The 72089-nt window shown below is 34.4% G+C and overlaps 2 protein-coding genes, 1 long non-coding RNA gene and 1 other non-coding gene across 8 annotated transcripts; 1 reads left to right on the forward strand and 3 right to left on the reverse strand.

The window, feature by feature from the left end:
* Positions 1 to 6131: 6131 nt before the first annotated feature.
* On the forward strand, positions 6132 to 14938 carry LOC136206702 (pentatricopeptide repeat-containing protein At5g39680). 2 transcript variants are annotated; one of them, XM_065997847.1, is made up of 5 exons: positions 6132 to 6268; positions 7287 to 7441; positions 8618 to 10914; positions 11015 to 11239; positions 14110 to 14938. In XM_065997847.1, exon 3 carries the CDS (start codon positions 8669 to 8671, stop codon positions 10787 to 10789), a length of 2121 nt encoding a protein of 706 aa, XP_065853919.1. In that variant the 5' UTR covers positions 6132 to 6268; positions 7287 to 7441; positions 8618 to 8668; the 3' UTR covers positions 10790 to 10914; positions 11015 to 11239; positions 14110 to 14938. The 2 variants fall into 2 exon arrangements, with proteins under 2 accessions (XP_065853919.1, XP_065853918.1); XM_065997846.1 differs by lacking the exon at positions 14110 to 14938 and having other exon boundaries at positions 11015 to 11872.
* A 2469-nt stretch (positions 14939 to 17407) lies between these two features.
* Positions 17408 to 18340, reverse strand: LOC136207466 (uncharacterized). The gene is made up of 2 exons (XR_010676623.1): positions 18121 to 18340; positions 17408 to 18036 (listed from the first exon to the last, which is right to left on the reverse strand). It is a non-coding gene; the product is annotated as an uncharacterized lncRNA (long non-coding RNA).
* Positions 18341 to 31749: 13409 nt separating this feature from the next.
* Positions 31750 to 31856, reverse strand: LOC136207620 (small nucleolar RNA R71). Its single transcript, XR_010676752.1, has one exon. It is a non-coding gene; the product is annotated as a small nucleolar RNA R71 (small nucleolar RNA).
* Positions 31857 to 49954: 18098 nt separating this feature from the next.
* On the reverse strand, positions 49955 to 56700 carry LOC136205996 (SEC14 cytosolic factor). 4 transcript variants are annotated; one of them, XM_065996886.1, is made up of 12 exons: positions 56541 to 56697; positions 56255 to 56334; positions 56134 to 56162; positions 54112 to 54195; positions 53942 to 53995; positions 53330 to 53407; positions 53175 to 53228; positions 52961 to 53020; positions 52794 to 52889; positions 50822 to 50923; positions 50648 to 50728; positions 49955 to 50510 (listed from the first exon to the last, which is right to left on the reverse strand). In XM_065996886.1, the coding sequence occupies exons 2-12, from the start codon at positions 56307 to 56309 to the stop codon at positions 50202 to 50204; spliced, it is 1002 nt and encodes a 333-aa protein (XP_065852958.1). In that variant the 5' UTR covers positions 56310 to 56334; positions 56541 to 56697; the 3' UTR covers positions 49955 to 50201. The 4 variants fall into 4 exon arrangements, with proteins under 4 accessions (XP_065852958.1, XP_065852960.1, XP_065852957.1 ...); XM_065996888.1 differs by lacking the exon at positions 54112 to 54195 and having other exon boundaries at positions 56541 to 56700; XM_065996885.1 differs by lacking the exon at positions 56541 to 56697 and having other exon boundaries at positions 56255 to 56534.
* Positions 56701 to 72089: the final 15389 nt, after the last annotated feature.

Below are 72089 nucleotides of genomic sequence, written 5' to 3' on the forward strand. Positions count from 1 at the left end.
ATCTTGTCCGCCATAAGGGGGAATCTGATTATCTACAGGCTACAGCTTCCAATTATTCCTAATTCTGTATTAATTATTAACATTTTTGTCAACATGATGAAAAGGCGAAAACTTCACGTTCGAAGAGTGTAGATTCCCATCAATTATGTGCTTTATAATTTGAGTCAGATTAAGATGTTACTGCTAAACTTTTTTGATGCAGCATCCTATGAAAAATATGTTCAAATGTGGTTACGGGCCTTACCGATACATCTGGAGCAAGATCTCCTTGAGTGCAGGTGAAGCCCTTTGAAAGCATCCCATGGTGAGCTGCTCCCTTTTCATGTTTTTAAGTTTACATGGTGGCAGAGGTAAAAACTTAGATATATATATAAATATTAATGAGATTCCATGAATGAATGGAATTAAAATAGTGGTTATGAAGATTGAGTAGAAATGAAGTTGAAGTGTTGCAATTATGATTAGCAATCTTGGAAGCAAGTCGTTATTTATATACACACGTACCTACTCTCTGATCTTCTGCTATGGCACTAACATTTGTTTGCATATCAAGTTAAATTGATGGCCTGTCTGCATCACTCTCTCTTGATCCCCATTTTGCATGAGCCTTTCATGCAATTAAATTTAAGTAGTATATCAATGTTTATGTTATAGTTAATGTGATATGGTGATAATAATATTTCTTCTTAATTTATGAGCTTTTTTGAAGTAGATATTTGATTATTGAAAAATGAAAAATCAAAAGGATGATAGTATCATGCTTTTATCAAGATAGACATTGTCAATCTTGATGATAGTGTTGTGTTTGATTTTGTAGAGAATATATATTCAACTCTCAGCTCCTCCATTCATTCAGTTAAGGATTGCAAATGGAGCGAGAAGTATCCACCTTTAATACGGAGATTGAGAAAAATATTTCTCTAATGATAGGGATGGGATGACGATCTCTACTTCTACCCTACAAGGATCTCCATTTCTATTGTACTTGTTGTAACAATCTGATCCAACGGATTGTATATTGTTTGCTTTGGTCCAAATTCAACACTTCTGGATTCACAATTTTAAAACACATCTACTTGTATTATTGAAATCTACTTTATTAATAAGTCTCAGTTACTCTTTTTATTTATTTTCGATATGAGATACAATTCATTTTTCTCCGATCGTCATCCCTTGTGGCTAGGGGAAGTTTCAGTATTTTAAAGACCCTAAACATCCTTTAAACGGATTGACACTATTAATTAAGCAAATTGAATATGGGTGAAAAATATAAGACTTTGATTCGATTAATCTATTACAACATTTAAAGTCAACTAAATAGATTATAAAATCTCTGTCTAATTAATCTATTACCAAATTTATCAATAAAGTAGGATAAAATTACTTATAAACTCACAATAATATATTTTATTTACATATTTAAGGTTAAATTTGTTAAATGGAAGTAAAAAATCAGATTAAAAATATTTAATTAATTAAAAATAAATATTTAATTAATTAAAAATAATAAATTTATATTTATAATATATTAAATAATTACTAACCTATTAATTAAAATAATAAAAGAAAGCAAGAGTTACGGGAAGATGGAAAAACACAAAGCAAAGGAAATCCAAAAGTCACAAATAAACTTCTATATAAAGCATGATAGATAGTATTCCACCATTATATTCATTGGTCACGATAGATAGTATTATATTTCTTAAGGTAAATATTCGATTTTTTTTTATATGTTGTAGTTATTTTGTTCTCAATTATGTTGTTGTTTTATTTTTATTAAACAATAGTTGTTATAGTTTCATCTTGCAGATTCATTTTTGTTGTTACCCAGGTTCTATATACCTCTCGCTATCTTATCCATGTTTTCTTTTTTATTTGTCTTGTTTTTTTTCCAAACTGATAGCTTCAATTGAAGAAATCCGACAGAAATAGAAAATGCATGAACAACTAAAACCGGAAAACATAAAAGTGTCAAAAATTACAAGAAATTCTTATGTTTCTCAAGGTAATTATTCGATTTTTTTTTCATATGTTGTAGTTATTTTTGTTCTCAATTGTGTTGTTGTTTTCTTTTTATTAAACAATAGTTGTTATAGTTTCATTTTTCAGAGATGAAATTCCATTTCTATCGTTATCCAGGTTCCATACCTCTCGCTACCTTATCCATGTTTTCTTTTTTATTTGTCTTTTTTTTTCAAAATGACTAAAATAAAGATTTTGTAAATTTGTATTCTTTTTTAGTATATGTTGCTAGGTGTTATCGTTTCGATTGCTAACTCTTAACTAAAATTTAGATTTTCGGCTTTATATGAACTCAATTTTTGGCTTTCTCAATTGTGCTGTTGTTTTATTTTTATTAAACAATTGTTGTTATAGTTTCATCTTTCAGAGATGAAATTCCATTTCTGTCGTTATCCAGATTCCATACCTCTCGCTACATTATCCATGTTTTCTTATTTATTTATTTATTTTTCAAAATGACTAAAATAAAGATTTTGTATATTTGCATTCTTTTTTAGTATATGTTCCTAGGTGTTATCGTTTTGATTGTTTAAAATTTAGATTTTCGGCTTTTTATGAACTCAATTTTTAGTTTTAATTGAAGTTAGATTAATTTTTCTAATTCGGAACATGTTGAAATCCACTCATTTTTTTAGTTTGAGTTCAGCTAATTGATATGGATTGTATTTTTTATTTTTATGCATTTTGGTACAAATAGATATAAAGTTTCACACGATAGTTGTTCATTGAAGTTTGAGACATATTAAATAAAATATTAAAGAGATATTGAAATATTATACTTACAATGAAGTTTATTTCAATATAAATTATGTTATATTATTATTATTATCAAGAAGTTATTTTTTCCCAATTTTTTAGACAATGAGATTATAAGCGTCTAATACGCTTGATAAGATGTTTATTCTTGAAGAATGTGGATTATGCTAGATACGAATTCAAAATCAAGGTAAATAAAAATGTATGCTAGATGCTCAAAATCCTAAAAATGTACATTAATTATGGATATTGAGATAATTGCTTTTGCAATATTGACTTATATAATTTTTAACTATTATATTATGGTTCGTACAAAATTGTTAGTATTTCAAGAGTTTTTAACAGATGAAAATGAAATATTATCATAGGACAAATTATTGAAAAATATTAATTAAAAAAATATTATTATTTGAATCTCTTCAAATTCTCAAATGTTGAGCATAATGATTCTAATTAATATAATTAATTTCACATATTAATTATAGAACGTTTTTTTTTGTACTGAGTGGTTACAATTGCGATTTAATTCTATTTAACTAAAATTAATTTATGGACTTAATACTTCATTAAAAAAAAATAAAATGTTTAATTAATGGGTAAAAAATATTTTCACTCTCCTCTTTATACGCTTATGTCTCGACATTCTCTCTTATTTTCAAAAAAAAAACCCGAGAGGAAGATGATTCTCCTAATTATCTTTTTCGTCCCTTCATTTTTTTCAATTCTTTTGTTTGTTTTTCTTACTTACAAAATTCAAGAATATATAATTATTAGAAAATATTAATGAAGTCAAATAAGTGATATCTGCGAGTATGGCTGATATTCTATATAGTGAAAGAATGAAGAACAAATTGATCGAATGTCTTGATGAGATATTACGAGATGAAAATAGGAGAAATCATCATCTTAAACTGATTCAATTAGATATATTGGGTTATTGTAGCAGAATGAATAATTGAATTCGAATACTTGGTGATTATGAAATTCCATCAACCAAAATAATTATCATCAAGATGAATTTGTGACTAATTCTTACGAATTTTATTTTTTTATATGTAACATATTGAATTGATAAAGTTTCTTCATATGCAACATTAGAAAAGTATTGATTGTAATAGTTTATAGAATAATATATTGATGTTGCTTCCATTTTAACATAGATTGTAATTCTTTTGTATCGTAGATATAATATTTAAGTTTAATTGTAGTTTAATTCAATTTTTGTTTAACCTATATTGTAATTCTTTTGTATCTTAAATATAATATTTAATTTTAATTATAGTTTAATTCAATTTTTGGTTTTTTATTATATTCTAATATATTTCTTAATTAATCTGCTATTTTATTATTATTGTTTCACAGAATATTTGGAATATGAAAATGTATTAAAATGCCTAAAAATTACAAATCATTGAATTTTGTAAAAATAAATAAATCATTCATCTTTAGTTAAAATTCTATAAAAAAAAGTAGTCAATTATTTTTAAAATTAATTTAATTTGAATTATCATTAAAATATATATATTAATTTCAAATATACATAATATAATTTTTTTTTCATAGCATGATATAAAATTATTTAAAAGTAAATATGTCAATTTATTTATTTATCTAAATTATATAAAAGTTTCATACCCCGTGCATCGCACGAGTTTTCGACTAGTTTATACAAATATGAAAGCAGTGTTTGAAGAATAAAAGCTAACTATTTGTACAGAAAAGATAAAACTAATTGAATAAGCTTATAACTATAACTCCTCTTTTCACTCCTATTTTCACGAGTTCGATAGTTGGCCACAACTGTCAATGGATGTGATCAGATGTGGTGAATTTATTATAAATAAAATACTCTTACAAAAATTAAACTTAACTATAATTTACATTTTATAACCCTCAAACAAAACAAAATTAAATTTTAACTTTGATTTCAGTGGCTTTCATTTTCTTCCCACGGCTCTTTTAAATTTCACTACAAATGACAATCAACCTCCAAACTCCCCCACAATTTAATTTGTATCATAATCGGGATGGATGTACAGTAGGATAATGGAGGCACTTGCTCCCACTAACTTTTAGGAAAACTTTTTTTATCCCGCACTTTTTGCTCTTTTTGTTTGTGCAAAGCAAGTTTTTTTTTTTTTTTTGTTCAGCAGGTCCGTCTATCTCAGGGAGGAGGAAGGTTGAAGATGACATATTTTTAGTCCTGGTTTAGGAAGGGGTTAATGGAAGTAAAGGAGAGTAATAGAAGGTTAAATATCAAGTTAACAGTCAAGGTGCGGGAAAAACTAGAGAGAGAAGCTCTCACCTCTCTCTAGCTTCTCCATTTATTTTTCTTCCAAATCTTGGTGTCTTTAACTCTTCATCACCGTTGTTGCCGCTTTACGTTTTCGATCTTGGTTTCTACTCAGGTTTTTTTAGAGGAGGAAGAAGGAAGCTTGTCTTCCTTCTTCCTCCTCTCATTTATGTTTAGATTTAGCTTTTAGTTTCAGATCTACTTTTTCTTGTTCGTTTGAAGTCTATATTCCTTATTGAACGTCTTTTTCCATCAGATCTATAACTGTTAGCTATATTTCTTTCATTTATTCTTTTTTCGGTCTTAGCAAGAACGGAAAAGGTTTATCTTATCCGTAAATCTATAGATCTGCGTGGTTGCAAAAACAGAAAGGACTTAGATCCGAATGTCCGGAAGAGTCTAAATGATGAAGTATGGATTGCAGAGGTTTTCCAACGGAATTCGACGCACGAGAAGGATATGATTTCTTTGTTTGTTTTATTTGTACCTTTTATGAGTTTTATTGCTCTTTGTAGTCTTATTATTGCTATTTGTAGTCTTATTACTGCATTTTGTAGTCTGTTTTCTTCCCTTTGTGGACGTAGCCTATATGGGTGGGAGGTTTTATTCCTCTTCATTCTCACGATGTATTTGTATTGTTAAATTAATTAAATGATATGGTTTTTTATCAAAAAAAAAAAAACATTGTTTGAGAGTTATTTGTTTTAGAGTAAGTGAAGGTTAATAGAAGTTAAATGCTTACTTCATTTATCCTCCAATTTGGAGGTTAAGGGGAGTAACGTAAAGTTTTTAAATTTTTTTTTGTCTTTGCAAAATAAATTTAACTTTTCTTCCTTTTCATATTTAAACTCGAGTTAAACATTTAACCTTATTTACATTCTATAAACTCCCAAATTAGGTTAATTTTTAACTTTCATTTCTGATCACCTCCTTCTTTCCATTACCTCCTTTAATTCTTATGTCCATTAACCTCCAAACACTCAAAAGCATAGGTTTTATTTTATTTTTTTCTTAAAAAACTAAATGAAAATGTCATCGTCTTGTTTAAAAGAAACAGAAATGAAAAAACTAAACTTAATAATATCTCTTCCTCTTGCTTACTCCAAGACCATAGATTTCAGTACAAGGGAGGGAACCAGTCGACAGATTCGACGGCCAACCAAATCGCCTCCGCCGCCGTGCATCGTCGCCTTTGAGGTCAGTTATTAGGGAATACTGTCTTAGTGTCTACTGATTAATATGAAATTCAGTTTAGGCTTGTTTTAGTTTTACTTGATTTTGAATCTGTAAGCTGTGTTGTATTTTGTTATTAAAATTAGTTTTACGAGAGGTGAAAAAATGATTTGAAAAGTTCGACTGGTAACCACATTGTGGCAATTATTGAAAGCATTCAAGAACATAATAATTTATCAAACACTAGATGTGAAAGGGAGAATGTGATTCTCTAACTGGAAAACTATAAGGGGATTTAGAGTTTGAAATCGATAAATAAATTACAGTTCATTCATTTGGAAAGCGTAATTACTTTTGGAACTTGATGAAAGAAAAAAGTGGAGCATTAGTATCTAACTGGAGAAATACAAATAGGAAAAAGTATTTGCTTTCTCTAATCTAATTGAAGATGATAATAATGAAAATAGGCAAAACAGCAAATTCGATTTCAACTACTTAAAACTTGAACTTTCATTATAAACCTTGCTCTGATATGAATTTTAAATATCTAGAGCTCAAGGAAGTCTTAGAGAGAAAAATAAAAATGCAGTTAGTAATGAATCCGAAGTTCAATAATGTTCTTCAAAGTATAAGTGGTTCACCTAATGGCAGAGGTTTCATGAACTCTAATTAAATAGAGCTAAGAAGTAAGAACATTTACTTGTCTATTGACGAAAATCAGAACTTCTTTTTATAGTCATTTAAAATTCTAAGATTTAGATGTTGCATATGTATTAAGTTGTGGTATTAGTGTTACTCTAATATGCAAGGTATTTAATTCAACATGATATTTCAGTTTTTTTGGTTGCCAGGCTATGTTAAATTTTATAGAATTAGTTGTAGGATTAAGTTATTTTACTTTTTAGTGCAGAAAAACTGTAATTTTCAGTCATGGATAAGTTTTTCATTTAAAAAAAAAACCCAGAACAACCAATTGGTAAAGATGTTATTATTTTACCAATTGAAAATCCTAGATCCGTAACCACTATCTCCTTTCTTTTAGTTCCGCCTCCCCTTTGAGCAGCTAATCCACTATTGTTAAAGAGATTTCAACAATTTAATTTATCACTCTACTCCGGCGAGATATTGGCGGACTTAGAGCTTCAGGGCTCCTCTCTTCTCACTCCACCATTAGATTTCTCTCCCTTTCTTCTCAAGGTAAAACAAAACAACTCTTCTCTATATTTCTCTCTTTATTATTATCATTAGCTCTGTTTAGTATTCATTTTCAATGTTGCAGAAGTTATTGAATGTGTTTCTTGTACGACTGATTTGACGGTTCTTCTATTTAAATGCCCTTGTGTTACTGATTTGGCGATTCTTCATCTTTGATTCGGCAATCTCTCTGTTGAAGACTTTTTACATTAATTGATCTGCTGAATGGGTGTACTGCCTATTTATGATTATTATATTGTTGTAGATTTTCGTTTTTGGTGATAATTTTATATTGGAGCCTTATGACATCATACCAATGAGTATTATGCTTGAAAACTGTACAAGACGTTTTTGAACTCCTTGGGAATAGTAAGATGATATCATGCTCTTCAACTGCAACTTCTTAAATCGTCCGGACAGCCATAGATCATGTGATTTTTGGCATCTTATTTGCCTATTTAGGGTCCTTTTTTGTCATCTGGTAAATGCTGTTTTTAATGAATTTTTGCAATTACAATATAATACTGGTGGCCAATAAATGTTAGTTCAGGGTAGGCTCTAATCAACTGCATGGCAACATATTAGCACTTTGTGCTGCATAGGATATATGATGAGAAGAGGATGTGAAACCTTATTCTGTATTTGTTACAAGGTAGGATAAGAGAATCTGATTTTTTTTTTTTTTTTTTTTCCAGCAAGATGAAAGAGATTTTTTCTGTGTTGCTAATTTGATATTTGGGTAAACTGTCTGTTCTTTTTCTTCTTCATGATGCTTTTATAGCTCATTATGCGGACCTACATTTCATAATTGAGATTATTGTCAGATTCTAATAGTACCTAAGTATATCTTCCATTCTCTGAGGATATTGATGTGTATTCTATGAGGAGAAAGTGATTATTGGCTTTCTTTGTTGATGATTTCTAAATAGTAAATAATAAGGGATAATGGTCAAATTTGTCGCCTAGATTATTGATAGAGAGAAGTATGAGAAAGTATGCCCTGGGAATTTGCAGGGTGGAACAGTATGGATTCATGCTTTTTTCAATTCAATAATGGAGTTGCTATTCTGCTGCTTTTTCAATTTTAGTTTTTATTAAAATATACTGTATTATCTTCAATGCTCAAAGTTGAACTGTAAGCCTGCAATATTTGTGTGATCTGTTTATTTTTCTTTGTAGGCTTTAAACTATAATTTCAAGTCTCTACCTTGCTAATTCTGATTTAATCCAATGCTGAAGCCCCCAAGAAAACCACATAGAGTACTCAGGCTTGCACTGCTTCTTTTCAGGCCAATCTGCACATCATCTTCTCATAAAGATCCTATTAGGCTCTTAAAACTATCAGCTGACACTAAAAACCTCAAATATGGTAAAATGATCCATGCTTATTTTATCACAGGAAATCAAGCCACGGAACACAACAAAATTGAAATGAACTCCCTTGTAAATTTCTACGCAAAATGCGATGAAATTCTAATAGCCCGTAAGCTATTTGATAGTATGCATACGAGAAATGTAGTTTCTTGGAGTGCTCTGATGGCTGGATATTTGCATAATGGGTTTTTATTAGAAGTCATTCGACTATTGAAAGATATGATTTCAGATAGCAACATAAGACCGAATGAGTATATTTTTGCTACTGTGTTGTCTTCTTGTTCTCGTAGTGGAAGAGTTGAGGAGGGTTTACAATGTCATGGTTTTGCATTCAAGTGTGGACTTATGTTTCATCAGTATGTAAGGAACGCGCTTATGTATATATATTCAAAGTATTTGTGTGTTCAAGAGGCAATGTGGATTTTCAATTCAGTGCCGAGAAATGATATTTTTGCCTACAACTCAGTTATGACTGGACTTGTAGAAAATGGGCATTTTAGGGAAGGCGTAGAGGTTGTAAGAAAGATAGTATTTGAGTGTATGAATTGGGATAATGTTACTTATGTTAATGTTTTTGGGCTTTGTGCTTGTACTAGAAATAAGAGATTAGGTTTGCAAGTTCATGGTAAGATGATAACTAGCTATGTTAAAGTTGATGAGTACATCAGTAGTGCAGTAATTAATTTTTATGGGAGATGCGGAGGAACTTTAAATGCTAGAATTTTTTTTGATCATTTGCAAAGTCAAAATGTGGTGTTGTGGACAGCAATTATAAGTGCTTATTTCCAAAGTGGTTCCTTTGAGGAAGCCTTGGCCTTATTTGGAAAAATGAAACTTGCAGGTGTAGTACCAAATGAGTTTACTTTTGCTGTCTTATTAAATTGCTGTACAGGACTGTCTGCCTTGAGATTTGGATATTTGCTCCATGCATGCATTGAGAAGTCAGCTTTTAAGGACCAGCTTATTGTTGGAAACGCCTTAATCAATATGTATGCGAAGGGTGGTAATATTGCAGCTGCATATAAAGTATTTTCAGGCATGATATATCGAGACACTATTACTTGGAATGCAATGATATGTGGGTACTCGCATCATGGGCTAGGTAACCATGCTCTTCAGGTCTTTCAAGAAATGTTAGCTGCAGAAGAGCATCCTAACTATATAACTTTTGTGGGGGTTCTATCTTCATGTAGCCATCTTGGGTTTGTGAAAGAAGGTTTCTACTATTTGACGAACCTAATGAAACATTTTAGAATTGAACCTGGACTAGAGCATTATACATGTATCGTTGGCCTTCTAAGCAAGGCTGGACAGCTTGATGATGCCATCAATTTTATGAGGTCTACACCTGTCAAATGGGATGTTGTTGCCTGGCGGACTTTATTTAATGCTTGTCATGTTCACCAAAACTATGTTTTGGGAAAGTGGATTGCAGATTTATTGCTGAGGATGGACCCTGATAATGTGGGAACATATATATTATTATCTAATATGTATGCCAAGGGAAAGATGTGGGATGGAGTTGCCAAGATGCGAAAATTGATGAGGGATAAAAATATCAAGAAAGAACCTGGAGTGAGTTGGATAGAGATAAAAAATGCTACCCATATTTTTGTTTCAGAAGACATCAATCATCCAGATTATAGTCAGATTTATAAAAAAGTAAATGAACTCTTGGACATGATTAGACCGCTTGGCTATGTTCCTGATACGAGTGCAGTGTTGCATGATATAGAGGATGAGCAGAGGCATGACCATCTCAGTTATCACAGTGAGAAGTTGGCCATAGCATACGGTTTCTTAAGAATTCCTTTAGAAGCACCTATCGTTGTCATCAAGAATCTCAGAATGTGTGCTGATTGTCATCTGGCTGTGAAACTTATATCTAAGGTTATGAACAGGATGATTATTGTTAGAGATACCAACCGGTTCCATCATTTTCAAAATGGATGTTGTTCTTGTGCTGATTATTGGTGATAATCCATATACATTCTTCAGGATCATAAAGCCACGTCTTTTGCACTTAGAGGTTCCTCAGTCCATATTAGACTCCATTGTAACTTCACTGATGTATACATTGAACTCCATGACCATTATAAATTGTAAGTTGTTCTGTTATCTCTATGTAGGTTACATGTTTTCGTTTGAAGTACTCTTGCCCTCTGCATTAGATATTGATTATGAAGGTGTTGCTTCCTTTAGGACATGGAAATCAAGCTTTGTGCTTACCGATTTATAAACTCGGGTAAATTTGATCGGACCGTTTGAGTTGATCACAAAACTGAATTGTATAGGAGCATCGCAATTCTCAGCTGTGGTGCAGCTTAAGGGACAAAACTAATTCTGCTTAAGACATTGACATGTGCACATGGTGTAGTTTCTGTATGAGAAACAAATAAGAAAAAGGATCATGTTGCTTCCTTCAAGGTAACTTCCAAAAACTCTTGTACATATATTTTTTATTCATAATTTAACTGTAATCTTTGTGGAACTTAGACAATGTTGCAGTATAGGATACTCTTGGCTATGTCAATTAAAAAGCGGAATCCTTTTTCCAGATACGCAACAGTTAAAAGTTCTTAAAAAGAAATTTGGATCAGGCTACCATTATTTATTTTTGAGTCTATTTAGGCGCCGTTTGTTTCGGGGGTTTCAGGAAAGGGTAAGGGAAAGAGGATGTTTGATTCCTTTTGTTGGTGTTTGTTTTATCAATTCAATCGTTCCCTTTACCCTCTTTTAGTTTTGGGTTTACCCCTAACTACTGTGATCCCATTCCTCCAACCTCCCTAAGGTTTTCCATTCACTTTCCCCTCTCTCTCATACACTCTCCTTATAAAATTTCATTTTAATCTTTATTTTTTTTTTATTTTTTATTTTGGTCCATATATTTATTTATTTTTACTTTTTTAATACTTGAATTAATTTCACTTTTGATCATTATATTTATATATTATTTATTTATTCTCAAAAAATATTTTTGACTAATTTTTATTTTTTGATTTTTATTTTGATCCTTATATTTATTTATTTATATTTTTTTATCCCTAGACTAATCTCACTTTTGATCCTTATACTTATTTGTTTTTACTTTTTTATCCTGAAAAATAATTTTGACAAATATTTTTCTTTTATCATATTATTCGGTTTTGGTATTTATTTTTAATTATTTTAAATAATTATTTTCTTTTTAAAATAGAATATTTATGCATTTTTATTTATTTATTTTATTTCAGTTTCTCCAGTTTCATCGTCTTTTAATTTTAATGGTTGAATAAATTGATTTTTCATTCTACATGTGATTAATTTATTAATACACACATGTATGTATAGAAATTATTTTTAGAAACACAAATCTAGTTTATTACCTCATTTGAACCAAACAGCCACAATGGGAATCATGGATATATCATTCCCTTTGTGGAACAGAAACAAACAGAGAAAGGTATTCAGGGTCATTCCATTCCTTTCTACTTGTTTCCCTTTCTTAATTCCATTCCATTACCCCTGTACGAACCAAATGCCCCCTTAGTTTTTTCTTTGGTAAACAAACTTAACAGTTTGGTGAGAGCGAATTTATACGCAGACTTTTATTGCAGACTTATTACTTAGAGTAAGCAATTTATTTGTCCCTTTGTTTTAACTTACTACACTAGTCAATCCACGGCATATTTTAAAACGTTTTAGTTCTGTCTTAGTCTACTATTTAATCCCTCCACATATTTTTTATATAAAAATACAAAATTACCTTTAATTACATAAATAAAAAAACTTATCTGTTTCGATTTTACATTTACTAAATATATTTATAATGAAGTTTGTGTAGTATATATATACCAATATTTTTGTTCTTGTACATATTAGTATAAAAAAAAAATTGTATTATTTACTCTTCATTTTTTTTCTCACTTTTATTATTATTTAATATAATAGTTTTAAATTATCGAATATTAATATAAACCTTTGATAATTTTATATATCTTTTCTATTCCATCCATAAAGTTTATTATTAGAGATAAAAGAAAAATTAATATTTACAATTTTTGAAACAAGTTCTGCTTCACCAAATTAAAACTTCTATAATTATATAAAAAAATTTAATAAATCAATTACTATATGATGAGACTTTTAGGTCCCAAACCCATGTTGTCGGTTGACCCACTTAAAGCCCATCCCTAGTTTAGAGAACATGGTAAGGCTCAAGGTTATTATGGACTTTCCACTCCCCATCCTGTATAAATGAACTAGGTAACATCCTGAAATGATATCTCCTCTCTCTACATATTTCCTTTGAAACAACCAAGAGCACAATCAGTAAAATTTCTATGTTGTATGAGTTTGGTAAGTGGTCATAATATAGCGGTTGATATATCAATCCTTCTTGTGGTAAAAATCTAGCTTTATAAAAGAATTTAGTAAAACTGATAGTATATTCTGATAATTTACTAATTACAACATTTCATGTTATTTAAATTCATTATTATTTATGTTTTTCTTTCTGCAAATACTATTTCTCTTGCCAATAATCATTTTTCTCTTAAAAATTCTCTTTTCAATACCATATCAAATAATAATAACATTGATTTCCAATCATGAGCACAAGCTTCTATTTGTGGTCTTAACTGATGAGTTATTGATTCCATCCAAAATCCTACTTTTTCTATCATTGTTTTAGATATTAGGTCATATATATAATCTAAATTTCCAGTTTGAGATGAATTCATTAAGGCTGTGTACATTCCTTGTTCCAATCATTTATTCGTCTACTTATTTCTTGTTCATCATAGACATTATCTAAGTCTAAAAATATTCATTTGGATTTAATCCTTGCGACATAGATCTTATAAATTCTTTAAAGTCTCCTTGTTGTCTTATAGGTATATGTCTTTGAAATTGTAGGTGTTTTTTTAGTTACTACTTCTAAATTGGGGTCTATCATTTATTCTTCTGGATAATTATCTGCATCTTCGTTTACTATATTTTCTGATCCTATATCTGATTCTTCATACCTAGTGTATTCGTTATTTTCTGTATCACTTTCTGGTTCTTCTATTATTGCATTAATGTTTTTCATTTGTTCTAATGCTTTCATTATCTGGTTATTTTCTTCTATTAATTTTGTTTCATCCTTATTTTCTTCTTCCATGTATCCAATGCTTTTTAGTTTATTTTCAATTTGATTATCTGAACTATCGGAATTATCATTACTACTATTACTGGTGTGAATATTTTTCCCTTTTACTTCTTTAACTATTATTTTTAAGACTCTTACTTCTTCCTTTAATTCTCCCCTTTAAAAGAATTTATCGAGTCCAGCAAGCAGCTGAAACAGAAAGAAAGACACAACTACGGTTAATATCAATTTTGAAGATAGGGTGGTGATAGAAATGAATTTTGAGGACAAATCTAAAGACCCCAATGTCAAATTGATGAAAACTCTTAGGGAATTTCAGGATGCAAAAGCTCAGCACCTCGAAACACAACAAACAATGCAAGAACACAACAAGAAATTATGGGAACTCATACAAGACAAAACCCCTCCCACACAGGAGTTCATTTATCATCTTTCTCGGAAATTAAGAGCATTAAATGGAGATAGCACTTGCCTAGATGAGAGTCTGAATGTGCAATTCTTCCTGCTAGAATATGCACAATCTGACGCCAAGCTATACAAAAGTATTTTAAAAAGACTATTTTTATTGCGTGAAATTATTTGACACAACGTTGCGTCAAACATCATTACGAATAAAAAAATTTGATAATTACAATTTTAGGTCTTACTTAAGTTCAGATTAACAACCACTCTTGTTGTTTCGCCAAGCTGTACAAATTGATCATATTATTAAATGGGGCGAATTATACTTGTGGCTTTCAGTTGAGACCTTACTTTCGTTATAGCTCTTTACCTTCAAAATTGGCTATACATTTTTTTGAACTTTTGCCTCTACCAACATAAATTTCATTTATAAAAGTAAAAGATTTCAAATGGAATGCGTAAGAACTAAAAAACTCACCGTTTTTAATTTTTTAAATCACCATTTCGGACTTGTCCTCTTTAAATAACAACTTTCTTCTTTCTCCTAATTAAACCATACTTAAACAATCTTAAAAAAGAAAAAAGAATTAAAATTATTTAGAATCCATCAACTATACAATGGAGAATTATTTACTATTGGAGTAATAAGTTTAAGAGCGTCTGCAAGAAACTCTTAGTTCACTTTTTAAAAATAATATAAGTAAAAAAAATAATAAAAAAAATAATATAAGTAATTGACTCTTAGTGATTTAAGAGTGACTAATATATATCATCTCCAACAATACTTTGTATATTCACTTCTTATTATTTTATCATTAAAGTTATTGATTATTGTTATATTTATCAATAGTGAGAGGAGAGGCTTTTTAATAAAAAAATTATTAATAAAAAAATGAAATAAGAGCAGAAACGGTAGATCTTATCCGTAGATCTTATCTTTGTAACCCTTTCTGTTTTAGCAAAAAACGGCAGATCTTATTCGTAGATGATTGGATCTACGTGGTTGCAAAAGAAATGACTTAGATTCGAAGGTTCAGAATGGTTCAAATGCTGAAGATTGGACTATAATTGCTTTGCGACGAATTTTGAAGCATTTTGGAATCTTATTTCGAACTAAGGAAGGTATTTCAGGATGAACCATTAACAATATGGTCAGCGCAAGCACATCCCTCAAGGTAATAGTCATCAGTCCAACAGGAAATAAAAAGGCGTTGCAGTTAGGTGATTGGAAGCCCAAACTGCATACAATGGATTCTTGTTCGCTAGAATGACTATTTGGGACATTTTAATCAACTTATTGATTCCAAGATTGCACTATTTTCTCTCATAAATTGGTTTTAATCGATTCACCGTGGACCATGTGGTTAAGGCTATTTCACTAGCAAGACAATGCCAACTTTTTCTTTTAACATGTTTACCAGTGCGAAGGTCGGGTTCAATAAAAAGAAGTTATCCCTCACGAGCTATGGGAAATGTAGAGGGAAATGTACTTGAAGGTTTTGTCACGACTAGTAGGCAAAAGAACATGAAGTTCGATCATCTTTGAAATTTATCTACAGAATGCAAAAAAAGTTTGACAACCAAATTGATGTGTAAAAGCTTCAAGGAAAAAATAAAAGAGATCTTACCTTTTTCTTGGTGGCGTTAAGTTGATGTGTTTTTTTTAAATTCGGTAGCACTTTTTCCAAGAGAATTTGGATGTGACTTACTATCAGGTGGGGCATTTAATTTTTTTTAGTAAAAAGGGTTTCTATAGAATTAAATGTCAAAGATTAGTCTTTTTAATAAAAATTTTGGCATTATTTCCCTTTAGATTTGAAGGCCCAAACCACCCCACAAAATTGTTCTTTCAAGATTGTCATTCATTCAATAAATATCAACCACCAAACACATTTCCAATCTATTAATTTTTTATTCACAAGTTAGTTCAATTTGGGGTAAATTTACCTTTAAAGGACATCTTGGTAGTTCAATTTTGAGCTTTACGGGTTTTCTTAAACCTCTTCAATGACTTTCTCACATCGACCATAACTCGTATTCGCATAAAGTTGAGTCTTGTTGTAATATTATTGTTACTGTCACACTCTAAGTATTGAGTAATAAAATCGCCTATTTGTTTCCCCACTGGATCAGAGAAGGAAGCTACGGGTAAATCATAAACTTGAATCTAATGGGGGGCAAAATCCAACACTATGGTCCCAGTCCATCGCACCTTACCAATAGAAATGTGACAATTGTGCACTTTTTTTCCTTATACCAATCATCTTCCAATGAGTTAGCATGATATTTTTTTTTCATTGGTTCGGTTCATTGCACCCGGTCCAGTTCTCCTCCTCCGACCTCTCATTTTGCTTCCATTCGTTTCGAATGAGGAGATAATTGTCAAACGACCAAGGACCACCAAACACCACTCAATTCTAGTTTACAACATGACAAGAATTCAAATACGAACAAATTTGCTTCCACCTTAGTAACCGTTAGCCCATGTCCCGGTCTCCATAGACCGGCCAAATGATTTTTCATCATAGTATTAATGGGACGATCTGTCAAGAAACACCTACCATTGATAAACCTTTATGACACAGAATACTACCATCCTTCGCTAGCCAGTAAAGTCCCACTCATCAAACTCTCCTATCTCAATGGACGGATTCGACATTCCATTTTCCATATCTCACCCTCAACCAGAAATCTTGAACGATGAATAAAATTTAATAAGTTGTTTGATGAATTAAAGAGTTAAGAATTAATTAAATAAAATTTAATAATATTAAACTAACTAGTGTAAGAGTTAATTATATAAATTTAAAGATATATTTTAATGTATGTGTCCTAACTATTATAAAGAAATAAACGCGGCCGGTGCACTACGTGTTTTTGTTTAAGTGAGGGTCCGGAAAAGGGTTCCACCACAAGCCTTCTCCTGCCAATCTTTTTTGGCAAGACGCCGCTTCTAAAACTCAAACCCGTGTCCTAACTATTATAATATGTTAAAATACACAGAATAGTAAATTGTTTGACCTATATTTGATTAGATAATTAAAGTATTGAAATCACCCCTATTGAAATTCATTCTTTTTATATCTATGAAACAAATTCAATAACCAAGAAAAAAAATTCGGAAGAAAATATAAAACTTGAAATTGCAAATTCCCTGAAACACACTAAAAAGCTACTTTGGTTGGCCTACCATAAGAAGATAGATGCTCCACTACCAGATCCATATCAGGAAGCATGATGATCATGACGTGGATTATACCCCATCATCATCATGGTCGACATCATCCCAGCACCGCCGGAAGCATCTCCGGTAGGCGGAGCAGTAGCAGTCTTATCTCCTTCCATCTCTCTAAACTTATGCAAATAAATCTTCAAAGGGTCAACATAATCTTCAAAACCAAGAGTAGTCATGGCCCACAAGAGATCATCGCCGTTGACCGTCTTCCTCTTCTCTCTTTGACACTTATCGGAGGCTTCTCCGGTGATAAAACTGATGAACTCCGATACACATTCTTGAATGGTTTCTTTAGCATCTTTAGATATCTTAGCATTAGCCGGTAAAGCTTTCTTCATTATTCTGCTAACATTCGCAATTGGTAAAAGCCTGTCTTGTTCTTTCATAGAGGATTCCGAGTTGCTTCCGTTGTTTGCCCATCCTGACTCGTTGTCTGAGTCCGCCATTAAAACTCAGCTTCAGTACATACATGGAAATATAATTATTTGCTAAAATAAAACATATAAGATGATCATATGAAAATAAATAAATAAAGTTTACCTGTATGGTATGAAGAAATTAGGAAGGATATATTTGGAAGTGAAGCGGTGTGTTAGAACTTAGAATAGAAAGGGTGGATAAGAAGGGAAGTTGATTAGTTAAATAAAGGGGTTAGGTGTTTGATTTTGGACCCTTTATTTCATAGGTGGTATAGATGTGGATTATAGATTTGTCGTTTCATTACTACTTTAATAGGTAAAGTTTAATTTAATTTGTTTGTATGTGACGTTCAGCTGAGTTGAGGCAGTTAAACTAGTTCCTTTTTTTTAATAATATAACATCAAAATGCATGAATCTGTTCCTCTATTTATCTATTATTTTAAACATTATGCTTTTAATGGTAACAAATTGAGTTGAGATAAGATTCAAAATTAAAATTAATTTTGTATTATTGTGATTCAGAAACAATTTAATTTATTCATAATACCATAATTGAAGAGTATAATTGAGGGAGACTCTACAAATAAAGCATCAATCTATCTATCTATTATTTTAAACATTCTTCTTCTTTCATTGGTAAAATTGAACTCTTATTTAATAAACAGATTGTGTTCGATTCTATTTAACAAACCGGGTTTGAGTACAGTAAAACCAGGTTCCAAAACTCATAAACAAGTTCAATTATAAACTTGTAAACAAACTTTATTATATGTTCTGAACATGCTTATAAATAAATCCGGTTCAATTATTTTTAATAATAGTAATTCTATAAATAGGAAAATATAAAATTTCGCTAACATTAATTTTGTAGGTTTTAGAACTACAAAACCTATTTGCAAGTAAAGTTTATAAATATAATTAATGAACTGTTAACAAACAAAATTCATAAACAAATAAATGAGCTATTCGGGATTAGATAACAAAAAAAAAATATGAACCGAGATTATCCATTTTCTACCGCGTCGAGTATGAGCAGGTCGGCTTCATTAGGTGCCTTTTAGGTGGATCCTCTCCCAATTAAAGTTTTGTTTTTTTTCATACACTAGAACTCGAAAGTGCGTTGAAGCTACCAAATATCTTTTATTTTCATACTTTTATATATGTTAAAGCTTTAATTGACCAACCCGGCTAAATAGAGCAAAGTCTTATTTAGATACAGTAGCGTTCACTTGGACCCTGAGTGACTAAATTAATTTGATCATTCACCGTTAGATATAGGCTCATTATAATCCTACGGTGGATATCCAAAACATCCTAAGGTATAGATTTAATGAGCCTATATCTAACAGAATGACCAAATTAATTTGATCACTCAGGGTGCAGGTGAACGCTACTGTATTTAGATAAAACTAGAAATCACTGCCCTAAATCTTGTTGTTGATACAAATTGAGTTGTTAATTTTCTTTTTCTATTTTCTTTGAATTGTAAAATGTGTATATATAGGAAGAAGATTGAAAGAGAGTAGAGAGAAGAGCAATTAAGATGATATTGACTTGCCAAGTTTGAGAAACCAAGCAAGCAAAGCTTTATAAATTGGGGCCTATTTGGCTTTTATTTATTTATTGCAGTGACTGACTGACTGACTGACACATTTGTATTTGTATTGTAGATAAGGCATATCAACAACCAACAAGTGGCAACCCATCTTAATGTAATGTGCCCACTCACTAATTTCTTCTTTTTTATTATATTACTTTAAATCAATTATTTTTATTAATCACTCAACTTATCCGTATAATAAAGTTTTTTAAATTCACTACATAATTTGGTTAAAAAAAAAAAAAAAATCACTACATAATAAGATTGAGAACTGAGGGTCTTCTCCTCCTACAAGTTTGTTCATATGATTATCTTTATATAGGCAATTTTGTATTGGAGTCATGTCAGTGTATTGACATTTTCGGATTCGTATGGAAAAGAGTAAACTCAAACCCAATTTAAAAAAATTCATATCACAATCGTATTAATCTATTCAGGTTAGTGTTGATTTCGTGTCGTGTTTTCAGATTACCTGTAATTTTGTTATGCATATATATTAATGATAACTTTTAAAAATATAAGAAGATACGTTACTATTTTTAAATATTTTATACCATTTTTATATTAGTATGTTAACACTAACCATTGAAAAGTCCGCTAATATCATATTAAATGGTCATGTAATGTGTTTATAGCAATTTAGGAGGTCCGTATCATATTTACAAGTAATAATTATAATTTTATTATCTTTATAAATAAAATGAGATATAAAAATACGAGAGAAATAACAATAATTTTAAATACTCGTGTCATTTCGTATCGTTTTTGAGTTAGCATATCAACCATAATCTAACCCAAAAATTTGCGTGTCAGTTTCGTGTCAATCCAAAAATGACACATTACATGCTAAGCTAAACCCAAACACTAAAATTGCATGTCAATTTCGTATCGTGTAATTGGGTCGTGTGCACTTTTGCCACCTCTATATAGCATTATCAAGTAATTTTGAATCGTTATATGTTCATCTCTCATTGAAAAATAAGAAAAATGGTAGAGTTACTGTGCTCAATAAAGATTTCAATGTTGATCATCTTGATCTCCACTGGTCCTTTGCTAGTAACTTCTTATCGGATAAGTATGTGCATTTTCAAGCTATGAATGACCTTGTGGCTGCTCTTTGAAAACCAGAGAGAAAGGTGTCTATATCCGTCAAATAAATCTAAATTTATTTCTATTTCAGTTGTTTCATGAAATTGATAGATGAATTATTGAGTATGGTCATTGGTCCTTGTCAAATATATGGAGACTAATGATGTCCCTAAGAAGATCCCTCTATTTTATGTTGATATTCGGGTTCAAGCATATAATCTACTTAGTGATTTTATGTTGGAGTGACTGGCGGTTGTTATTGGTAATTACATGGACTGTTTGTCAAATCAAACCCTAATAATTTCTAAGATGTTTGGCAAGAGTTCATATGAATTCGTATTTCTATGATACAAAGAACATTTAATGAGGCGTATGAGGATAAAGAAATCATCTGGTGATTGGTATTGGGTTGAATTCAAATATGAGCGAGTTAAACGATGTTGTTTCGTTTGTGGTCTGTTGGACGATACCAAATTTTCATGTTCAAAGGCTTCTTTTCACCAGGTTGAGGGATTCTATCCCTTCACCAAAGCTCAGAGACTTATTGGTAGATACTTAGAATCGAGGCAAAGATCGTTATAAGGAAACTATGAAGTTTCTCATGATACGACTAGGCAACAGGAGAGTTAAGGTTCCTGTTGGACACTCCAACATGATACTAAGGTCCGGAAAACATGTCTTGACTCGTTGGTATACTAGGAATGTTTCCCATGACATCGATGACTTCTATTAGTAAGTCAAATTGAATATTCCGGTCACGATTCAATATGATTAAATTTTTTGTTTTGGGTTTATAAACTTTTTGCGTCAATAATGGTTGAGGATTATTTTCATTTATTTAGAAACTTTATAGTTAGGTTTTTTTATCGAGTATTATTTGATTGTTTTGTGACTTATTAATGAAATACTGGGATGTCCTTGGGAGTGACATTGTTAGTTATGTGCTTAATATTCTTAATTCTGATATTATGCCTGAGAACCTGAACCACACTATTATTGCTTTGATTCCCAAAATCAAGAATCCTGGAGAGATGAAGGACCTTAGACCAATTGCCTTGTGTAACGTGCTATATAAATTGGTCTCGAAGGTTCTTGCTAATAGGATGAAAACGGTTCTGCCTGATATAATCCACGATACTCAGTCGGCCTTTGTCCCTGGAAGGCTTATAACAGATAATGCCATTATTGCATTTGAGATCTTTCACGGCATGAAAACAAGAATGAAGGGTGTCAAAGGTAATTTCGCTCTCAAAATCGACATGAGTAAAGCGTATGACAAAATCGAATGGGATTTCCTACGATTAGCTATGAAGAGAATGAGATTTCCGGATCACTTTGTGAATCTCATTATGATGTGCATTTCATCAGTTTCAATGTCGTTTTTAATAAACGGACAACCGTATGGTCTACTTTTTCCACAGAGGGGTTTAAGGCAGGGAGACCCGATATCCCCATATCTTTTCCTAATTTGTGCAGCGGCATTGTCAACTAATATCAGAAAAGAGGTGGAAGCCGGGTCCCTCCACGGAATTAAAGCTAGTAGAACAGGTCCTTATATCTCCCATCTATTTTTCGCGGATGACTCACTGATATTTGGCCGTGCAAATGAGGCTGAAATTGCTAAAGTGAAAGCACTACTCCAGAATTATGAGAATGCGCCAGGACAGATGGTAAATTATGCTAAATCGGAGGTGTTTTTTAGCGTAGGGGTCCCTAGTGATAAGTGAACAGCTATCTGCAACTCCCTCAGGGTTGGTGAAACAGGAGCTTTCCCAAAGTATCTCGGCTTACCTACTCTTATTGGCAGATCAAAAAAAAAGATTTTCTCAAATATCAAGGACCGAGTCATCAAAAGAGTGTAGGGATGGAAGGAGAAATTTCTGTCAACTGGTGGTAGGGAGGTGCTAATCAAAGTAGTTATTCAAGCTATACTGCAGTACATTATATCGTGCTTCCTCCTACCCGAGACCCTATGTACTGAAATTCAACAATTGATTAACAAGTTTTGGTGGGGTGGAAAAAGAAGGGAAGTAGGCTATGCACTGGCTGACATGGGAAGCAGTCTGTCATACGAAGGAAAGAGGCGGGTTAGGTTTCAGATGGATTCGGTCCTTCAATCTTGCATTGATAGCCAAGCAGTGCTGACGGATCATGACACGCCCCGATTCACTGTGCTCACGGGTACTTAGAGCCAAATACCTCGCTAACTCCGACATCCTGGATGAGGTAAACCGGCCTAACCCGAGCTATTTTTGGAGAGGTATTGTAAAGGCTAAAGAAATCATGATAGAAGGTTTGATGAGGCGAATAGGTAATGGAGCGTCTGTCAATATCTAGAATGACTTCTGGCTACCGACGGCTAATGCTAAACAGCCACTGGTCAGCCTTATAAGTCCAAGACTGAACCTGGTACAGGAGCTCATCAATTCGGAAATGAAACAATGGGATGAAGGGGTTATGAACCTGTGCTTTACCGCGGATGAAGCTGCAGAAATTCACAGAATCAGATTAAGCTTCTGCCAACCGACTGACGGACGATACTAGGGAGCATCGAAGAATGGCGATTTCACTGTTAAAAGCGCCTACCATATCGTTGAAGCACAACGAAGGAGAGTAGCGGATATCCCAGAACAGTCGACGAGTAATTCGTCGGTACAGAAAAATATTTGGAAGTGGAAAGTACCGTTGAAAATTTTGCGCTTCATGTGAAGGTTATCCAAAAGCATATTACCGTGCTTCACGAACCTAGCAACCCGCGGGATACAGGTCTCACAAGCATGCCCGTTGTGCTTTTCAACTAACGAATCTATGTGCCATGTTTTCTTGTATTGTAGGTGGACTCGAAGATTTTGGAAATTGGCAGGCCTGTTGAAACGAGTTGATAAATTAAGTGCACCAGATATTCAGACATGGGTGAGCTGTTGCAGTGAGGCTCTACCGGAGGCGGATCTACAGTTATGGGCCATGCTATTCTGGAAATTATGGTATAGGAGAAATAAGCTGGTGCATGAGGCGATATGGATCCCGGACGAAGAGCTACACCGACAAGCACGAGATTTATTGGCGGATTATCGAACGCCCACAAACCAAATTTCCTCTCCGGCTGCTACTGTTCTGCCAGGTCGTGACTCTATAAAAGCCTGGTCGTTCCCCGCAACCGGTGTGGTTAAAATCAACAGTGACACCAAATATGGGGGTCAATGCCAAGTGTGTAGGGTAGGCTTGGTGTCACGTAACTCCGAGGGGCTGGTCATGGCATCTGCCGGCATCCCAATTCAAAGTTGTACCACTGTGGAGGAGGCAGAACTACAAGCCATACTCGAAGGAGTATACCTCGCGAGGGACTACGGATTCAATAACATTATTATTGAATCGGATTCGAAAATGGTGGTGGATGCTTTGTGTTCGGGAACTCTACCATAATTGCGGCTCTTTTTCTTATATCATGACGTTATGGCTTGGTGTTCAATTTTTGGTTCTGTATCATTCTCGTTTGTACACAGGGAGAGAAATCGAGTTGCACATGAGCTTGCTGAATGGGCAACGCCGCTCTCTTACCCCCTGTTTTTTTTATCGAGGATGTGCCAGATCCTATTTGGCCTTTCATTCATTCTGATATAAACATTTTGGCTTGATTAATCTAATTATTCTTTCATTAAAAAAATAATGGATTCAACTCCAAAACCAATCACAGCTTGCTAGTCCCAAATAGGTTAGAAAATATCCTAAAAGGGGTGCAGATAATAGGATATCTTTCAATAGAACTATTTTGAACGAATAAATTATTATTAAAAAGTAATTTTTTACTCAAAATCTACTTTCCTTTTTAAAGATAGTTTTACTAAAGATGCGGAATTGAGTATTATTAAAACCTTGAAAATTGTTTAATAAGTAAAGTTGACTGAATATGCTAAATCTCTCAAGTGATAATGTTATAGATATAAATTGAATAAGCATAATACTATGAAGAGTAGGGATAAAGAGATTTGACAAAAAGAGTTTTATAGTGTTTCCGCAAACCAAGGCCTACTCCACTATTCAAGAAAATGCTTGAGATTTTAATACAATCCTTCAATGGGCACGGATCAAGCCTCGCTTAAGTTTATGGATTATTAAGAAATATGTTTTAAGCTTACGGGCGTTTAACAAATATGTGTTAAACTTGTGAGTCTAACAAACTTGACAGTACTTTTTACAAGATCTACTACTAAATTTATCAAGGCTTGCAGGTGCTTGACGAACCGTTGCAATGCTTTTTACAAGATTTAGTGCCAAACTTTAAAAGGCTTGTCTCTCTAACACACAACCTAATGTGTTTACAACCTTATTTTAAAATTAAGGCAAAAATTTATCTCTCGATGTAGTACAGAAGGTGACTGCGTCTGCCTTGCTCAAAATATCAAGATGCCCTAGTAACAATTTGACACTTGTGAAAACATTAACGGAAAACTATTACAAAAAGGCTATATTACCTATTGTTGGGGGCTAATTAAATTTTTGTATTTTAGTATAGGTTATAATTTTTAGTCTATAGTTATTTTATTTTAATTAAATTCATTTTGCAATCAAATAAAAATGTGATAAAAATAGAAAATAATATCAAAAGATTATTATAAAAAAAAAAGAAAAAGAAATAATAAAAATCAGGAGTAAATTTGCACCATTTTTTTAGTAACCCGTCCAGCAACTTCGACGATGAAAACGGATCCCGAAACTGCAAGATATCAGACCGTTATTATTATTTTTTAGAAAGGTCGGGATGTTAGCTTTCCGGAATGTCAAAAACGGAGCAAAACGGAGTTAAAACGAAGCCGGTAGAATTTTTCAAAGGGAAGTAGTGCTGAAAAACGGGTTTGAACATGTCCAACACATTACAGGAACGTTTTTCACGGCATTATCTCCATTCTTCCAACTCCCAACTCAGCCATTTTCTTTCTTCAACTAATGGGAAGGTAATGGGATCATGGGTGAGAAATTTAAAGGCCACTAATATGAGATTTGTTACTCAAAATCCTATAAATAGAGCCTAATCATTTCATTCCAAACCCCACTAAAAATCAATCAAAAACACAGAACAACTCAATTTGTCTTTCAAATCTCTCTGCCAAAATCGGCCTTTTTGTCAATCCTTAGGTTCGTATAAATCGTTCTTTAGCATCTAATTAGTCTAAACAAGGTCTCAATTCCCAGAATTAGTTCTTTAATCTTACGTTCCTCAGAAAAGCTTCCAATTTTCAGAAACTTCAAATCCGAAATTCTCTTAGTTTAATCAACCAATTCTCAAATCGTTTCTTGCAATCTCTTAGTTAGGTCAATAAAATCATTACCCAATCCTCAGTTCAAGCTTTCTTAGTCTAAATCAAATTTCACCATTGTTATATTCTTCAAAGCTTTAAGCATTTTCCGTGAAACCAAGATCACCGAAACCCCATTTTCGAGTCATTTTCAGTTTACACTCTTATTCCAAATCATGTTTAGAAACTTTTTATTGATCTCAATCAATTAAAAAGACCCAGAAACAAGCTTTTGAGTTTTTCATCATTGAAAAATTCATCAAACAACTTTTCTGGTGAGCCGTTTTCCAAATTTTATTTAGAGTTCTTTATCTGATCATTTTAGCCCAAATTAATTTTAATCTCTTTATTGACATCAATTCTCGAATTCTCAATTTTTATTTCGTAAAAAACGACATCCTATAGCCTTCTTAATCGCCCCTAAAGTACCCTCCACGAAACAGAATCAAGCTTTTGGTTTTTCAACCATCAAACAATTATTCTGTCACCCAATTTTCAATAATTTATTCCGACTCATTCACTTGATCTTTTTTTGAAATTCCAGTTCTAAACCCTTCCTTCGTACACTAACTTTAAATACTAGCCTTCGTTTCGCTATAATCGGACCTCTATAGCTCCCGAAATTGAGCCCGAAAGTCCCACGAAATCACTGTTTTTATTCCACAAAGTGCTGATGATTTATTAGCTTGATGGTAAATTTCTGCTCAAGTCTATGAACTCTCTGAATTGCTTCGAATTTACCCAGAATTACCCGGACAACGCAACAGCTCCCGAACCGATTTTCCAGAGTTCCAATCCTCAATTTCACGCATCCCAACGACATCAAAGAGATCGGTTTAATTTTATTTCATCTCGTACATATTTGTTTTTATGACTTATTTACATTTCTAGCTTTAAAGTTATTATTTCTTTTTAAGTTGTAATTTTCATGCTTTATTATTATTTGTAATACAAAAAACATTGAAAAATATTTACAAAATCAATAAAAATATAAAAGAAAATTAAAAAATTTATATCTTTGTGTTATTTTATTGTTTTTATTTTTGGTACTTATCTTAAAAATTGTTTCTCCGACTGACCTGTCAAGTAAGGTCGGGACCCAAGACCGTTGTTTTTATTTTCAGTCCTTGTAACGATCGTCAATCGTTTTCGTTTAGAATTCAAGTAATTTAGGCGCACTTTATTTATTTATTTTATTCAATTACCATTTTACCTTTTGAGAGCTAGCTTCTCTGGCACGCCCGTATTATTTTTACCATTTTTAATCCCCGCCAACGCGTATCAAGATTGAAAATTGGGATATTTCGAAAATATCGCCAACAATTTTTGGCACGACCAGTGGGACCTAAAAAACATTTTTTTTATTAGTACCAAAACTATGGTTTCTTAAACTTTGCCAAAAAATTTAAAAATTTTTTTTTTTTCATAACGATTATTATTTGTGTCGCACTCATTTTTTTCGCCCCACTTCACTATCACCAAAATTTGTTTGCTGACGCTAACAATTTTTGGCACGCCCAGTGGGACCTAAAAACATTTTTTTCTAGTACCGAAAATTTTTCACCAAATTTTTTCCTATTTTTCGGCTTAAATTTTTTTTCTATTACTAAATTATTTAACCAAAAGTTAATTATTTTGGTAGTGTATTTATGTGGTATTTTATTGCCGTGATATTCTACTTTAGTGTTTTATTTCCAAACTTTCCTAAATATTATTTGTTGTTTACAATGCCACCCAAGAAAAATTCAAGTCGAGAATTACACATTCCGGAGTCTGATGAAAATCAGAAGAGGAATGAAGATACAAACGTGGACACAAATATACCCGAAGGCTATATTGCCGAGACCGTGAGCCATTTGGAAGATGTTCATCAGATATCAACGCGACAACCAGATTTCGATGCATTCTTTGCGCGACAAGAGGCTCATATGCGCAACGTAGAAAGGCTTGTAGCCGAGATGTCGCAAAACGTTAAAGCTCAAACCGAGATGATGCAAGCTTCGAGACAACCCAATTTGGAAAACAGGATTAATAATCTCACTGACGAGATAAATAAAATCCTGGATAGGTGTGCTGAATTTTATGCTAAAAATTTGAATTATCACAATGTTTCAGATAACACAAGGGAAGACACTCTCCAAGGCGACCGATATAGGCCACCGCCTAGATATCACAATGCTAAAAATTTGAATTATCACAATGTTTCAGATTCAATGAGCGAGGAGATCGAAGAACCTCGGAGCAATTTTCAATACCCCCAAATGCGCCTCATTTTAGGTCAAACACCGAACCTAATACCCACTCGGAGCACTATGGTGACGTCAACGCCCGTGGTTCGGGGGGCACATGGAGAAATCAAGACCATGATCATACCCGCGAATATACTCGTGAAAATATTCGTGAGAATTCTCGTGATAATAACAACGTATCTCGTGTTTCAGGTGTGAGGAGCGAAATGTGTAATGAAGCGGAGGATAGGCAACGTATTCGGAACATCGTGCAAGAAATTTATGGACCTACGGTCCGTGAAGTATACCGTCCGGAGTTTCAGAAAGCTTACCCTAGGGAATACGACCAGCGATACCCATTTCCTCACAATTTTAGAATTCCGGATTTTTCTTTATTTTCAGGTGAAAGTGGACAATCTACCATCGAGCACATTGCTCGATTTTCATTCCAATGCAGCGGGATTAGTGCGGAGCAAGACTTCGATATGCTTCGTTTGCGTTTATTTCCTGGATCGCTAACTGGACCGGCTTTCACATGGTATACGACATTACAACCTGAATCTATCAGAAGCTGGGGTCGTATGGAACAATTATTTCATGCTCAGTTCTATCGAACTGAGCCCGAGGTATGTGTCGCCGAACTATCTCATATGGTTCAGCGCTCAGGCGAGTCCGTTGAAAGTTTTATTAATCGTTTCAAGAAAATGAGTCATAGATGTCGAGTTAATATTCCTGAAATTGAGTTCGTTAAAATTGCTCAACGTGGCTTAGAGTTTGAAAATAGGAAGAAATTCCAGGGCATTGATTTTTGTGATTATTACAAACTTGTTGCTAAAGTGTCAGAATATGAAGAATTAATGCGTGAGGATAATTGTAGGAAGAAAAACTCTGTAGGTAGTTACCATCAGGATATAGAAACCAATGAGGCACATGAGGTAGCTATAGCCGAACTAACTAGAACAGGATCTCGCGTTTATCCAATGTTAGCAAAAAGTCCAAAAACCCCTGAAGTGGTTAAACAGAATACAAATGTGCAATACACATTTGATGTTTCTAAAACTGGAGAATTGTTTGATTATTTGCTAAAAGAGGGTTTTATCACCTTACCACATGGACACATTATTCCATCGAGAGATGGCACCAGTGGAAAAACTTATTGTAAATATCATGATAGTTGGAGCCACAACATACAATCTTGCTTTGTTTTTAAGAATGCGGTGCAAGATAGAATAAACAAAGGCGTGCTTAAATTTCCTGAAAAGAAAGAGAGCATGTTGATTGATGATGATCCATTTCCAGCCGCTACAATGATAAATGCAACTTCCATCGAGATGCCACCTCTTAAGCGTAATGTCCATAGCAACTGTTAAGCCCAAAATATACCTAAAATATCATCAATAATTACATCAATATTGCTACGAATTTATGCTATTTATAACTGTTTAGAAAGCTTTTACTCTCGAATATGTTTCTTTCTTGTAAGGTACCTAAATATTTGGTAAAATCCAAATAGGAACGAAAAGAGCTCGAAAACAGAAGAAAAACCCTACAAAAGGAGTCGAAGACGACAGAAATTAATAACGCCAAATCAAGGACGTGAACGAAAGCAGAAGAACCAAAAAACGTTCTGTGCCGCGACCGCGGCCCCCAAATTCACGGTCGCGACACGCGTTCCCCAGCTTTTCCTTCCTTCGTTTGAAGACCAATTGATGCTCCCCCATTCTCGGTAGAGAATTTAATATTCTCGGTACGAGCATGAGTTTTTAGAGGCATAGTTACACACTTTCGTTTTCGACGAAACGCGATCGTTCGGGTGGATAAAGACTTCCTTTCGCAACAGACACGATCCTTCACAACGGACACGACACTTCAATCAAGACTCTTCAACATCTATAAATAAAGAGTTGATGGAGAGTTGAAGATATGTAGAAAAAAGAGATTAGTATAGAATTTATGCAGAAATTCCGAATCAAGTGATTCAGAAGTTAGACTTCGATTCTGTTCAAAAGAAATATGATGTACACACATTGTTTATTCAATAATAACAAGTTTAGTAGCGTTTAGACATTGTTCCAGTTTAGTTTTCATTTTGGTAGTAGACCGAGCCAGTCTCTATTACGAAGATTCAACGAGAAGATTGAGTAGAGGATCCGCCCCTGAGCCTGACAAACTCTAACGAAACCCAAGGAAAGGATTGACAACCCGTTCACTTGCAAGTTGTCGAATGTTTCCATGCTCCATATTCTCTGTAAACTTGTATCAATTTATATTTCATCTAATAAAGTCCGTTCTATTCGATAGATTTTTATGCAGCACTTATGGTAACCAATCCACTAAAGTGACTGCTAGTGTTTTCATTAAAACGTATTTAATTCAAAATTTTTACAAGGAAACTTTGTTGAACACTTAGGTAAATTATTATCTCAAAAGAGTTTTAATTTGATTAAGGGCAACTATCCCGAAAGGGTTTTGTCATGTTCAAAGCCAATTAATTAGAAGTTCCGTCATTTATTTCATCTTTATAATTCGTACAAAGTTTAAAGTTGTTTTCTTTGCTTAATGCAAACAAATACATCTGTTTACTTTTCTAAAAAGTATTAAAAGTTCCTATCTTGCAAATTCATTCTTAAATCAGAATATTTTCTAACATTTTCATAATCTAATCTAATTCTCATTCTAGCAATTTCAAAACCAAAACCGATTAAACGATTTTTCCATATTATAAACCTTAAAGTAAATTTAACCGATTGTAAATAAGTTTTGTTAAAAAACGTTCCATGTGGGATCGATATCTTTTATTACTACAAGCGTATACCGTGCACTTGCGGAAATCGCTCAACAAGTTTTTGGCGCCGTTGCCGGGAACGCCAAAATTTTTGACAAAATTTTAAATTTTTCGTGTTTTATTACGAATCTAGGTTTATTCATACTTATTCAAACTTTTATATTTTATTTATTTTCAATTACTAACATATTTATTTTTCAAATTCTGTTTTGTAGGTAGTTTCTTTTCGTGCGAAATTTCAAGTTCATGCGCAGTTCTCGAAGTTCAGGCACGTCACCAGATCCTATTGACCCAGAAATTGAAAGAACTCTTAAAAAGAACAAGAAAGAAAAGAAAAAGAAAAACAAAACCCCAATAAAAACTAGAATTACCGAGCTAGAAGTTATGGCCACACTTATGGATTACGCTAGGCCAGGAGTGGCCGGTGTAACAAACAGTATAGTTAGACCCCAAATTAATGCAAACCAATTTGAAATTAAGTCTGCGTTGCTTAATATGTTGCAAAATAACGCAACATTTTACGGGTTACCTAACGAAAATCCTAATACCCATTTGACAAATTTCTTAGAAATTTGTGACACTTTTAAAATACCGAATGTGACTGCAGAAGCAATCAATCTTCGTATTTTTCCTTTTACTTTGAAGGATCGAGCCAAAGAATGGTTAACTTCTATGCCAGCCGCAACATTTGAGACTTGGGAGCAATTAGCCCAAGCATTTTTATCAAAAAAATTTCCTTTAGCAAAAACCGCAAGAGTCATTAAAGAGTTAACATCTTTTTCTCAAAATGATAATGAAACTCTTTATGAGGCTTGGGAACGTTTTAAAGAACTTCAACGTTTATGCCCACACCACCAATTGCCCGCTGAACTTTTAATGCAAACATTTTATAATGGATTAAATCCTACGACTAGAGGTTCATTGGACGCTATGTCTGGAGGGTTATTCATGAAGAAAACATCTGCCCAAGCAAGAGAACTTTTGGAGGAAATGGTAATCAACAGCTGTATGTGGCCCGCGGAACGTGGACACGTACCATTAGCGAAACCATCATCCTCAACAACATCATCAGTTAAAGGTATAGTGAATCTTGATCCAGTAGCGATGTTGCAAGCCCAATTTTCTGCCTTATCGCACAAAATTGATAGGTTTATGGCACCGTGTGATTCTAATGGTAAGCCAATCCAAACAGATGTGGACTACGAAGGTATGAGAGAAATTGAACATTTAAACTTTATCCAAGGGCAAAACCAAAATAATAACCCTTATTCCAATACATATAATCCTGGATGGAGAAATCATCCTAACTTTAACTGGAGAGATAATAATAATAATGCTAATGCTAATCAAAATTGTACTACTAATTATCAAAATCAATCAAGAGATACGATTAGCACTTTATCTTCTAAAATCGATAAATTTATTGATGCTATGAGCGGAAAAATAAGTAATCACGACGATGGTTTTAAACGGATCGAGAATAAATTCGATCAGCTTATTAAAAACCAATCATCTAGCATCCATAATTTGGAGATTCAAATTGGACAACTCGCTAAATCAATTTCATCCCGCAAAGAGGGAAGTCTTCCAAGCCATACGGAAGAAAATCCGAAAGAGCATGTTAAGGCTATCACTCTTCGTTCAGGGAAAAATTACTTAGGCCCGGAAATGCCCGGAAATTCGACTTTACCTGGAACTGATTTACCGAAGCCCAAAGAAGATACATTAAATAAAAAAGATGCACCAATTGACTCTGGTACAAAAACTTTTGTACCCAAACCACCTTTTCCACACAAAGTCCGCAATAAGGACTATGACAAACAACTTTTAACATATTTAGACAAACTTAAGAATTTGCATATTAATTTAACGTTTATGGATGCGATTACGCAAATTCCCAATTATGGTAAATTCCTCAAAGATTTAATTTCAAAGAAAATCAGTTGGAAAGGAATTTCATCCATTTCACTAACTGAAGATTGTAGTTCAATTGTGTCAAGTAATTTGCCCACAAAACTCAAGGATCCCGGATGTTTTACCATTCCGTGTAAATTGGGAGATATTGAATTTTCCAGTTGTCTCTGTGATTTAGGAGCAAGCATTAACTTGATGCCATTATCTATTTTTAATAAGTTAGGCTTAGAAGAAGACATCAAACGTACCAATATGGTTTTGCAATTAGCGGATCAAACCACTAAAAGACCATACGGTATAATTGAGGATGTTTTAGTTAAAGTTGACAAATTTATTTTTCCTACCGATTTCGTTATTTTAGATTTTGCTTATGACATTAATTGTTCGCTAATCTTTGGTAGACCGTTCATGAACACGGGACGTGCTCTAGTTGATGTGTCGGAAGGGAAAGTAGTTTTAAGAATAGGCGATGATAAGATTGAGTTTGATATGAATCAAGCGATGAAATATCCTATGGAGGATTTCGCTTGTATGAAACTTGATTTAATTGAAGAATGTGTAAATGACATTGTTCAAAAAGAAGAAATAATAGAACCTATAATGAGTGAGGAACTAGAAGATAAGGACCCAGAACCTTTGATTCGAGAAGATGGACCAGTTCCGCCTTCAATTATAGTTCCACCTAAATTAGAACTTAAAGAATTACCAAGTCATTTGAGGTACGCTTTCTTAGGCGAAGGCGATTCTCTACCTATAATTATCTCTAACAAATTAACACAAGTCCAAGAAGAGAAATTGAAAGAAGTTGTTAGAAATAGGATAGGAAGTATGGGTTGGCAAATTTCAGACTTAAAAGGTATTAATCCGAGCATTGTAATGCACAGAATTCACTTAGAAGAAGATAAGCCACCTAATGCGGATAGGCAAAGACGCCTAAATCCGAATATGAAAGAAGTAGTAAAAAATGCGATTACTAAATTTCTGGACAATGGAATCATCTACCCTATCTCGGATAGTGAATGGGTTAGTCCAATCCATTGTGTACCTAAAAAGGGAGGCATAGCAGTTGTAAGGAATGAAGAAGGTGAATTAATACCTACACGAACCACCACTGGTTGGAGGGTTTGTATAGATTATAGAAATTTAAATAAAGCAACTAGGAAAGATCATTTTCCTCTTCCTTTCATTGATCAAATGATCGAAAGGATAGCTGGTCATGCTTTCTACTGGTTTCTAGATGGTTACTCCGGATTCTTTCAAATATAAATTTACCCGGATGACCAAGATAAAACAACCCTCACATGTCCTTACGGAACATTTGCATATAGGAGAATGCCCTTTGGTCTATGTAACGCACCTGCAAAATTTCAACGTTGTATGACTGCGATTTTTAATGATTTCATTGAAGATATCATGGAAGTTTTTATGGATGATTTTTCAGTTTATGGAGATTCTTTTGATTCGTGCCTAGAAAACTTGGATAAAGTTTTGTCTAGGTGTGAAGAAACAAATTTGGTATTAAACTGGGAAAAATGTCATTTCATGGTTGACGAAAGAATTGTTTTAGGTCACAAAATATCTGAAAAAGGATTAGAAGTGGACAGAGCAAAAACCTCAGTAATAGAGAAATTACCCCCTCCAACTACTGTTAAGGGAGTAAGATCATTTTTAGGACATGCCGGTTTTTACAGAAGATTTATTAAGAATTTTTCTGTAATTTCCAAACCACTCAATAATCTACTCATGAAAGATTCTACCTTTGATTTTAATGAAGATTGCGTTAAAGCTTTCGAAACATTAAAAACAGCTTTAGTCAGTGCACCTGTTATTGCTAAACCCGATTGGGATTTACCATTTGAAATTATGTGTGATGCAAGTGACTTAGCTGTCGGATGTGTTTTAGGACAAAGGAAGGATAAGAAACTTCATGTCATTTATTATGCAAGTCACACACTTTCCGGTGCACAATTAAACTACACCACAACTGAGAAAGAAATGTTAGCTGTAGTTTTTGCATGTGATAAGTTTAGGTCATACTTGTTAGGTTCGAAAGTTATTATTTACACTAATCATGCAGCATTAAGATATCTATTTGCTAAAAAGGATGTAAAACCACGTCTAATTAGATGGGTTTTATTGTTACAAGAATTTGATATAGAAATAAAAGACAAAAAGGGAGTAGAAAACCTTGTCGCCGATCATCTATCGAGACTTGAAGATGAGAACGGTCCCATAGGTGAAACTAACGGTATACGAGATGATTTCCCTGATGAACATCTCTATCAAATGAAAAGCGTCATGTCACCATGGTATGCAGATATTGCTAATTATCTTGCAGGCAATATTGTTCCGGAAGGATTAAATTTCCAACAAAAGAAGAAATTTTTCTTCGACATTAAACAGTACTTTTGGGAAGATCCTTTTTTGTTCAAGACCTGTGGTGACGGGATAATTAGGAGATGCGTTGGTGAAAATGAATATGAATCCATAATGTCGGAATGCCATTCTAGTTCTTATGGAGGACATAATGGAGCTAACAAGACAGCAGCTAGAATATTTGAATGTGGTTTCTTTTGGCCTACGATGTTTAAAGACGTCCGTTCATTTATTACTCGTTGTGATAAGTGCCAAAGAACAGGAAATCTAGGAAGGAAAGATGAGATGCCCCTCACAACCATATTAGAAGTTGAAGTCTTCGATATGTGGGGAATAGATTTCATGGGACCTTTTCCCCCTTCTTTTGGTAAAACTTACATATTAGTTGCCGTTGATTATGTTTCAAAGTGGGTTGAAGCAATTGCAACCCCGACGAGCGATTCTAAAGTTGTCGTTAATTTTCTTGACGATATATTTTGTAGATTTGGTTGTCCAAGAGTCATCGTTAGTGATGGTGGTGCTCATTTTATAAACCGAAGTTTTGAAACGCTTATGAAAAAATATGGAGTACGCCACCGCGTATCAACGCCATACCATCCTCAGTCAAATGGTCAGGCGGAGATATCAAATAGAGAACTCAAATGGATTCTAGAGAAAACAGTTTCATCCTCAAGAAAAGATTGGTCTTGTAAACTAAATAATGCGTTATACTGCATTTAAAACACCAATAGGAATGACTCCATACCGTTTAGTGTATGGGAAGGCATGTCATTTGCCAGTCGAATTAGAACATAAAGCCTATTGGGCTATTAGGGAACTTAACTTTGATTTACGACAAGCAGGTAAGAAACGTTTGCTCAATTTAAATGAGTTAGATGAGTTACGCCATCTATCTTACGAAAATGCAAAGATTTATAAAGAAAAAGTGAAAAAATGGCACGATGCCAAAATTAAAGTCAAACACTTTAATGTTGGGGATAAAGTGCTGTTATTTAATTCACGACTTCGTTTATTTCCAGGAAAACTTAAGTCCAGATGGATAGGACCATATTTAGTCGTCAAAACATTCGATTATGGTTCTTTAGAACTGGAAGGTCCTAACGGAGTTCGTTTCAAAGTTAATGGTAATCGATGTAAAATCTATTACGAAAATATTTCACAAATAGGAATTGCGTTCGTAACAAGATTATCTGACGTATAAATCACTCAGTTTTTCTCACACAGTTTATTTTGTTTTATTTCTTTTTATATTTTTTGTTCATTTTATTTTATTTTATTTTATTTTTATTTTATTTTATTCTATTTTATTTTTCCAAATGCCATTTTTGTGATTAGATGACTTTATGTTATGATTTATATGCATAAAATATGTTTATTTCATGATTTTAGAATTAATTTTAGGAAATTAGAGTGAAATTGAAGTTTCAGGCAATTCTCTACCGAGAATTTGGAATTCTCTACCGAGAATTCTATTTTTCAGATTTGTCCAAACAGGTTAGATTTTCTCTGAACTTACCGAGAATAATAAATTCTCTACCGTGAATCAGGACATGGCTTACGACGCCTGATTTCCGCAAGAAAATCAGCGTGTCGCGACCGCGAATTCGGAATTCTCGGTCGCGACACGCGAAATTCCTGCACACTCAGGTCTGAACCAACCTAAACCTTTCGACAAACCTCTTGACAACTGAAACCTTAAGTTTCTTCAAAAGGGTACCATTGATGTTCCCTGGAGTGATGATGAATTCCTCCGGACAATTGACTATGAATTTCTCGAGCACGAAGGACTTGTAAAACGTGTCTTTCGAGCAGGGCCTCACTTTCTTTGTGCACCGGAACGTGAAACTTTCGTGCAGTTTCAAATTGATCGTATTAAGGCCAGAAATATCCCGCTTGATAGGGATGAGTATATAGAATAGTTAGGTTTTTAGTTATTTTTCTTTTTGTAAATATTTGTGTGTTTTTGTATTATTTGGTTTTATTCTTTGTTTTTATAATTTTATTTTATTCAATAAAGTTCTATTTCATTTTAGTTCATTTATTAATTTTACAAAGGTTAGATTATGTTTTCCATTTCCTATATAATCATGGTTAAATCTATATAAAATCTATAATATTGAACAATCATGGTTTTCTTAATTAAAACATATATCCACACTAAATTCAATTTTCACAAACTTCATTCATTGAGTTTAAAACATTAATTCATTCAATAGACTAAGTTCCTATAATATTTATATGCACTTATTATGCACTTAATATGATTCTTTTAACTTATATGAATAAATGAACATTTAAGTTTCATTAATTATTCATAAACCAATTTATTACACTTTAATTCAATTTATTAAGGTTAAACCTTTGGTTTTCCTTACAATTAATGTCATTTATTTTAGTTTTTAAGTACAGGGACACTTTATATTAAGTTCAGGAACCAAATCATCAACAAAATTACACAAACTATGTCAATAGGCACCCAAATAGGCCATTTTGACCAATTCTCTACTGAGAATTAATAATTCTCGGTATGAGCAGCAACTATGGACGAATTTCAGGGGCAAAATTCCCTGAAAATCGCGTGCCGCGGTCGCGACATGCGTGATATATGCCCTTTTGATTCCGATTTTGCCAATATTTTTGCCTATTCCTATTCCTATTCTACCTATACAATCACCTAATCACCCTATATAAACCTACCCCTTACACAAACCTCACATCACCTCTATTTTTACCCAATCCCTTACTCCAAACTCTTCCCTAAAAACCTACTTTTACTCTTCCCAATTTATTCACTCCAATTTCTATCCTCTTTTCTATTTCAATCACTTCCAATTCAAACCCCAAACTCATCTTCAAGCTTTACTCTTTCTCTCAATTCCTTTTTCTTCTTCTTCTTCTTCTCCAACCCTAAAACACACTAAACACCATTACCATGGTTAGGACTAAGCGTGTTGGTAACAAGCCCGCTGTTACGGAAGCTAATCGCCTTCGGGTTCAATGTGGCGCTTATTTCAACATCGCTTCGGAGGAGGAAGCCGTTCGTTTCAAACATTTTTCGCAAGCCGACCGCCAATTTGTGGATATGCACTTCTTAGACTTCCATTCGGTAAGAACATTGAATTTCTCTATTCGAATTGATGCTTTTATTGAAGCATTGGGTTGGCAAGAATTCGTTAATATGCGTTTTCCGCGTATTAATGAATATGTGGTGGAATTTTTGGTCACTTTGACCATGAACAAGAAGAAAACCTCAATCTCTTTTAGGAATAATGGTATCACATACACCATTGATTATGAAGCAATGTGAAATATGTTTGGTTTCCCTACTTCTAATTTTTATGATAAGCCTAAAGATTTTGATAATGATGCTGTTTGGCAAACTCTTTCGGATCAAGACTATTTTAATTCCAAAAACACTTCAAGCAAGCTGATTAAGGACAATTGTGTGTTCTTCTTTCACAAATTTTTGAGTTTCTCCTTGTTTGGTCGTGTGGAGAGTTCAAAGGTTCAGGTTCGGGATTTATATGTTTTGGATAGCTTGTTTAAAGGCTTGAGGATTGATAGCATTGGTATGATGTTCGATAATTTGTTCCGTGCTTCGAGGGCTACTACCATTCAGATCCCTCTTTGTAATTTTATCACCGCTATTGTGTTGGGAGCTCGGGGTGAATTGGCTGATTTTGACATGTCCACCTACCGTGGGTATATTCCACTTTTGGACATCTCAGCTCTTGAGCGGGCTCATTTATTGCTACCACAAGGTCCCCCCGTCTTCATTTCGTATGCCTCCCGTATTGCCCACCTTCGTGGCACTATGGGTGGTGGCGCTTCAAGTTCTCAATTTGCAGGTACCGAAGGCGGTGGAGCGGCGGTAGGAGAGGAAGATGAACCCTAGGATCAACCACAACGCCAAGCACCTCAAGCGGATGATCCGGTGGATTTGCGGAGGATTTTGGACCAAATCAATTCCAACAATCGTCAAATGAACTTAAGAATTGATGATTTGGTAGAAAATAATATGGTGATGAATGACAACCTCAACCTTTTGAGGCGTGAGCATCGATCGACTCGGCATCAGATGCTTTCCTTTTTTCGACGCCGAAATGTGGAGACTTCACCTACACCTCCGGATTCCCCGCCTCGAGCATAGGTTGTTTCATTTCCTTTTATTTTTATCTTGTTATATTTGGTACAATTTTAATTTTCCTATGTTTGGTACATTTTCCATTTTCCATTTTATGTTGAATGTTTCATTTGCTACAATTTCAATCTTTGTTTCGTATGCCTTATTTCGTATTTATTTTTTATGTTTTGTCCATTATTTTTGCACCAATGAGGACATGGTCCAATTTAAGTGTGGGAGGAGATATACATATATCAATTTCTATACGTATACGAATAAATGCTACGAAAATATTATTTTGCAAAACGAATAAATGCAACACATTTTATTTTTCAACACTAATATATTTTTTATTTTTTTCATATATTCATAAATTAACCATAAGTTAATATGATTATTTGTTTAGGTTATCATTATTGTTAGAAATAATATTTCTATACGGGTACTATTTTTCAAAAAAATTCACAAATCTCCGATACGATTTTAAGTAAAATTGTCTCGAGTGAATGTATTTAAGTAATAAATTCTTTATTTTCAATCTCTATTTTATATCATGCAATTCATGATACAATAAATCTTATTTTAAATTTTCAATTAGGTTTATAGACATTAAATTGAACTAACAATTTTAGCTCGGTTTGATTTCGTCTTACATTAACACCAATTGAAGTTTTTAAGGAAACTTTAGCCATAATACATGTTGAATTTTAAGTCAATATAGGATGAATGTGCTATCTTTCTTTTTCCCAATTTCAATTTTATATTTCATATTAATTAATCAATTAGTTGAATTCTTAACTTTTGGCCACGATTGAGACCAACCTTATCACAATCGAGGTATGAAAGGGAAGAAAATTAAGTACCGTTTACTTTTGGCCACGGTTGCGACCACCCTTATCACAATCGAGGTATGGAAGGAACGTTTAAAGCAAAAAAATAATAAGCGTGTATAAGTTTAAAGTAACGATTGCGTCCACCCATGGCATGGTCGGTACCTCTTAAGCAAACACAAAGCAATAAAATAAAAATACGTATAAAGTTACGATCAAGACCACCCTTATCTCAGGCGTAACTAAGTAAATTAATCCCAAGTACTTATTTAAATTTAATATATCTCATATATTAGTTTAGGTTTGGGAAAGAAATTTTGTGCTTTGAAATGCCTTGAGACGAAAGACTCAATAACATGCGTGCTTATATCGTCCCGAATGCTTCAATTCAAAATTTGGAAATACAAGACAAATGATATATTGTATATTATACTAAGTTAGTTTGATGTTTTGCGTATAAATTTGCCATGCAAAGTTAGTTTTTTCGGCTTAACTAATTTAAAAAAGGTAATACAGAGATATATATTTTATTTTCATAAAGAGATTAGTTAAAGAATAAATTCAGTGAAATTTTGCTCGGGACTAGCAAAAGATTAAGTGTGGGGATTTGTTAAGCCCAAAATATACCTAAAATATCATCAATAATTACATCAATATTGCTACGAATTTATGCTATTTATAACTGTTTAGAAAGCTTTTACTCTCGAATATGTTTCTTTCTTGTAAGGTACCTAAATATTTGGTAAAATCCAAATAGGAACGAAAAGAGCTCGAAAACAGAAGAAAAACCCTACAAAAGGAGTCGAAGACGACAGAAATTAATAACGCCAAATCAAGGACGCGAACGAAAGCAGAAGAACCAAAAAACGTTCCGTGCCGCGACCGCGGCCCCCAAATTCACGATCGCGACACGCGGTCCCCAGCTTTTCCTTCCTTCGTTTGAAGACCAATTGATGCTCCCCCATTCTCGGTAGAGAATTTAATATTCTCGGTACGAGCAGGAGTTTTTAGAGGCATAGTTACACACTTTCATTTTCGACGAAACGCGATCGTTCGGGTGGATAAAGACGTCCTTTCGCAACGGACACGATCCTTCACAACGGACACGACACTTCAATCAAGACTCTTCAACATCTATAAATAAAGAGTTGATGGAGAGTTGAAGATATGTAGAAAAAAGAGATTGGTATAGAATTTATGCAGAAATTCTGAATCAAGTGATTCAGAAGTTAGACTTCGATTCTGTTCAAAAGCAATATGATGTACACACATTGTTTATTCAATAATAACAAGTTTAGTAGCGTTTAGACATTGTTCCAGTTTAGTTTTCATTTTGGTAGTAGACCGACCCAATATCTATTACGAAGATTCAACGAGAAGATTGAGTAGAGGATCCACCCCTGAGCCTGACAAACTCTAACGAAACCCAAGGAAAGGATTGACAACCCGTTCACTTGCAAGTCGTCGAATGTTTCCATGCTCCATGTTCTCTGTAAACTTGTATCAATTTATATTTCATCTAATAAAGTCTGTTCTATTCGATAGATTTTTATGCAGCACTTATGGTAACCAATCCACTAAAGTGACTGCTGGTGTTTTCATTAAAACGTATTTAATTCAAAATCTTTACAAGGAAACTTTGTTGAACACTTAGGCAAATTATTATCTCGAAAGAGTTTTAATTTGATTAAGGGCAACTATCCCGAAAGGGTTTTGTCATGTTCAAAGCCAATTAATTAGAGGTTCCGTCATTTATTTCATCTTTATAATTCGTACAAAGTTTAAAGTTGTTTTCTTTGCTTAATGCAAACAAATACATCTGTTTACTTTTCTAAAAAGTACTAAAAGTTCCTATCTTGCAAATTCATTCTTAAATCAGAATATTTTCTAACATTTTCATAATCTAATTTAATTCTCATTCTAGCAATTTCAAAACCAAAACCGATTAAACGATTTTTCCATATTATAAACCTTAAAGTAAATTTAACCGATTGTAAATAAGTTTTGTTAAAAAACGTTCCCTGTGGGATCGATATCTTTTATTACTACAAGCGTATACCGTGCACTTGCGGAAATCGCTCAATAGCAACACCTCGAGTCAGAGAAAATGGCGCCTCGACCATCCAAAGACAAAACAAATTTGGGTACCAAAGGGCACTTTGCCAACCGTCAAGGAGAAAGAAAAGCCACGGAGAAAACGAAAGCCAAATAAAAATAAAAGTGGCGCAAACCAAGGCCGGTCACGCTTCGTTACTCCACCGGCGCAAGTTCCCCTCGAAAAATGGTTCATCAACCGACATAAAAAGTTTCCACAACCTCTCTCAAAAAATGCAAAAAGAAGAATAAGAAAGAGAGAGGCAGAAAAAAAAGGAAAAATGAAATGGAGTTGTCTAGTGTCGATTCTAGCAACGTTTCGAAAGAAAAAATAAAAGAAAAGGAAAAAGTGGAAATTCGTGTCAGAGACTTTTTGATCCAAGTTGGATGTGCTGCTACTTCTCTAATTTTACCAATAAATTTCAGAAGTGAAGATACAAAGGAGGAAAGAAACAAAGTCCAAGAAGAACGACGAGGTGGTGTTACAATAAAATCTTCGTTAGAAGATCGGATGAAGCAGGTTTATTTTGACAAACCCACTCCGCAGATGACACGCCATATTAAGCCATTATACGTCAAAGCACACGTTGATGGCAAGCCCTTATCGAGAGTTCTAGTTGATAATGGTTCAGCCGTTAACATTATGCCATTAAAGATGGCACTAGCTCTCGGGAAATCCGTAAGCGACATAATGACGTCAGAAATTTCCGTCTCAGCTTTTACCGGCGAAATTGCTAAAACCTATGGGGTTTTACCTGTGCAACTTACCATCGGTACCCAAACCACTACGGCGGCATTTTTTGTGGTGAGCTCTACAGCAAGTTATCAAGCTTTGCTCGGTCGAGATTGGATTCACTCTAACTCATGCATTCCGACATCTTTGCATCAACTTTTACTACTTTGGAAAGGGGATGACGTTGAGGTGATTCGGGCAAATGAAAAACCTATTGAGACACATTCGGATATGGTGGAGTCTCGATTATACGAAGATAATATTGGTCCAATCAAGATCAAGACTAAAGGAAAAAGCAAGTCATGCGCCAATCAAGTGAAGAGCATCTTCAAGACGAGCACCATTGTGCCTTATCGTAGGCCGATTGGCAATGAGCCTCTCATCGAAAAGGTTCAATGATTTTGTCACATTCGAAGGACAAAGCGGTGGCATCAGCCGCTATAGAAAAATAAGGATGCGACAAGGTACGAGGTGCCTTTTATTTTTTGTTTTGTTTTTGCATCATTTTACATTTTAGTTTTTCTTTTAAGCTGTTAATTAGCATCATTGATATTTTTTAGCGTACTTAGAGGTAATAAAGCATCCATTTCAAAAAAAAAGTGTAAAAAACGAAATGATAAAAGACATAAATGAAAAGAAAAATAAAAATGAAGAAAAACAATAAAAGTTCGTCTACATGTCCCAAAAAATAAAAAAAAATAAAAGAGTTGCGAGATATAAAAAAAAAAAGCAATCGAGACAAAGAAGCTCAGTGTAGCCTTTTTTATCCGATCCGTCGTCCACTCGCTCAGTTTTGTCCCCATCAAATACGAGACAACAACATGTGAGCACCGATGGCATCCAAGCTCGAAGACGTCGGTGGGGCAGATTTCGTCATGTATGATATATCCATATCATCAAATGGATTCTCAACTCCAAGCTCAAGAGGTTCAAGACAGATATTAGCCAATCATGATTCTTGAGAAAAAGAAGTGACAATTCAATTTATTTCCGCCAATCAGTAGCTCAAAGAAGTTTATTAACAACGGAAGTGAAGTCGCGAATTCATAGATGGAGTTAAACCAATTTTAGCAAACAACAGATTTATATGGATATAAATCGGATTCAACTTCAACATTTTTTAGGAATAAGCTCAACTCAAGATAAATTTTTATACAATTTAAATAAAATGGCAGCAGCTATTTTGTTTAAATGAGCAGAAAAAACAGATTGCAAATTGATCCTAGTTACGAAGGAAAATAAAGGCAGCCACGAGCATTTTCGGCATCAGCAAGCATGGCGTGAGTGATGCAAATTTCAGCAGCAGCGAAGCATATCAGTCAAAGCCGAAGCAAGAAAAAATCGAGATTGCAATATTAGAAAATGCAGCAGCAGATGAGCATGTCTCGTAATTCAAAGAAAAATTCAACAAGTCACCCAGCAATTCCATCACACACCGTCAATTTTCATACAAAATTTACATCACTGATCTTTACTTTCTTTTTGAGCCATGAACCAGCATAAATCATGTGTGAAAATGATGAGGAAGCTGCAAAGAACACAATTTCAGCTTCAACAAATTCGATACTGACGGGTAAAAAATAAATAAAAGACTTATTTTATGTGTAAAATTCATTTTCAAATCTTTTACACTTAAGCATAGGTTATAATTTTTAGTCTATAGTTATTTTATTTTAATTAAATTCATTTTGCAATCGAATAAAAATGTGATAAAAATAGAAAATAATATCAAAAGATTATTATAAAAAGAAAATAGAAATAAAAAGAAAAGAAAAAGAAATAATAAAAATCAGGGGTAAATTTGCACCATTTTTTTAGTAACCCGTCCAGCAACTTCGACGATGAAAACGGACACCGAAACGGCAAGATATCAGACCGTTATTATTTTTTTTAGAAAGGTCGGGATGTTAGCTTTCCGGAATGTCAAAAACGGAGCAAAACGGAGTTAAAACGAAGCCGGTAGAATTTTTCAAAGGGAAGTAGTGCTGAAAAACGGGTTTGAACATGTCCAACACATTACATGAACGTTTTTCACGGCATTATCTCCATTCTTCCAACTCCCAACTCAGCCATTTTCTTTCTTCAACTAATGGGAAGGTAATGGGATCATGGGTGAGAAATTTAAGGGCCACTAATATGGGATTTGTTACTCAAAATCCTATAAATAGAGTCTAATCCTTTCATTCCAAACCCCACTAAAAATCAATCAAAAACACAGAACAACTCAATTTGTCTCTCAAATCTCTCTGCCAAAATTGGCCTTTTTGTCAATCCTTAGGTTCATAGAAATCGTTCTTTAGCATCTAATTAGTCTAAACAAGGTCTCAATTCCCAGAATTAGTTCTTTAATCTTACGTTCCTCAGAAAAGCTTCCAATTTTCAGAAACTTCAAATCCGAAATTCTCTTAGTTTAATCAACCAATTCTCAAATCGTTTCTTGCAATCTCTTAGTTAAGTCAATAAAATCATTACCCAATCCTCAGTTCAAGCTTTCTTAGTCTAAATCAAATTTCACCATTGTTATATTCTTCAAAGCTTCAAGCATTTTCCTTGAAACCAAGATCACCGAAACCCCATTTTCGAGTCATTCTTAGTTTACACACTTATTCCAAATCATGTTTAGAAACTTTTTATTGATCTCAATGAATTAAAAAGACCCAGAAACAAGCTTTTGAGTTTTTCATCATTGAAAAATTCATCAAACAACTTTTCTGGTGAGCCGTTTTCCAAATTTTATTTAGAGTTCGTTATCTGATCATTTTAGCCCAAATTAATTTTAATCTCTTTATTGACATCAATTCTCGAATTCTCAATTTTTATTTCGTAAAAAACGACATCCTATAGCCTTCTTAATCGCCCCTAAAGTACCCTCCACGAAACAGAATCAAGCTTTTGGTTTTTCAACCATCAAACAATTATTCTGTCACCCAATTTTCAATAATTTATTCCGACTCATTCACTTGATCTTTTTCTGAAATTCCAGTTCTAAACCCTTCCTTCGCACACTAACTTTAAATACTAGCATTCGTTTCGCTATAATCCGACCTCTACAACTCCCGAAATTGAGCCCGAAAGTCCCACGAAATCACTGTTTTTATTCCACAAAGTGCTGATGATTTATTAGCTTGGTGGTAAATTTCTGCTCAAGTCTCTGAACTCTCCGAATTGCTTCGAATTTATCCAGAATTACCCGGACAACGCAACAGCTCCCAAACCGATTTTCCAGAGTTCCAATCCTCAATTTCACGCATCCCAACGACATCAAAGAGATCGGTTTAATTTTATTTCATCTCGTACATATTTGTTTTTATGACTTATTTACATTTCTAGCTTTAAAGTTATTATTTCTTTTTAAGTTGTAATTTTCATGCTTTATTATTATTTGTAATACAAAAAACATTGAAAAATATTTACAAAATCAATAAAAATATAAAAGAAAATTAAAAAATTTATATCTTTGTGTTGTTTTATTGTTTTTATTTTTGGTACTTATCTTAAAAATTGTTTCTCCGACTGACCTGTCAAGTAACGTCGGGACCCAAGACTGTTGTTTTTATTTTCAGTCCTTGTAACGGTCGTCAATCGCTTTTCGTTTAGAATTCAAGTAATTTAGGCGCACTTTATTTATTTATTTTATTCAATTACCCTTTTACCTTTTGAGAGCTAGCTTCTCTGGCACGCCCGTATTATTTTTACCATTTTTAATCCCCGCAAACGCGTATCAAGGTTGAAAATTGGGATATTTCGAAAATATCGCCAACACCTATATATACAACGAGCATGAGGATCACAAAAGTATGTCAAAAACTCCATCCTCTACTTTTTCACTTTACTCTTTAGATTTGAGTATTGTACTGACCTAAGTGCCGGAGTGCTTACATCAGTAAGCCGACAGCTTCTCTATTTTGCAAATTACTTAGAGATCAGAATAAAAGGTTTGAGCTATTTCATTAAACTCGTTCTTAAATTTCTGTTATACATCAGTACAAATTAAATTTGAATTCTAAATTGTAAACCAAGACTAAAATATATATATGGCATATGAAATATTCTAATATGGAAATCTATAGAGTGTACCAGACATATTCTAAAATTTTCATGATACACACTTTCAATCAAAAGTTAGAGTTTGATTGGAAGGGTTGATGGGAATCCTTAGAAAGAGTTCTAGAAGGGCAAAGGGATTTAACAATTTAAGAAGGGTTATATCTCTTCCAAATCTTTCCAAATATTCTGACTATAAAAAAAATAAGTAATTTTTAACTTAATTAACTAATTTAAGTGGTAGAGAAACAATCGTTATTAAATGCATTTAAATTAAATAAGTGTTTAATATTTTAATTTACGTAATTAAATGTTTTATCAAACAAAATCTTATAGGGAAAATACAAATCTAGTCCAAATAAAGGGTCCATTTACATATCTAACCCACTTTATTTCCATCTCACCAAATTAGACACTTTCATCTATTTTGGATAAAATTACCCTTAGTTCTATTCGATCGATCCATCTGCTCCTTCTCCTTCTCCTTCTGCTTCTTCTTCTTATTATTATTATACCAATCGTTAGCGATTTTTGAAATTATTGAAGTATTATGTTCAACTTCCCATAGAAATGGTATGTTTTTAGCTTATACGTCTTCTTTTCTCATTGGTCTTACCTCTTTCTTCATATGTAACGGTATCGTTTCAATTTCCTCTATTTTCATCCATTTTCCTCCATTATTGTCGCATTTGTGACGAAATTTGTCACATTTCGTCACAAATCCGACAACAGTTGCCGCAATTGTGACGAGATGCGACAACTCTTGTTGCATTTGTGACGAATTCGTCACAAATGCGACATCGCATCAATTCAATTGTTAGATTTTTTTATCTAATTTTTTGAGCTTTCCATCCTAATCCTCTTCCGTAGACACTAATTCTTCAAAGGTTGAACGAAACATAATCTCTTTTCTCTATAAACCACCGTCTTTTTGTCGGTTTGGTATGGCGAAGAAGACATTGAGAGTCTGAGGAAGAAAGTGAATTGAAATAAGGGTATTCTTATCCAAAGTGGATGAAAGTGTCTAATTTGATGAGATAGAAGCAAAGTGAGTCAAATATGTTAATGGACTCCTCATCTACAAGCCAAAATGATATTGTTTTGGCTTTAGGAGGAAAAAATTAAAAATTAAATAATACTAAATTGAAAAGGACGTCAAGTTAAATCCCTAATATATCAAGTTTTCAATCAATCAAAATTATCACAACTAAATTAAATTAAAACAATAATAAATTGAAAAAGACATCAAATTCAATCCCTAATTCATCAATTTAATAGTGAAATTTAGAATAAATCACACTCATGGCTACACACTTAACTTTGCTTTTCCTAACACTATAGTCCTTCAACTTCAAAACCTCACATAAAAACCACTCAACTTTGCAACTTATTATAGCTCCTTATGAAAATAAACACCTTCAAAATAACAAACCAACCGTGCCTTGTATTTTTCAACAGAGCCAGCATCACGTCGTTTTGTACGTAATAACCAGCGACACGTTATTATATTACGATCAGAAGGTTGAAACAGTTTGGATTACAAGGAGACTTTCGGCCCTATGGTTAAGGCTACTACTATTCGCATTATCTTCTCCCTTGCTGCTGCCAACAACTGGACCATTAATTAGCTAGATGTTTCCAATGTTTTTTTTTATGGCAATCTCACCGGACTATTTTTATGGAGCAACCGCAAAGCTTAACGACAAGGTACTGATGGGTGGCTTTGGGACAAACGGAGTGCTTTAGGACTAAGAAAAGTTTGTATGGAGTTTATGTGGCAGATAGTGATTAATTATAAAATTGGGTTGTGATGCAGCAGAAGGAGACTGATTGTAAATGGTCGAAGTTGGAAAATTATTACCTGGATAAGGACCAAGAAGGGATGGCAGCAAAGCAGTGGAGGATGGAGTCCAGATCCGAAGTTTGCACAGTGGTGGATGCTTGTTCAAATGGAAACAACTCACGGAAAGCGATATGTTTGCAAATATATATGCGAGCAGAAGTAATGTCAAGACATATATAGCCATTATGATTCGGAGAGTCTCCCAAGCACACGCATAAATGAGAACAAAATCAAACTTGTGACGATTATAAGCACAAAGAAGAGGGAAAACACCACATCCAAATGCACGAAGCTGATTGAAATTGAGATGTTTGTGAAATGCTTTGAAATATGGGGATTCAGACTTAAGAACGGGAGTGGGCAAATAATTAATCAAACGCACACTATAGCTCATGGCATAATTCCAATATTTTAAAGGGATGGTAGCATGAGCAAGAAGGTATTTCTGAACCCACAATCTCAAATAAAAGTCAATAATCTCAAAACTAAATAACAGATAAATAATTTCAAAACTAAAAAAAATAGGAATTAAAATTGCTTAGAATACATCTTCGTCTCCATAATAAAGAGTTATAGGTAAAGCCGAATAACTTTTATATGAAATTTTAAAGTTGAGTAGTTGTCGTCGTCGTCATCATCATAATAATAATAATAATAATAATAAAATTGAGTGCCTACAAGTGTAATTTAATTATTATTTTCAATTAGAATCATTTATTAATAGCCTTTAAGCATTGTCCAAAACACAAGTCCTATACTAGATCGATTCAATTCCTAACTGGTTCGATTCAATTCCTTTTGTCATTGTTAGAATCCTCACAAGTGAAGCTATATGTAAACCTTCTCATAAACTTCTCTATAATAGCCTTAAGGTTTTCCATATCCCTAGATTGAAGCTACCCTCCTCCCACCAAAAACAAAACTTTTCTGTTACCAAAAGGAAAGAAAAGAGAAAAAAACAGTGTTTGAGAAAGCAAGTGCGTGGTGCAGTGAGCTTCAGATTAACAATAAAAGCAATCATTATTATACAACAGAACAGACTGCTTTCTCCACCTTACTATTTCTTCTATAAGCTAACTTACATTTCTCCGCCCAACATTTTTATCAAATTTCATACGTAATGCTCTTTTCCCTTCGAGGGACATTACACTCATTTATATATTTTATACCTATAACAAAATAATAATAATTAAGAAATAAAATACATTCACCTCTTGGTTCTCCGGGAATGATTTCAGCTAGGAATTATCACTCTTCACTGATTTTCAGGCCAGATACTGATCTGGAAAGTGAGCTATCGAACTTATTTAGCTCCGACTCTATGGTTTTTGCAATTTCTGTATCTTCTGCAGCCGGCTCAGGCAGGTGCACGTGGAACGATCCTTGTTTCATTGGTTTCGAAGGTCGTTCGCTCATCGATTGTTGCTTGGTGTAGTTGTAGAGTTGCTGATGAAACGGATGATCCAACGAAAAGCAACTGCCTCCATTCCCTGAATGCCCAGATGATCCAGATCCTTCCCTTTTGCAGAAATGTGGAAGAGATGTCAAATCCATTATCTAACATTCAAAAAATTCCAACAGTATCAGTCAGTCCCCGGAAAGCTATACAAGTACCAATACGAAGAACTGCAATGTTTACATCATGCTAAAAGATCCCAATACTGAAAATAAGCAAGTGGAAATAGCTGCTGTACCTTCAAGAGCTCCTCTCGCCCGTTACCCGATAAGACCTGAACTTTTTTTCTTGTTCTCTCTTGCAGCAAGGGCTTGACAACCTGCCAAAACATCAAGTGTTTATTTGGCTTTAAAGCAAGTCTTTGGATTAGTAAATAAACAGGAGATTTGGTTGCAATGAGGAAACACCTTACCTTCCAACATGCTGAAAATATGTAAGGGGCATTTACAATGTAATATGTTTTGGTTTTCTCCGGATAGTTCAAGTCATCAACAGTTGAAATCATAGTCAGCAACTGCAGTAGCACGTAGCAGATAACACGGTTAATCCGACATAGTTTACAAAGCAACTACTGATTGTAGCAGCAGATTCAATGTTATTATATTAAAGTTAGATGCTTAAGACCAGATAAATTATTGTGACTAATAACCAATATATTAATTGTGATTGACCCCTAAATAGACAGAAGTTAACACATTTGTCCAGTATGTGGAGCCAGATGGTTTGCTTTATTGGTTTGACCACGTTGCTGGCAGGAGTCTGAAGACTCATTATTACATCAGGCAGGGTCTTAAATACTTAGGTGCCATTTAGTTCATGGAATGGACTAGGAATAGAATAGTTATTTTTCTATGGACTAGCTATTCCATAACGAATATTTTCCTTGCTTCCAAAATTAACCCTCTCAATTCTATCGATCATTTGTTTCACATTTTACTTTGAAAAAGGATAATAATAAAAAAGTGAAAAACGGGAAAAATGTGGAAAATATGAAGAGGATGAAAAACGGTTAAAACATGGAAAATGGTAAAAGTGCAACAAATGAGAAAAAACGGAAGAAATGCGAAAAATTGGGAAAAAAAACATGAAAAATGCGAAAAAACACAAAAAAAAAAAAAATTGAAAACCAGAAAAAAAATGAGAAAAATGCTTTGCATGCAAATACAAAATCTATTTGATTATTGATGGATTAAAATATGTTGGTTGTGTTGCAGGGAAAGGAAAACGAAAAAATAATATCTCTGAAAAATATAAGAAATTGAAATTGCAGGAGGTAATGTGCAAATGATAAAAAGAAAATATAGAAATGTTTATGAATTTTAAGATTATGATGATACATTTGTTAATATATTTTGCATTTAAAATGAAAACATTACGTTTTTTCCATTTTGAAAATATGAAGAAAATGATTTAGAAAAAAATTGATGGTTTAATGCGATTTGATCAACAGTGACGAGTCTTTTGAGAGATCAATTAATTTATTGCTATTATCCTTGTAGAAACACATTTTATTCTAAGAAAAGACTTTCTAATTTTTCTTAAATTATTGAAACGTGATCATGAATGCAAGTTTTTCAAAGTTTGAGGGACCAAAACTAACTCTTCAAAATTGAAGTTTTCATGAACATAATCTAAAATCAATTTGATGGGATCAACAGTGATGAAATGATCAAGAGATTCATTGAGTTATGTTGTTCTCCCCCGTATAAAACCATTTAATGTTAGCACTAAAATTACCCTTTTTTTTTTTTTTTTGCTTTTTTTACTGTTTTTCTTGTTTTCCGCATTTTTCGTGTTTTTACTGTTTTTCACATTTTTTCCTCTTTTTCGTGTTCTCGAGGTTTTTTACTTTTTTCCTTAAATAATATATATTAAATATTTGAATAATTGATGGTAATAATTAAAATTTTAAAAAAAATAAGAACTTACACTTAAGGGTAAGGTTGTCTGTTGATCTACAAAACTAGTTATTTCATCTTATCTCGTTCCATCAACCAGACATAGGAATAGTTATTTCTAAATAATACCTATTCTATTCCTTAGTAATATATATTCTATTCCATTCCATTTCGTAAACCAAATGTGTAAGGTTTCTTTGGAATCTACTCCAAACATATATGGCATAGTTCCTTACTTCGACCACGTACAAATATCTAAATTTAAAAGAAGAAACTAGTGCAGTCATAGACGTAGGTCACATTGACTGAACCATGTAAATCCTTTTATTTTGGATATGTTTGTTTTGTTTTTTGTCGTTCATTTTCTTGTTCTTGTTACTGATTAAATTCACCTTTCCCTCTTTTATTCCCCAACAACAATGAAGGGTACAATAAAAAAACTCAAGCTGAACCGTGGAGTGAAAGAAATGAAGGATAGCAAGTTACCTTTATTTGGCTCAGTGCTGATAGCTTCAGGCCAGTCATATCCAAAACTTTCACACACGTGTTTATTGGTCGCCCATGTTTTTTCGAAGCTGCAGGCTACAAGTTGTATGTAAGTCAGGAATAGCCGACACTTGAATCAATATGCATACTTAAAATTTAATACGCACCAAAACTATACGATCCCGATATTCATTTATTTGAATGTGTGACTGGACATAGTAATGGACCTGCAATCAAATAGAACAAGCAGGATAGTGGTATTATTTTAGTCATATTTCTTCAGTAATTGTAAGGTTAAGATAAAGTGAAAAATTTACTTATCCAAATTTAGAGAGGTGTTATAATGAAACATAATTAAAACATATTATTCATGATAATTACAGATGCTTTATCAAATGTGCTTAGCCCAACACCAATTGCAAAGACTGGAAGCCCCTGAAGAAGCAAAAAGTTACAGGAATATAAGCATGTTGCGTGTTTTCTCACTCCTCTAAGCATTAATGAACAAAATACAGCAGTATCTGTAGAAGGAGCACCTCTCTTGAATAACCTGGCATCCCTATGAGCTGCGAATCGCGTATTGCTCTGTATAAATCAGTTGGGATTATAGGTTTCTGCGCAAAGAAACAGCATCCAAAACAGACATTTATGACTATGCTTTCCTTGCAATAATTCAAAAAAATTAGCCAGATTTGGTAAGAAACCAGCCAGAAATACTTGTCAACTTGATAATATACTACGACTTTTTTTAAGCATCACCATGCAAGTAAAACAGGAGTTGCATTTATTATGTGCATTGAATACATGAGTAATCCATTTTCCCAGTGCAAATGGATGAATAACAAATCATAATGACTCAAGGAACAAAAGTAAATGAGACGTACAGATAACACTATGTAGATGTCAGTTTTCCATTTTGAATAGCTAGTTGATCACATAAAAACCTTGTAAGAGATGCATTAATGCTTTGCAGTTGATATCATTCTTAATTAATTAACTTTCAGGCATTGTAAACTTAACTTTTGATACCATGTCAGCTTAGAAAAAGAAAATCATGTAACATCCAAATTTCAGTTAAACTTCAAATTGTCAATCCATCTTCAGAAAACTAAAGAAAAATGAAGCATCTGCATGTAACAGAAACTTACTGCTAGGATACTGTCAATCTCGTTTTGAATCCTCCAATGCAAACAATCAACTAACTGGAGCATCACAAAGATAACGTATTAGAAGATAGAGATAGAACGATTGTTATTAGATTCTCTGATCTACAATAGATATTTTTACAAGACATTTCCATAAGAAAGAAGTGTTGGACCATTTTATGGGCTTTGGTAACATTCCATTCCCTAGCTTTTAGGAAACGAACCAAAGTTTCTGTTTGATATCCTTGATGAACATTCTGCAATTAAAAATAGAATAATGATTTAGCCAACATAGACTTGAACAAGACAAAAGCTTTCCCAATGGACATCCATCACATCCTCAAGAAACTGAAAAGACAATAGAAATCAGGCATACATATATGAATCCTGAACACCATAACTGCCTGATTTTAATAAAGCATTGCAGTATTTCATGCAAATTAATCCTGAAAAAGACATGAACTGAAAACTATTTGCATCTTGGAGCCAATGTGTTCAAACTAAGAAAGAGTTACTTGTCAATGCACGAGAAAGGATATGCACATTGAGCCAACTTTATTGCGCAAATCAATACAATACAGAAACCCTTTCTAGAGGGAAATAGAATGCTTTGTGCATCTTGGAGCCAATGTGTTCAAACTAAGAAAGAGTTACTTGTCAATGCACGAGAAAGGATATGCACATTGAGCCAACTTTATTGCGCAAATCAATACAATACAGAAACCCTTTCTAGAGGGAAATAGAATGCTTTGTCCTCCGAAAAATTCATAATTTTGAGGCAACAAAATCCCAAAAATTATTTCACCCACTAATTCAGCACCTCATATTGATGAACTCCACACTTCAACTGCATTTGATCAAGAATTATATCTCTCAAAATTTGGTTACGTGAAACATGGGTATGTAACTATGCTGGTTGAGCACTATTCTTATGTTTGAAACTTTTTCCTTTGCCATTTAAGCCTTTGCCAAGCTGGATATGAAAAAGATTCCAGTGTCGAGCACAGGCCGCAAAAGCAATCATTCAAATTCAAAACAGTAATTCACCAGTCAGCAATAGACAAATCTCACAAAAGCTTTCTGAATTGATGGTTGAAAGTTGCATGTTAGGAGTAGGCATCACCCAGTAACATGAGAGTAATGTAAATTCTTTAATCCAATAGCTACACAACTAGTGTTTAAATACCATCATGAGTGGAGATATATCTAGAAGAGAAGACGAGAGACAACCCCTCAAACAGGACTTACTTCAATCACAAAACTATTTGTCTATATAAATCAGGGATCCCCTTCTATACTAATCAGAATTGAGTTAAGGAAACATTATGATATCAAATTGTCTGTGCTCACAAATAGGTAGGGGGGTAGAGTTAAAATGTTTTAATTAGTATTTCGAAAATGGCAAAGTTGTTACCACAAAACACTCGGTTCACAGTATTCTTCTAACAAAGTGGAAAAATGAGAGCAACTAAAGCATTACATATAAGTTTCTAGTTTAAAAACACAAATTACCAGAAAAATGTTGATGACTTAGTAGAAAAACACTCTACTGAGGAACATTCTTCTTATGTAATTACAAGTTTTGATTATTATGGAGAAAAGCTTCCTGAATCCTATACCACTTACTGCGCAAGTAAGAAGCAGAAATCCTAATCAATCTGTTTACACTTTGATTACTAACTAAAATGGAATCCTTATAGACTCCCGGCACTGATCCAATAAATGACTCTCTAACATCGAATGCTATGAAATCAAACATTCTAGTACCAAATGTGAACTTGGCTATGAACGACAAACCAAATGAAGGTTTCCATCATACAGATCAGAGTGTTCTTGAAGGTTGATGATTTGTTGATCCACCAATTAAACTTAAAAAGAAACCACAGATCAGATTATCCATCCATCCATCCATCCAAAATAAAAACCATATAAGCTAAGAGTCAAACTATCATACGCAATTCCAAATTTAATACACAGTTTGGAACACATTAAGTAGAACATCAACACATGTTAAGACTTCCGTACTCAAATTGATCAGATCAGCATCACATCTTGCGGCTAAAGATAACTAAATCACTTAATTACGCTTACGCATCTCAAGTTGAAATTCGTTGGAAATACATGAGACCCAAGTGGAGAAGAAACAACAACAACAATAATGGAATAGCATAGACTGCAAAAATCAAAATGCAAACCTGATATGTTCTCTTCAATGGCTCTTCAACTGCCAACACATTTCAAACAGGAAAGAAGAAGTTAATTTATTAATTTTTTTGAAAAAACAAAAGAGAGAAAGCAAGTGAAGTAGAGATCAACCTTGATCCATGAGTGCTTTGAACTGATTAACCGCCTCATCCGGAACAATACCCATTTTTCCCTCCTCCCTGTTCCTCGGTCTGAGTACAGAAGCAGGAAAGCAAAAATTGGGGGAATATTATTAGAATCTAAAAAATGGGTTAAAGGACAGAGAAACAATAATAAATCTCCCCCAAAAAAAAAGGTAATAAATATGAATGTGATTAGATTTAGAAATGGTGATTTAGATTAACTATAAGATAAGAGGTCAAGATTCAAAAAAGGGCAGCAAAAGTTCATAGCCCACCTAGAAAGAATTATAGAAAAAAGAAAGGGAAAAAAAGTGAAGCTTTAAGAAAAGAAAAGTGTTTCTGTTTCTGTTTCTCTGAAATATTGTGATTAAGATTCATGCTTTGAATGGAGGGCACACGTATCCGTCACACCACTTCGTATTTTGTTCTTTAGTGCTTTGCTTACTGCTTGCCTTACCATGTGTTCTCATTTCTCCATTTCGTTAATTTCACGAACCTTTTTATTTATTGACTTTTCTTCCTCTACTTTCTTCCTTCCTCCTGTCTATCAATTTATTAGGAACAAAGATATTTCAAAAAAATGGAAAAAACGAATACTACCGTTGAAGAAAGAGTCGGTTATCATCAATGAAATAAATGGATCAAATTGCAGCAAATTTAAAGTTTGATCGGTTAAGAAGTTAAATATGTATTCTAGTCAAGGTTTATAAATAAATTTGGCCTACCGTTACTCTTTTTCTCTTAAAAATGAATTGCTGATTTTGAGTGTAAGGAGCTTCTAAATAAATGGTATAATGATTTTATGGATTCCTGAAATCTAAGTATTCACTCAGGGCGGAACCAGAGGTTGGGGGGCTTGAGCCCTGGTAGACCGTCCGAGAATTGAGAAAAAAAAGTTTTTAGCAATGGTGTGAAAGAATTTACCAGAAGTGTTTTAGAGATTTTTTTGGCTTACTTGGCATCGTATGAGCAAAAAGAATAAATGAGTTTTTTTTAAAATAAAATAAAAATAAATGAGTTAATGAACTTTTATTATCTCTATATCATTGATACTATATTAACACAATATTTATTATCAATTATTAGCCAATTAATTAAAATAACAAAAGAAAGTATGAATTACAAGAAGATGAAAAAACATCAAACGAAGAAAATCCAAAAGTCACAAATAAACCTATATATAAAGCATAATATATAGAATTTTATCATTATATTCATTGACAACCGAAAATCAAAGACATCCTTTAATTTTGATTATGTATTAGTTTTATTCTTAATCTTATAATTTTGTTCTTACTTCAAATAATATAGTTTTATAATTTTTTTCTTAGTTTATTAAGAGATTCAGATTTATTTAATAGCGGTTTTCATTAATAAACTGTATTAATAGAATTTTTTTCAGGAATTGGAAGAATTTAGACTTTGATATCTCCAATTGAAGAAATCAGATGGAAGTAGAAGAGGCATAGCCAACTCAAATCGGAAAAAACAAATGTGTTAGAAATTACAGGAAATCATTATGTTTCCGAAGGTAATTATTCAATTTTTTCATGTGTAGTAGTTATTTTGTTCTCAATTGTATTATTCCATACATCTCGCTGCCTTTTCTTTTTTATTTGTCTTTTTTTTCAAAAAGACTAAATAAATATTTGTATATTTTTATTCCTTTTTAGTATAAGTTGCTAGGTGTAATCGTTTCGATTGTTAACTCTAACTAAAATATGGATTTTTGGTTTTATATGAACTCAATTGTTAGGTTTAATTGGATTTAGATTAATTTTCCAAATTCAGAACATGATGAAGTCCACTGATTTTTTTAATTTGGGTTTACCTAACTCGTATGGGTTGATATTTTTTATTTTTATGCATTTTTTGTACGAACAGATATAAAATTTCACACAATAGTTGTTTATTGAAGTTAGAGACGAAATGAAAAAATGTAAAGAGGTATCAAAACATTATACTTTACAATGAAATTTATTTCAATTATAAATCATGTTTTGTCACGATTACCATTTGTCATTTTCAGTGATGGATTCTATATCTATATTATTTTATATATAATAATTGAAGCATAGAGAAATTAATTATGAGAGTTTTAGAGGCCTTTTTAATTAATTGTCAAAATAGTAATAAAGAAAAATTATAAATATTATATCTAACCTAATATATATTTAATAGATATAATAAAATAACTTACAAAAGATCTCAATAAAAAAAATTATATGACGATAAAAAAATATGTAAAAATCCATTCAAATTCCATTCATTTAACTTTAATAAATAGCATTAAACTCAATGTAATTGAAAAAAAAAACTATATTTATATTTAATAGATATAATAAAATAACTTACAAATTATACCAACGAAAAAAATTATATAACGATAAAAAAAATATGTAAAGATCCATTCAAATTCCATTCATTTAACTTTAATAAATAACATTAAACCAAGGTAAAGACAAGCCTTACTTTGTGTGTTTTCACCATTGGATTAATTTTCTAATCCATCATCCAATGGTGAAAACGCACCAAGTAATTGTACTTTGTAAAAAACAAAATAACCATAGAAGGCACCTTAAACCCAATAGAACTAAAAAATTATAATACATTTAATTTTTTGTTGTAATAATTAACAAAATATTTAAATCTCCAAACTACTATATAAACCAAATAAAATTTCAAAAGAAAGACATGTTTATTTCAAATTCATGGATTTATCAAAGATTTTTGAAAGCGCGAGAAAAAGAATTTTAAGGAGAGTTAGAATTTGATTGAAAAAATATCGCCACAAAGTGTAGCAAATATTTTAAAATTGCATGATTATATAGAAAAAATATTATACAAGAACGGAAAAAAGCACCATTGCAAATATGTTAACATGGCCAATAGATTATGACTTCAACCAGGGGGGAATCCAATATGGGGGCACTGGGGGGCAGTTGCCCCCACTGACATTTTTATTTTATTTTTTAAACTCAGGTATTAATTTTAAAGTTTTAGAGCTTTGCCCCCTTCATCAATGGAGTTTAGGGTTTACTGGTTCTATAATTGAAGATGAAAAATGGTTTTAAATTTAATATTTTCTTTTTTTTTAATTTTGTTTCAAAAGCAAAACGACGCCGTTTTACTTAATTAGAACTACGTTATTTTGTTTACAATAAAAATAAAAAAATAAAAGGTAAATATTTAAATATAAAACTAAATAGGTCCTAAAACAAACCATCGGTCTCTCTTACTCTCTTTAATCTCTTTAGTTCTTCTTCCTCAATCACTCTTTCTTCTTAAGCCTAAATTGAAATCCCTAATCCTAACTAAGATTAAATCAAAATCGGCAGTCAATCCCTCCGTAGTTGGATTGTTGGTCCGACACTCCATCTCCAATCTTTGCCTCTCTATGTTGGTATTTTTCTGCTCCTACTTGAATTTTGATTTGATATTTCTGCTACTATTTTACTTGAACTTGAGCTTTGATCTCTGGTTTTCTATAATTATTATTTTTTGGATAAACATTATTTTAGTCGTATTGTTTGCCCCCATGGGGGAGAAATCCTGGATTCGCCCCTGACTTCAACGACTTCTAAAACCTATTATCAAGCAATTATAAAGATATTTATGTTAATTTATTTACAATCTGTAATTTTAAATTATTTTAAAACAAAATATTAATATCACTACATATAAATGATATAAAATTTTAAAAATATTAAAATATTGTACAAAAAAAATATCCACCCGCGCAACGCGCGGGCACAATACTAGTGTTAGAGAGAATTATATTGACTCTATGTAAATATTATTTCAATGTTTAAAAGTAGATGAGATCTATCTTCTCTCTCTCAGATCTGTTGTCATGGTGAAGAATTTTTATGAAGATTGAGAGTTTTGAGATTTATCTCTTCTCTTTTAAATCTTTCTCTCTCTTTTAGATCTATCTTCTCTTTTTCAGATCTGGCTTCTCTCTCTCAGATCTGTTGTCATGGTGAAGAATTTTTATGAAGATGGAGAATTTTGAGATCTATCTTCTCTCTCTCAGATCTATTTCTCTCTTTTAGATCTTTTTTCTCTCTTTTAGATCTATCCTCTCTCTCTCAGATCTATTTCTCTCTTTTATATCTTTTTCTCTCTTTTAGATCTTTTTCTCTCTTTTAGATCTATCTCCTCTCTCTCTCTCTCTCTCTCTCTCTCGGCTAGGGTTCATGGTAAAGCGTGTTAGGGATAGATCTAGGGAGAGGGGGGCTGTGGCCGGCGAGGGGGGTCGGATCTGGAGGGGATTTGCGGCAAGGAAGGGGGCGGTGGCCTGGTGGTTTGGGGCGAGAAGGGTGAGGCAAGTTTTGTTGGCGGCGAGCGTGCACCTGGTGTAGATCGGGGCGGGGCGCTTGGCGGGGTGGAGGCAGGGGAATCCAGGGGCGTCGGTAGCGATCTCGTGGGCATGGATGGTGCGTCGGCAGGGTTCTCGCGGGCGCCGCCCGTGCGGCTGGGGACGGATCTTTGCGATCCACAGGCGGCAGATTCGACAAGGTTGTCGCGGCTGGGTGCGGATCAATGGGAGATACGGGCGGCTGGGTTTTCTGATGCCGGGGGTAAGGCTCCCCCAATCTCGAGGGGAGAAGTGGGGCCGGGGGTGCCTGGCGCAGGGCTATGCGCCGATAGTGCCGGGCACTGCCCAGGCGCTGCCGGCTCCTCAGTCGGGCAGTGGGCTGGGGCTGTCGGCGCAGTGCCTTGCGCGGGATCCTCTCCTCCGGGCTGTGAGGGGCAGGCAGGGGCTACGACGGGGAGGCAGGCTGCCTCGGGTCTGGATGTTTCTAATAATTCGGGAAGGGTGGGTGTTGTAGGAGTAGCTCATGGGAAGACGGTCTCCCCCAGACCTAGGGTTCAGATGAGCGAGATTGGTAAAAACTCTTGGAAGGACACGGTCATGGGGGTGGCTGAGGAAGAGCCGGTTTTAGAGGAAGTTTTAATGGTGGGAGATTCTGATGATATGTTCTCGGATTCTGATGAGGAAGATAATGGCCAGGAGGATCCTCTCTGTCCGGTCATTAGACTTTCCGCAGCAGAGAAGCGTGAGCTTAGAGAGAAGTGGAAGGTGTCTTTGATTGTTACTGTCCTGGGTAAGCGAATTAGTTTTAACTATTTTGCCCAAAGAATACAAGCGCAGTGGGCAAGGAAAGGTAAAGTCAGTATTACTGACCTGGAAAATGACTACTATGTCATTAAATTTACTAGGGTTGAGGATTATAATTCGGTTATCAAGGGAGGCCCATATATCATTTCCAATCATGTTTTGGCCTTAAGGCCTTGGGTTCCTAATTTTAATCCTCACGACTGTTCGGTTAACAGGATCTTGACTTGGGTAAGATTCCCGGGCCTTCCCATTGAGTACTACAGTGAAAACTTTCTGAGTAAAATAGGAGGTTTGGTTGGTAAGGTCCACCATGTGGACAAGACTACAATTGGGGCCATTAGGGGTAAGTTTGCTAGGGTATGTATAGATGTTGATCTGGCTAAACCTTTACTTTCTAAGTTCTGTGTTCAGGATAAAGTGTTCTTTATTGAGTATGAAGGTTTACATAACATCTGTTATGATTGTGGCATGTATGGTCATTCTCAGGAGGGTTGCCCTAAAAGGGAGAGGGTTGTTATAGAGAGGGTTGAGAGTAGTGTGCGGATTACTGGAGGGAACCAGGGGTATGAAGGGAACTTTGGTCCCTGGATGGTGGCAAAGAGGCCCGCTAGACGTAGGAATCAACCTGCAGTGGTTCACAATCGTCCTCCTGATATCAACACAAATTCTAAGTCCCTTTCTCCTAAAGCTACTGTTATTCCAAATGTCAAGGAGAAGCCTGTCCTCAAAGCTAGAAAGGAGGCTGGGGTTTCTTCAGTAGCCTTGCCTGGGTCCAGATTTGGGGCCCTGATGATTGAGGAAGTTCAAGAGTCAGACCAAGATGAGAATCATATGGATGAGAGTATTCCAGGATTAGAGTCTGTAGATCCAGTCGAGAAGGTGGTTGAATCTGTGAACCCACTTTTTGTCTCTAAGGATGAAGCCCAGGGGGGGACCCTGACCCTTGCAGCTAGAAGGATGAAGAATTCAAATGAGGTTAGTATTCCTGTTCCTGGTATTGATCCTGGGATTGGGAAATCTATGGGAGTTAACAAAACTAATATGAAAAAGCTTAAAGGAAAACAAAAAAGTGGCCTTAACACTTTGGCGTTTCCAGATAAGAGGGGACCCGGGGTTACCTCGGTAAGGCTCTCAGGAGCCCCTAGTAAATACCTAGCTTAGGGTAGGGGTGTGGTCAGTTGTCCTCCTTTCTATGGATTTGTTATTTTGGAATGTTAGGGGTGCGGCTAGCAAGGCTACCCGTATCCATATTAATGATCTTATTAAGCAGTTTAATCCATCTTGTTTTGCTCTTTTGGAAACTAAGATTAGTGGTGAGAAAGCAGATGAGGTGGTTAAGAAGTTTAAGAACTGGCACTGTGTTAGATCGGAGGCAACTGGCCGGGCTGGGGGGATTTGGCTTTTTTGGAGGCCAGATCGGATTCATTTTGATATTCTTAGCATGGATAAGCAGTTCATTCATTGTAAAGTGAGTATTTCCGGCAATACTTCCTTTTTTATTACCCTTGTGTATGCTGACCCTATCTTGTCTAATCGAAAACGGCTCTGGGAGGTTCTCTATTCTATGAGTGTCAGCATTTCGGAGCCCTGGTTTGTGGCGGGTGACTTCAATGATATCGCCTTTATGAGTGATCAGAGAGGGGGATCCAATCATTATGTTAATCGCTGTCTGCATCACAAGAATAGTATGGATTTATGTGGGCTTTCCGATCTGGGGGCTTCTGGTCATAAATTCACTTGGAAGCGTAATGATACTTTTGTTCGATTGGACAAAGTCTACGCTAATGTTTTAGCTCTAACTTCCTTCCCCGAGTGCTCTGTGTTGAACCTCCCGTTCCGTCATTCAGATCATTGTCCTATTTTGTTTAGACTTTTGAGAGGTAAGCATCCTAGGGGTAAGAGACCGTTCCGGTATCAGTTGGCTTGGGAGTCCCATCCTAAGTTTAAAGAGTTCGTTCATGAGAGTTGGAGACCTCATTCGTATGTACTGCAAGCTGCTGAAGGGTTCAGGAATAAGGTGCAGGGTGGAATAGGAATGTGTTCGGGCATATTATCAGAAGGAAGAACAAGTTATTAAAGAGGATGGAGGGCATTCAACGCAGGTTGGAGGGGAGGTTTGATCATAGCCTTGAGGGCCTCCTCAGAACCCTTCAGAAGGAGCTGGAGGCTGTGCTTAGGCAGGAGGAGTTCCTTTGGTTCCAGAAGTCTCGGAAGTCCTGGATTAGAGATGGGGATCGTAATACCAAATACTTCCATCTCTCTACCCTGATCAGAAGGCAGAGAAATAGAATTGAGGCCATTAAGGATTCTAATGGTGATTGGGTTTATGAAGATGAGGTTATTCGGAACTTAGCCCTGGATTTCTACAGAGAGCTGTTCAAAGAGGAACCTGTTCTTTTGGAGAGGGCTCACTCTATTGCTACATTTCCTTTAATCAGTGAGGATTGTAGTCAGGAGGCCTTTCAACCTATTTCCCGAAAAGAGATTGACCAAGCTATCTTCAGCATTGGGGCTTCTAAAGCTCCTGGGATTGATGGTCTTCCGGCGGGCTTTTACCATAAGCATTGGGATGTAGTGAAGGAAGGCATCTATAATTTTATCTTGGGGGTGTTCAGTGGTTCGAAGGATATTGAGCTGGTTAATAGAACCCTCCTGGTTCTGATTCCTAAGATTGATAAGCCTTCTTCCTTTTTGCATATGAGACCTATCAGTCTTTGTAATGTTCTTTACAAAACTATTACAAAGATTGTGGCTAATAGAATCCGTGGCATTCTTCCTGCGATCATTTGTCAGAATCAGGGTAGCTTTGTGCCTGGTAGACAAATGATGGATAATGTGGTGATCGCCCAAGAGATGGTCCACACGATGAAGATTAGGAAGGGGAGGAAAGGCATTGTGGCTCTGAAGCTGGATTTAGAGAAGGCCTATGATCGAATTAATTGGGATTTCTTGATGGAGAGCCTTGAGAGAGCTAGAATCCCGGACAGCTGGAGAAGTTTAATTAAGGTATGTATTTCTTCTCCTGTGTTTCAAGTTATGGTCAATGGGGATATGTCGGAGGAATTTTCCCCGGGCAGAGGAATCCGTCAGGGGGATCCTATGAGCCCTTTCCTTTTTGTTATTGCTATGGAGAGGCTCTCTCACCTGATTCAGGATGCGATTGATAATGGGAGTTTCCACCCTGTGGCGATCAACAGCTTCTGTCCCCAGGTGACTCACTTATTCTTTGCAGATGATGTCCTTATCTTTCTTGAGGGTAATGAGGAGCAGTTGAGAGTCATTATGGATATTCTGGATTGTTTTTGTTCGGCCTCTGGGCAGAAGCTTAATATCCAGAAATCTAGGATGATGTGCTCTAAGAATATGAATCAGAGAGTCTGTAAGAGATTAAGTGATCTCTCATGTATTCCTCTTACTGATTCTCTTGGGAAGTATCTGGGCGTTCCCCTCCATAGTGAGCGTGTGTCTAAAGGCTCCTTCAAAGAGACTTTGGATAAAGCTAATTCGAAGTGTGCCACTTGGAAAGCCAAGACTCTGTCTCTCGCTGGCCGCCTCACGTTAATTCAATCTGTTAATTGTGCTGCTCCCAATCACATCATGCAGGCTTGTAAGCTTTCGGATCCTGTGCTTAATGATCTTGACAAGATTAACCGTAGGTTCCTGTGGGGGGAAGCTGCGGAGGGCAGGAAGATCCATCTTGTGCCTTGGAGTGAGGTTTGCCAGCCTAAAGATTCTGGGGGTCTGGGTATTAGGAAAGCAAAGGACAATAATAAAGTTTTATTAATGAAACTCCTTTGGCGTATGTGGCAAAACCCCTCCTCTCTTTGGGTTCGCCTCCTTTGTGGTAAGTATCGGAAAGACAAAATCTTCGGGGGCCCGAAAGAGAGAGTTGCTAATTGTTCCTTCCTCTGGAAAGGACTTAGTGCTGTGTTTGATGAGTTCTGCTTGGGAGTTGGCCTGGAGGTGGGGAATGGTAAGTCCATTAGTTTCTGGTTTGATAACTGGATTGGGGATAAACCGTTAATTGAGGTGTGTTCTTCCCCCCCGCCTAGTGATATACGCAACTGGAGGATTGCCGATATGGTTGACTCGGAAGGGGACTGGATCTGGTCAAAGTTTGATACTTTCTTTAGCCTTGAGACTCTCCTTAGAATGCGGGGAGTGAAGGTGAGTAATCAAGAGGAAGACTTGGATAGGCACTGTTGGGCGCTGACTAACAATGGAGTTTATTCTTGCAAATCGGCCTTTGAAGCTTTCTCTCTCTTTAGATCTGATCCTCCCTCGGATGTGTGGAAGTCGATTTGGACCCTTAAAGTTCCTTTCCGTATTAGGAGTTTCCTGTGGCTGGGCGTTAAGGACAGGCTTCTTACTAATTCGGATAGGCACAGAAGGCACTTGGCTGATTCTGGAGCTTGCAGTAGATGCAGAGGCCATATTGAGACTTTGTGCCATGCTCTTAGAGATTGCTCTAATAGTAAAGAGGTTTGGAGGAAAATTCTCCCACACCATATTTTCTCTTCCTTCATGGCACATTCTGAGGTCGACTGGTTCTCTGATGGTGTTAGAGGAAAGTTGCTTCCATACATGGAGCATGGTGACATTTTCTTTGCTATTATCTGTCACCAAGTTTGGAAATGGAGAAACGAGGAGATTTTTGGAGATAAAACTGTTTTTATGACAAACTTAGCTGATTTCTTCTCGAAAAAACTTTTCTCTATTATCGATAGTTTCAAAGGAGAGTCCCTTGCCAGAGCCTCTCAGTGTTGTGATGTCCATCTCGTGGGATGGAGCAGGCCAAGAGAGGGGGTTGTGAAGCTGAATACTGATGGTTCCTGCCTCAGTAACGGTAAGATTGCGGCTGGAGGTGTGCTTAGAGATGTAGGGGGCGTCTGGCTTTCTGGGTTCTCCCAGAATTTACGGTTGGGTTCTTCCTTTTCTGCGGAGCTCTGGGCTATTCTTACTGGAATCAATCTTGCTAAAAGGCTGGGTGTTAAGAGGCTCTCTGTGGAGTCTGATAATTTGGAAGCAATCAAAATGATTTCTGAGAATCATTCTATGGGTCTTAACAGTCGCAACCTCATCAAAGCTATTATAAGGCTTTGCTCCTCCTTTGAGTTCGTAGAGTTCAGACACATTTTTAGAGAGCAGAATCGTGTTGCTGATCGCTTGGCGGCGGCGGGCCATGAAGGGACGTTAGGCGTTACTACCCTTCCTGTTTCCCCTAGTTTCATCTCTCATCTTCTCTTAGAAGATAGGATTGGGGTTAGCTTCCCTAGGCTAATTCCTGGGTAGTTTGTTGTTATTCGTTTTTCTTTTCCTTTTCTACCAAAAAAAAAAAAAAGTAGATGAGATGGTCAAGGATGCTTACTCCTATTTGAGAGGTCTTATGTTCAATTTCCTTCAACCTCATTTTCTTTTAAAAAAATTTATTTATTTTAATTTTATTTATTAATAATTATAAAAACATGTTACTATTATTAATTAATTTAGATGGACTCTTTATTTTTATTTTGATAACATTTTTTAATTCATTTTTAATATATCTTTACCATTAAAAAACCTCATTTTCTTTTAAAAATTTTTTATTTATTTTAATTTTATTTTTCAATAATTATAAAAACATGTTACTATTATTAATTAATTTAAATGGACTCTTTATTTTTATTTTGATAACACTTTTGAATTCATTTCTAATATGTCTTTACCATTAAAAAAAAGTAAATATATTTAATATTCATTTTTATTATGTTTTTACCATTAAAAAAAATAAACATGTTTAATTTTCTATTTGTTCAATACTAGGGATGGCAACGGGTACTGTACCCGGTACTACCCGGTCCTAATAGGACTACTCGTACCGTGTATAAAATGGTATGGGACGGGTATGGGATCAAAATCATTACCCGTTAGGGTAATGGGACGGGTATGGGAATACCCCTCAGAGTACCCGTTACCCGTCATAAATCTTTTATATATGAAAAAATATTATTGTTTCTTGTATGTAAAATGTGAGATTTGAACCCCAACCTTTTGTTGTTCAACCATTGAATGATATAACTAAGTTACTTTATTCTTATTTATTAAGGTTTAATTTATTCAATCTTTAGATCTAAGATTTATTAAATTTGTACTTTGTTAAATTTATAATATTTTTTGTTTTATTTATTGATTTTTAATGGGTAAGGGTACTCGCGGGTACCCGTGAATTAAATGGAACGGGTATGGGATGCAAAAAGTATACCCGTTAGGGTAATGGGACGGGTACGGGTAATTAAAAAATAAAAGGTAAGGGTTTGGAATTGGCACTACCCACGGGTACCCTACCCGTTATCATCCCTATTCAATACTAGTTTCTAAGAAAAATGGTAACATTTTTACAGTTTTAATACGTTGGAGGCTAAAAAAAAATTTGCTCAGCCCTCACGGGCTGAACTTTGAAAATTTATCGTCAACTGCACAACTAATTTCAATTTTTTTTACGTTTTAAATTTTTTTTACTGATATATTTGAGCCCCGGATCATCCGGGGTCCTGGTTCCACCACTGTATTCACTTATCTCATCTCATACACATTTAAAAAAGGGAAAAATACAAGATTACGCCTGTTTTCAATTGACACTTTGTGATTTAAAAGTTTACAAAATGGTACCTTGAGGTTCATTTCGTTAGCAAACACATGTCAAATTGATTAACGGTGTTAAAAGTCAAAGAAAAAAAGAATTAATTTGGTCCTTATATTTATTTATTTTGTAAATTAACCTCATTTATTATGTAATTATGGCAAAACAAACCTCACAGTAAAAAATAAAAATCAAATACACAATTTTCTTTTATTTGTTTTATGTTCTCTCAATTAATTATTTCTCTTCTTCCATCTTCTTCGTCTTTGTGGTCGAGTGAGGTAGAATGAAGGAGGATGATATATAGAGGTTCAGTGAACGTTGGTTGAAACTTAGATGGTAGAGGATGAGGAACTGCGTTGTGATAAGTAGGGTGGCTATGGCGAATTTCAGTGGAGACGGATGGAAAAAGGTACGTCGTTTGATTTTCAAAGGGAGGGCGATTCGAGTACGGAGTAACAGGGCGAAAGTTGTCCGGAGGAGAAGGTTCTGTATGTGACTTCAGAGGAAGATGATGTGATTTGAGGGTGATGAAAGTGAGAGGCTATATGTGGGGTGAGAATGGAATTATCATTCCAGGAATGAAATAGATAGGATTCAGTTACAGTGACCGGTTGAGAAGATGGGTAAAAATGGCCAATGGGAGGGTAGATTAGCGGTTTAGTGTGAGATGGGAGAGAAGATACATAATTAGGGCATTCTGGAAAAAAATCCACAAAGACTTTGGATTGTGGGAGAGAGATGATTTGCCATAAACCCAAATTTCTGGCTCTCTACTACCATGTTATCTTTCATAGAAAACTCAGAGGAAGATGATATAAAATGTACAATGTATGTATATCTCGATGAATAAATTACAGTGAGAAAGCTAGAGTCCTAGACTAATACAAATAAGTTTAGGATAGGAGTAAAAGAGTAAAAGTGTTAATTCTAGAGTGAGAAAATTAAAAAAGAGAAGAGAGAAAGAACAAGAAAAATAAAAAATTAATGAAAGAGAAAGAAGATGGTGTATTTGATTTTTATTTTTTTATTTTAGGGTTTGTTTGTGATAATTAGATAATAAGAGGGTTAATTTATAAAATAAACAAATATAAAGATCAAATTACTCTTTCTCCCTTTGACTTTTTAACACTGTTAATCAATTTGGCTTGTGTTTGCTAACGGAATGAACCTTAACGTACCATTTTTGTAAACTTTTAAACCACAATGGTGCCGATCGAAAACAGGTGTAACCACAAGGTTTATTTTTGTACTTTTCCCTTTAAAAAATACATCTTAAATTATGTTTACTACTATGTACCCTTTTATAAATACATTAGGGTTGTAAACGGGGCGGGTCGGGACGGGGATTGCGTTAACCATCCCCGACCACTGATCTATGGAGGATTCCCCTTCCCCGTCCTGAATAACATATGGGGAAAATTTTGGTTGCCATCCCCGCCCCGCGATGAATCCGCATCCCCGCGGGTATCCCCATCCCCGTTTAACTTTTTAATTTCTTTACTTTTTTTAAGGTTTCCAAGGTTTTGATTATCTAAAATTCTCATCCTCGCGGGGAATCCTCATCCCCAGTGCATGCATTACTTATTAGCTTTCAATTTTTATTTTATTTTATAATTTCTACTCCTAATTGCATAGGTTCCGTTTTAGTTTTGAACCAACCTAGTTAGAGCTTACCTTAATTTATTTTTAGAATATATTTCGTTTTAAATCAACCAGGTTACAACTCAATCTTTTTTGAGTTTATCTAAATCACATATATATTTTTTTAGTTTTTTTTTTATATTCAGGTATTTAATCGGGGATCCCCGTGGGAGACATTCAGGGACGGGGACGGGGATGGAACACTTATAACCATACCCACCCCATCCCCGACTATCGGGAACAAAATAAAAACCATCCCCGTCCCATGGGGATGACAAACGGGGATTCATCATCCCCAACGGGTCGGATCTCCAACGGAGATGGGGAATCCCCAACTAATTGACAGCCCTAAAATACATCTTAAATTTTGTTTAAGATATAGTATATACATTTGGTTGTGAGGATTTTTCGAGTGCTAAGACATGACATAAAATTAATAAGGCAAGAACATTGACCGACGACTTCATTCCAATATCTAAGTTAAAGGAGTGCAGGATTTAGAGCAAATTCAATTTGAAAGTAATTGAAATCGATATGTGTACATTGACTTATGAAGTCGTATTCTTTTTATATGGAGCTCCGGGGTAGTTAGCTTCTTCGAAGGACAAGTATCAACTTCCAATTAGTGGACATATTTTAAGTAGTTTGTGATATACCTGAATCGAGATTTCTTAATCCTTTCAGAATGTATCTCATTGGTTCACATGTCTTGAAGAATATTTATCCATGTTTAGTTTAATCTAACAGTTTCCCTTGCTCCAAACATTAATCCTTATGGATTTAGGATGAGGACATGTGGCTCCTAATATAATATCTTTCGAATGATATCAGATGTCCCCTCCCTCTTTGGTTCCCGAAGCTCTTTGGGGCTTCGATTGTCAGACGTTTTGTGGGGCCCTACTACGGTCAATAGAGAATGGTTCAACATTCCGTATATACTTATTTTCTCAAACGTTTTGTTTGGAAGGGTGTGCTATTCACTATGTCGTACGCAATCTCTTATCTTGTAGATAAGTGGGATGCCATATCCCGTGCCTCAGAACGTTGTCATTCCCAGTAGGCGTGTAGTTCTTTCCTGTGGCCATCATTCCCATCATTACTTACTTTCACTGGATGAGTAACATATGTCCCTAGGCGTTTAACCTAAATAAATGTATGTATAAAGGTTTTTATGATTTTCAATGAGCATTGACACCAATGGGCGTTCATTGATGGTGCCTTTCACCTATTTTTCAAAACATCTCTATAAAAAGCACCTGAAGTCGACGAGTTTCTTTTTCGACCTTCACAATTCTTCTCTGCATTCTGAGCTTCCTTCTATTCCCCCAACAAATTGTAAGTGTTCTTTCTTCTATTAGTTTTTTTATGGAAGTTTTGAAACGGGAGAATGATCACAAATCTGAGATGTTTGTTATCCTTGACCCAACCTCCTTTAGTGATATCAAAATCCTGCCTCCCATGAAACAAACAAAAAAAAACATCGATAAAGGCAAAAAAAAATTGCTATTAAAAAGAAGCAAAATCCTAAGACTTGTGGGCAAGCCTCTGTTTTGATGGCCTCCTAATTAGTAGATCTGTCAATCGAATTTCTTGACCTTAGTAAAATAGAGAGGGCACATGGTAGAAATTTTAGAATTATTCCATTTGGGTGCCTGTCAAGTGTAACTGAATGCATTGTTGGAGCTACTACCACGGAAAAACTCTGCTCTGATATGGGCCTAGTTTTGGATACGGTGGTTGTCCATCAGTTTTGGAAGCCCCTGAGGAGGAAAATGGAAGGTTTTTGCTACTAGAATATGGGAGGTCGGTCCTCATGGCTCCAGAAGCTTGCATCTTGTCTAACAAAGTGATAGTATAAAGAGTTTTAAGGAGAAATGGTTCTGGTTGGGTCCAAAGAAAGGTTCCCATAGTAGTGCATATGCATGACAGTTCCAGCTTAAGCATGTCATAATCCCGAACGGAATCACCATTTAGGATGAGGAAACGTCTCAATAGAAAAGACAAAACACTCCACAATGAGAGACTTAATTTTAAATTGTTATTTAACCCTATCTTGGATGTTGTAATCTATTATGTTGAAATGTGGGATTTATTATATAAAGTTTAAGGGAAGTCTGATGTGTTAAAGAAATTTGATAAAGTCTTTTATGTAATTCACCATGCCATTTTCCCTTTGACATGACACAAGATACATGACAGACATTTGTTTTCGTGTCGTCTGAATATTTTTCGTGACAGTATTTTAACTGTATGTCATATGAAGGCGAAATAAAAAAATGCGCTCGATTCTCAAAAGACATTACGATTACAGAATCATGTCATCCAAAGAAAACGCGCGTTTTCGTTAAATTTAATGCGCTCAATAGATGACACCTCTAATAAATGAATGTCATTGTATGCCGAAAACAAAAAAGCGGCAAATGAAATTTCACTTAC

Source organism: Euphorbia lathyris, chromosome 9 (genome assembly GCF_963576675.1).
Source record: "Euphorbia lathyris chromosome 9, ddEupLath1.1, whole genome shotgun sequence".
NCBI classification, from domain to species: Eukaryota; Viridiplantae; Streptophyta; class Magnoliopsida; order Malpighiales; family Euphorbiaceae; genus Euphorbia; species Euphorbia lathyris.

Bases quoted from the DNA above. Each gene is read 5' to 3' on its own strand.
- LOC136206702 (XM_065997847.1), top strand. From the start codon at position 8,669: ATGCTGAAGCCCCCAAGAAAACCACATAGAGTACTCAGGCTTGCACTG.
- LOC136205996 (XM_065996886.1), bottom strand. From the start codon at position 56,309: ATGGGTATTGTTCCGGATGAGGCGGTTAATCAGTTCAAAGCACTCATG. The intron at 53,021-53,174 runs GTAATTATCATG...ATTTGATTGCAG, and splicing joins GCACATTTGATAAAGCATCT to GTCCATTACTATGTCCAGTC. The intron at 52,890-52,960 runs GTGCGTATTAAA...TACAACTTGTAG, and splicing joins ATCGGGATCGTATAGTTTTG to CCTGCAGCTTCGAAAAAACA.